Here is a 64835-nt window from a genome sequence, read left to right as displayed (position 1 = left end):
CCACGGCCCTCCTGCCAAGTTGTTTTGCCGGCCTAAGGTAAAGTCATCCCTGATGGAGGATCACAGGAATTGTTGAGTAGAGGTGTTCTGTCATTGGATTGGCTGGTCCAGCACTGGTCGTATGGGGGAGGCAGCTTGATGGCCGAGGTCTCCAGGACTCTAAACAAATCCAAATCATATTCTGTGATATCATCTACTGTTAACTTCTGCTCCGTACTTGTACAATTTTTAATTTTATATTGTATTGAGGATTTGTTCTGTTCTGTGTATTGTATTGTATTGACCCCCTTCTTTTTGACACCCACTGCACGCCCAAACTACCTGTAAGAGCTCTGCACTCACATCCCCTCTGTCAACACAAAACATTTCGGCATTTTAGTGAGTGGACATTTATCTTCATCTTATTACTACACACTCAAATACCAATTTAGGTCTACAATAATGATTACGTAACTGCAAAAAGTTCCAGTTTTATGAAGGGTCATATGTTAAAAAAAAGCTAGAGTTGTAAACTTGTATAAAATTCAAAATGACTATTTACAGTGGTGAATATGTGAATATGGGCGGCACGGTGGCGCAGTGGTAGCACTGCTGCCTCGCAGTTAGGAGACCCGGGTTCACTTCCCAGGTCCTCCCTGCGTGGAGTTTGCATGTTCTCCCCGTGTCTGTGTGGGTTTCCTTCGGGCGCTTCGTTTCCTCCCACAATCCAAAGACATGCAGGTTAGGTGGATTGGCAATTCTAAGTTGGCCCTAGTGTGTGCTTGGTGTGTGGGTGTGTTTGTGTGTGTCCTGCGGTGGGTTGGCACCCTGCCCGGGATTGGTTCCTGCCTTGTGCCCTGTGTTGGCTGGGATTGGCTCCAGCAGACCCCCGTGACCCTGTATTCGGATTCAGCGGGTTAGGAAATGGATGGATGGATGGATGAATATGTGAATACCTTAAGTAAAGCTACTACAAGAGATGCCCCTTTGGTCTCAGCTTTCAAATCCCGGCTGAAGACTCACTACTTCAGCTTAGCACACCCTGACTAGAGCTGCTGATTAACTGTACAGACGGCATCTCTGTTGGTGGTCATTAGCACTAATATTGTGGTCTAATTTGTTACTAACCCTCACCTATTCTGCTTCTCTTCTCGGTACTCAAATGTGGCACTTGGTGCCACTGCCCCCCTGCCAAGTTGTTTTGCCTGCCTAAGGTAAAGTCATCCCTGATGGAGGATCACAGGAATTGTGGGGTAGAGGTGTCCTTTCATCGGATTGGCTGGTCCAGCACTGGTCGTATGGGGGAGGCAGCTTGATGGCTGAGGTCTCCAGGACTCTAAACAAATCCAAATGATATTATGGGATATCATCTACTGTTAAATTCTGCTCCATACTTGTAAAATTTAAATTTTTATTTGTATTGAGGATTTGTTCTGTGTATTGTTTTTTATTGACCCCCCTTCTTTTTGACACCCACTGCACGCCCAAACTACCTGGAAGGGGTCTCTCTTTGAACTGCCTTTCTCAAGGTTTCTTCCATTTTTTCCCTACTTTTTTTGGAGTTTTTCCTTGTCTTCTTAGACAGTCAAAGCTGGGGGGCTGTCAAGAGGCAGGGCCTGTTAAAGCCCATTGCGGCACTTCTTGTGTGATTTTGGGCTATACAAAAAAATAAATTGTATGGTATGGACCAGGATCTGTGCAAGATGTTCTCCAGAGCAGTGGCACTTTCTAGAGTGTTAGGGACAAACTGAACAGGTGACAGAGGACACCACAAAATTGGTCTATGCAGGCCTTAAAGAACTCAAGGGCCAACTCCATATGATCCCACAGCTTTTCCTGTGTGTAGCTTCCCAAGTGGTCTCCTTACGTGGTCTTCAGTTATGGATGGTCTACACTGGCGGTCAGAGATGGACTATACTGGCTATACCAGTTTGACGTGGTGGGAGTTGTTACTGTAGTGGGGATGGTGTGGGTGTGGTCAAGTGAGGTCTACGGCTGACTGGCGTCAGTTAAATAAATAATCGTCAGAATTGCGTCTTCAGTTTATTGGCGAGGAGGCAAGAGCAGTTCCTGTGCGCGATGTGGGAACAGACGGCCCTGCCCTTAGTGCACAGGTGCAGGTTCACCCGTGACCATCATTGGCGCCGGGAGCTGCCGATTGCCGTAGCTGTGCCATGTCTCTGCTTTAAAAAGAGAAGAGGATGGAGGTTAAAGAACGCAAGAAGAGAGACAGGAGCACGAGAAGATGTAATGAGAAGAAGCAGGCAGACTGTGGAGCCCTAGGAAGGAGCATGTAGCCGGCGCTCAGGAATCGCTCCCGTTAAACACCCCAGTATGCAGGAGCGACCACTAGGCTTGCCGTGAGGTGCCATCGGATCAGCGGTGGTGAGAGGACCGAGCGTGCTTTCCCCGGGATTGGGAGCCTGGAAAGGCAGTGGTGGGTGTGGACGCAAGGCTCGGTGGCTCCCCGCAGAAGCTAGGTTGGCAACGGGTACACAGGCCAGGAGAAGAAAGGTGTCTGTGCCTGCTGGAGGACTTCTCCTTGGGCTACAAGGTCCAGATGGCGCAAGCCGGAGAGGACATCAAGGCTCACTGGATAAAAAGACAGTTTCCTCACCTCGTTTTTAATGGATTTTTCTATTTATTGAATTTTAACCTCCACTGACACTTGCACTTTGTTTTTATGGATTATTGATTTATTATACAAGAAGCACTGCACTTTTTGATTTTTTTTTGTTAATAAACACATTTGAACACTTTTCACCATCCCTTTGCTTGGTTTGTTTGTCCTCCTCTGCTCAGCTCATCCCAGTCACGACTATGTGACCGGTGTCGGGTTCAAGAGGGAGCAATGAGCCAACCCGCACCGTCACAGTGGAGAGGCAGGTTATTGGAAGAAGGTGGCAGAGGGAGGAAAATCCAAAAAAAAAAAAACAAAAACCCAATTGTCCTCAGGGTGTTAGCGTTGTCCACATCCCCTTCTGGCACCAGAGCCCTGTGAGAGTCTCAGAGTCCAGTAATGATGCCCAGACCTCCTTCACGTTATTCTGAGTAAGGCTGTTTTTTATTTTATCTTTGCCAGTTTCCTTTCCTTGACTCAGCTTTCTTCTTTAGCACCCGCTGTGCATCCTTCAGAGCATCTTCATCGCCGGATTTCTTTTTCCAAAAACAATTCCTGCTGTTCCATTTAAGGGGACCTCCAAATAAAGGATCGACTGGCCAATGGTGTGGACACGTCCTTACAGATAGATTTTGATAAATGAAGCGAAAGGAGTATCGCATGAGATCATTCATAAATGATGCGCACCCAGCAGTTTAACATCTCATTTTATCCCAGACTAGCTGTCCCCTGCGGCCTCGCCCATGTAGTCGTGAAACAGAACAAACTTTAAAAATCAATGAAAAATACAAAAAAAAAAAAATTAATTCTGGCCAAGCGGAAGGTAGGTATGCTGCCACACCAAATGTTGGCACTTTATCTGATCGTGTTCGGCTCTGACAGGAGAGCGTCCCCCACGTGGTGTGAAGAGCATGTGTCCGTGGTATCTCTACCAATCACCAGCTACTCTCCGTAACACGTAGCTCTGATTTCTCTCTCTCAAGAACGTCAAACGTTACTCCTTAACAATCTCTAGATGACAATGTCTGCTAAATAAACACTTACTGCTAGCTAAGTGGAGGCAAAGTACACTCCAACACGTGGAGAGAGGTAGAGCGACTCAAACGGAGGCTGGCGCGTGAGTGAGACACCAGTCACCCAAGCAGGCGACCCTCAGAAACTCATCTTCTGATTGGGTCGTAACTTTGGGCCTGCCAGATCTCGTCCTACATTGATGGTTTAAAGGCCAGAAGTCCACATGACCATCATCATCAAGTCCTTCCATGAGAACCCTGAATACAATGAAGACTTATCATTGATGTTGGGCTGGATGGTCTCGTGGCCTCGGTACCCCTGCAGATTTTATTTTTTCTCCAGCTATCTGAAGTTTTTTTTATGTTTTTTCTGTTCTGCCTGGCCATTGGACCTTACTCTTATTTTATGTTAATTAGTGTTCTCTTATTTTAATTATTTATTTTTTCTCTTTCTTCATCATCTACAGCACTTTGAGCTACATTATTTGTATGAAAATGTGTTATAGAAATAAATGTTGTTGTCTTATCAGAGTTTCTTCCAGTTTCCCATTGCCTGTGTTGGACACCACAGGACTGAGTTTTTAAGCAAATTTCTCTAAATGAAAGGCCCACACTTCTAAGGGTAATAACACTCTTGTCTCATTTCATTTGTTTAATGCCATTTTCTTGCCATCATCACTAGAATATTGTCCAAGTAGGACTTCAGAGGGTGTCGTAACACAGTCTGTCCCAACTCTGCTTTAAGACACACAGAGGGTTTTCAAGTAATCACCTGAAGTTGGGACACCTGTGCAAATTGTTTGCTTTAACTAGCAAGGCTTCATTTACTTGAATTGCTGCCGAACATCTGTAGGTTGTCACCTGTTAGTTGTCCCCTGCCGAGGACCCCTCTGGCAGTTTACTGCTTACCTTTTCACCATTTTTCGGCCATTCATTGAATTTCAAATGTGAAGAAAAACCGAGGTGTTCTAAAACGTTTGAGTGGTACTGTAATACAATGCCATCCTAATCTGGACAGCCGTGTAGAAGTGCCCTGTGATGGGCCGCCAGCCCACCTCACCACAGTTCCGGCTCTGCACCCGCTGCTAGTGAACGGCTTATGCAGCTTTGAAAATTGACAGGTCACTGCTCTCAAGTTTACAGGGGAGGCTTGGAGGTCGGTGGCAGGACTGACACTCCAGCCACTGTAACAAACACCTGACAGTGTTCCAGTGTGGTGCGGAGGTGTCCCCTGCTGCACTCGGGTGCCAATCCAGGCGGTCCGTCGTGCGGTGGGTGCTGTAATGCCTTGTAATCGGCGCCTGCTCCCAACTACATTGAGGGTTGAGTTATTCTGGTCGCCAGGATGTCAATGTCCAGGTGACTGAGAACATTCACAGAGATGCGACAGGTCGCTACTCTCAAGATTAATATCAAACATAAATCTCTGGGGTGTTGCCCTGTTTATATCCTCAGTTGGCGCGTCTCATTCAGTGTTAACGTAAGGTGCAAATTTCAAAATTAAAAAGCCAAGTGGATGGAATGAAGGACGTGTGGACAAACATTGTGCTGCAGTACGAACTACAAGTGGTGTCAAGTGGCATCACACTTCTCTTTACAAGGAGCGCCTTTACAAAAGAGTAAAGTTTATAAACGCTTGTGTAAAATAATTTTATTAATGGCAACAATATATACAGTATATACAGCAACATGTACAAGACTCGATCAGCATGCAAGTGTGACGCGTGTGGCTTATTGCAAAGAAGGCCGACGATGAAAAAGAGGAGCTGAAAAGACAGACGCTGTTAGGGAAATCTGGCCAAGTTAAGGTAGCAAATGAAGACGGGGACACAAACACGGGGGACACAAAGTCATGCTTTAGTTCTCAGGCGTCTTTGTGTGCGTCTGAATTATTTGGTATATTTTTACAACTCGTCTATAATACAAGAGGTGCAAGGGCCTGCCAAAGAACCATTTCATGGGAAATAAATAACCTTGAGGGTTTTAGCAAAGGTTCAGCTTTAAAAGGAAAAGAAAAATCAATCAACTACCTAAAAGTGTGAGGAATTAAACACTAGACCTGCAAGCTCCTAAGGTCCCATCGACACGGACACTGCAGCTGAACTGAAAATCCCAACCTTTTAAGCCCTGTGCCGCGAGTTTAGATTTTTGCAGCTCGTCCCTTCTCAGATCAGATGGGCTGTGGGCTCCGTACCGCCGTCATCAGGTGGGACTTGTAGGTTTTGCTCAGCCCCGTCATCCAGAATTTTAAAAGCTGAATGTTGTCCTCGTCGGCAGCTCCCAGAATGCCAAGCAACTTCTGGGTGTCCTCCTTTGGCCGACTGTCCACTTTTGTGAATTTGAACAAGACCTTCACTTTGCTGTGGACGAACACGACAGAAACACGTTAATTGGTTATGCGGTGCTCTCACGCGAGACCCCCCTGTCCAAATAATAAGAGAACAGCTGACATCAGACTAAAAAGTGTCAAGAGCTTCACTCACTTCATCCACTCCTCCTTCAGGCATAGGAGACAGTGGTCTACCACCTGAACCGAGAGGTTCTCATTGGATAAAGCCACTTCCAGCTTGTTCAGTAGTGTTGGGCCTAGCAGGAGAATAGCAGAATAAATCAGGCAACAGGCAGGTGGGACATAGAAAGTGTGAAGGAAAGAAAAAAAAAAAACTAGTTGCAAGCTACGAAGGGTTAAAAGCCTTTTTGCTCTAAAGGCAGGTTATTCATACAGGCGTCTGTCATAAGACAGGGTGTAGTAAAAAAAAAAAGTGCAATCTGTGACAATAGTAATAACAAAAATTATACTAATAGTAGCAACATCTATGGAGGGCTTCCAAAATACTTTTAATATGCAACCACTGGACAATTATCCATCCATCCATCCATTTTCCAACCCGCTGAATCCGAATACAGGGTCACGGGGGTCTGCTGGAGCCAATCCCAGCCAACACAGGGCACAAGGCAGGAACCAATCATGGGCAGGGTGTCAACCCACCACAGGACACACACAAACACACCCACACACCAAGCACACACTAGGGCCAATTTAGAATCGCCAATCCACCTAACCTGCATGTCTTTGGATTGTGGGAGGAAACCCACGCAGACACGGGGAGAACATGCAAACTCCACGCAGGGAGGACCCGGGAAGCGAACCTTTTACTACGTGAAAAATACAATCTATTCAAATTAAGTAAACCCTTAAGTGAATTTACCATTAACATGAACTTTCTAAGACTGACTCTTACAATCATCATCATCTTCTTTCGGCTGCTCCCGTTAGAAGTCGCCACAGCGGATTGCCCAGTTTTATTTGTTGTCCCATTGATAACTTAACCGACTTGGATTATGTGAAACGTAAACATGAAATATCTATGAATTCTATCTAAATTCCATTTCTATCTGTGGCAAAAGGAAGCGCCACCAACACTGCTATCACTCCATCACACCCATTTGGCTACTTTTCCCTACCTTTGTCAGTAAGCAGTGGGCTGCCACTGGTCACGGTGAACTCATACTGGGATAGGAGCTCCTCGTCAGTGGCAGGCAGGACCATCATGCGAGTTCTGGGGTGAACATCCACAAGGACACTGAATTCTGTGGACAGGACAAACAGCACAATTGTCAGCTTCTTGCAGGGTGCACGTCCACTTCTGTTTTAAATGTACTGACTTTACATTAAACTGTGTATCTAAGGGTGAAGCGATTAAAAAAAGTGCAATCTGCAATAATAGTAATAACAAAAATGATACTAATAGTAGCAACATCTATGGAGGGCTTCCAAAGTACTTTTAATATGCAACCACTGGACAATTACTACGTGAAAAATACAATCTATTCAAATTAAGTAAACACTTAAGTGAATTGACCATTAACATGAACTTTCTAAGATTGACTCTTACAGTCATCATCATCTTCTTCTTTCGGCTGCTCCCGTTAGAGGTCGCCACAGTGGATCATCTTCTTCCATATCTTCCTGTCCTCGTCATCTAGTTCTGTCACCCCCATCACCTACATGTCCTCTCTCACTACATCCATTAACCTCTTCTCCTTTTACCTAGCAGCTTCTCCCAATATACCCAGCATCTCTCCTCTTCACATGTCCAAACCAACACAATCTCTCCTCTCTGACTTTGTCTCCCAACCATCCAACCTGAGCTGACCCTCTAATGTCCTCATTTCTAATCCTGTCCATCCTCGTCACAGCCAATGCAAATCTTACCATCTTTAACTTTGCCTCCTTCAGCTCTGTCTCCTGTGCCACCGTCTCCAACCCATATAACACAGCTGGTCTCACTACCGTCCTGTAGACCTTCACTGTCACTCTTGCTGATACCCGTCTGTCACAAATCACTCCACCCTGCCTGCACTCTTTTCTTCACCTCTCTAACAATAATAATAACAATAATAATACAATTTTCACCTGATTCACTGCAGTAGGCGGATTAGGAAATGGAGCTCAGACAACAAACCCAAACAAGCTGCTTATCTTCTAGGATTCAAATTCATGGCCTACATGTAGAGTTTCTGTTCACAGAACATACAACCTATTGTGCTATGAGGATGTCCCATACCGAGATACTTGACTGTCAGGGCTTATCATCCCATGTAGTCCCAGTGCCAAAGAAAAGGGCATTCCATTGACACCAAGTACTTCAGACCAGTCGCCCTCACTTCATACATCATGAAGACCTTTGAGAAGCTAGTCCTAAACCCCCCTGGTTTCAGTACATCCTGATCCTCTGCAGTTTGCCCATCAAGCACATACAATATAGGTGTGGAGGAAGCTCTAATCTACATGCTCCACAGCGCCTTCACCCATTTGGATAAAGTTAGCATCGCAGTTAGGCTCAGGCTCACATTCTGTGACTTCTCCAGTGTATTTAACACCATTCTGCCTCATTGAATGGAGGGGAGTAAAACTTGAGGCTATGCCCCCCAAATCTCCAGGATTATGGACTCCCTGGTACTTCGTGAGGCTCAGGGACTGGTGGTGTTTTAACACTGGAGCATCACAGGGAACTGTCCAGCCTCCCTTCCCATTTACATTTCACACAATAGACTTCTAGTAAACTGCCACCACTCTCCATCCCAGGCTGCATTAATAATGGAGAGGAGTCAAGAGTACATGAAGGTTGTGAAGGATTTAGTCTTGTGGTGTAACTTAGTATCAGTAAGACAAAAGAGCTGGTGGTGAACATCTGGCGTGACAAGAAGCATCTGAGACCAGTCACCATTCAGGGGAGGACAAGGAAGTGGCGCAGAGCTACACGTACCCTGGGGGTTCACATAAACAACAAGTGGATGGACTTGAATCAGTTTCCACCCAAGTTCCTATCATATGTATTCATCTACAACATGGCCAATGGGTATTCAACCCTAGAAGGTTAACACCTCAAAACATATGAAGAATGTAACTTGCATTGAGGAAACATATAAAATCAAACAAAAAATTGAATGCTCTACAATGGCCCAGTCGTGCCCTGGTCTAATCAATAATGTATTAGGCACACGTGGACTAATCTACTTTGAAGGTAGAACCTGGGCCAAATGTGCCCTGCCCAGGGTTAGAGAATGACAGTAATAGATCTTCTTTATTTCTGTTATTTTTATTTCTGTTCATTTTTGGCACATACTATAATCTCGCTGGTCATCATGTTACACTTGTTAAGGAGTTTTTACTGATCTCCTTATCTGTAATTTTTTTTAAATGTTCTTTAACTTTTTTAGTGCCAAATATTCTAGCAACTCTTGCGTAGAAGAAGCCTACATGTGTTATCTGTACAGCTCACCTGAATTTGCCACATGTGCTGGGACGGTCACAGAAGGGCTCAGTCCCAAGAAGTTACACCGGTAAGCCTCCTCATACTGATTGCTGTAGGAAATGCAGCGTACACAGCCTACGGGCAGCAAAGCCTGGTAGGATGGGACAACAAAGAGTGACTTCTTGGGATAAATTGACTTCACCATGTTTATGAAAGTTAACGGTTGCTCACCTTAAGTACATCAAAAGCAGATTGGATCAGATGAGGGTCTGATCCCCTCCATATCATCTGGTTTCCCATTAGGACATGCCAGGCTAAGGTCCTAAAATCAGAAGCTCCCAAGACCTGTACAAATTCGGGGGAATAAAAGCAGTTTATTTAAAAAAAAAAAACAAATACCAAACAAATTTTAATTTATATTAGGGATACTCACATGAGGTTTTTTTCAGGGCCAATATATTTAACATTTCCTGTTACTAGAATGGGACAATTCCAATTTTAATATTTATCCTTTGTGAAGGACAGGACCTATGGGCTGGCATCCCTTCTGGAATGGGTACTGGTCCACTACCTGGCCAGGAGGCAAGTATGAAGAAAAGACAGAACAATTCCGGTCTTTGTCAGGAGGCTGGCAGAAGATGCCAACAATATGAAGAATGTCTTAGCATCCCAGCTGGGATAGAGAAATTTTTTTTTACCAGGACGAGAGACCAATAAAATGGAAAGACAAGGGGAGACAACTGGACATGGCCACAGTCTCCCCCAATATGCTAGATGCAGAATCTCTGCGCCTTGGTACCCATACGGACACCCGCAGGGCATGCTGGGAACTGCAGTTTTGTAGAGCAGCCCTGTTGGGCTCCATGGGGATTCATAACCCCTACTTTCAGGGACTTCCACTTGACCTGAAAGTGCTTCCAACAGGCTATGCCCTGGCACCAGAAGTTCTCTTGGGTCCGGTTTAAAAGGTGCCACTCTGCATTATCCAGGAGAGCTGGGAGTCTGGTGGAAGACAAACATAGCTCGCCTGGGAGGAGTGGAGGATGGAAGAAGAGAATTGTGGATTATTACAAAGAAGCCTTTGTAGACGTAATTTATTGTAATAAACCTTTTATTTGAACCCAGGACTTGTGTTACTGTGCTTGTGGCTGAGGTCTGGGGTGCTGCAAATCCCTTACAGGTCACACCTTTACATTTTTTTTAAATACTAAGCTCCTACAATACTAGCCGTGTAGAATTTTTAAATTCTATGAAATTATCATCCTTGGTATTTATACAGACAACAGGTGACACCTGTGCATGTTTTATTAACAAAATGAAATTCTGTAGGCTTATTATTTGGTGACCATAAAAAAAAACACTAACAATAATAAAATCTGTTTAAAATATATACTTTAACTATGTACATAAAGCATTGATCTGTAACACATATAAATATTTAAAATTAAAACCTCCATGAGATAGTTTTCAAGAACATAAAAGGCGGACGTTTTAAACACACAAGATTAGCGAGTCTTCTAATACGAATTCTATAAGGGTGTGACGTTTATTCTTACGGTTTCTGTTTCCGATTCTCGAGTGGCAGAACTCCAGCCTGAACAAGCCTGACATCACTTCTGCCCTGCCTCGAGTTCAGCCTCTTCCACCCAACCAGAAGAGCATCTACTTTGTTGGGCCCTTGAGCAAGGCCTTTAACCTGAAAATTACAATGGTTGATTCTGTGCTCTGACCCCCAAAGTTCATGCGAAAAGACAATTCCCCACAGGGACTAATCTATATATATCTATATAAAAAAGCCAACTACCACTGACTCACTCATCATGAAATCTCCCAAACTATGAGGACTTGGTACTTGAAATTTGGAATTGTAAGTTACTCTTGGCCCAAGAACCTCGGCCTCTGCTTTTAAAATTTCGTGGTCCAAGTCCCAAAGATTTAGAAATGGCTTTAAATTTTTATAGCTTTTAGACCCGTTTGTATGTCTGTCCGCAGTAATTTCACGAGAGAAGTACTAAACATGTAGGTTTGGATTTAGTTTGGGACTAATGGTTAAATGTTTTTATAATTTGCTTGAACATTCCATTGGATTTATTAGCATGAATAGCATGAATCTGAGAGAGACTCATCAGGCTGCAGGAAGGGGGGGCGGGGCCCTCCTCACTCACACGTCTGCCTCCGGGTGTAACCTTAACTCCGCTTAGTTGGCGAACGAGAGAACTACTTAACGGATTTAGATCTTTTTTTTTTTTTTTTCAGAATATGGGGAGAAGGCCGGGGATATACTTAACGCTAAGAGACGCATCAGCTTGAGGATGCTGCTGCCATGCAAGCAATGTGCTGTCTATACTTGCTTGTGTACTGTTAGTAAATCTGGAAGATTACGGCAGGTGGCGGCACGAGAAATCATCACAGTGAGAACAAAACATCCAGTTTCATTGTGTTGTGAGTTGAGGGAAGAAAGATGTTAAAAATAAAAATCATTTGCATTCGGATGCTGTTGCAAAGGTACCAAAAAAAAAAAAAGATGGCAACAGTGACAGAATGTGGAGACAGTATGTGATGCCTTTAAATGTATCTCATCACTACGATTGGAACTATGCAAGTCTTGTATAGCCCTATGTGAAAAATGGATGAAGAAAAGCAGCATGAAGACATCTGCATGTCAGCATTTAAGTTTCATGATTTGCTTCACCACATTGAAGCACACAGATTGATCCTGTTGGAGCTACAAGTCTGCCGTCACATGTTGATAACAAACAATGATGCGGACGTCACGCACCAAAATCTGCACATACATGCCACCCATATTTTTGCTGGTACTGAAACTTGCACACGCGTCACGTTCATTTCTGAGGACATATACATAGAACACGTCAAAAGCATACTGGGAACGAGTAGCAGCCATGATGCGTGCGCGTACACATTCTGAGAGTGAAGTATACACCGGCCCCAACTCTTCTTTTTCTGTTCTGTACCCGATTCTTTCAAGTCAAAATGTGACCAACTGTACTAAACATAAGCTTGCTCAAAGTCCACAGTCAAACAAGGAGATGTTCATTTTAATCAAAGGACATAATGAGAAGGTCTGACCTCATAAAAGCAGTTTCTGTTTAAACGTCTGCCAAAATGTACCTTTCAATCGGGATGAGGGGGCTCATTTTCTTCTTAAGTTCATATGGACAACATATTCCGTACATCTGCAGTTCCTCTGCATGTACTGTATGATTACTCAGGATTTCTTTTTCTCATTCACCCCCTTCCAGTCATCTGACCGTGACTCCTGCACTCGGCTTTCCGTTAGCTAAACCCTGCGAATTAGCGCATTTCCAGAGGTCTCTGAAGCCCCTCTTTTACACCACCCATGGTTTCAATTACTATGTTCACATCGGTGATGAAAGTGTCACAGGACATCCCTGAATTATAAAATGAGGAAATACGCAGATTCTTATGTCTGAGGAGATCCTCTACTCTGGAAAGGGCACTAAATACAATAACTGGTTATCTTGATCACCGCGTACGGCTCTTCTCACACATTTCCTGTCGTCTGTCCGCATGCCCTGATGACCTCCGCTTATTTTCCATCACTACTCCTAATCAATCTCTTTCACAAGCCAAAGACTTGTCTTATTTGAGAAAATCCAGATATGTAGCCGATCAAACCTTTCTAGTTTTTGCTACATTAGCCACTTCTCTCGCTCTCTCATTTACTTTACAAGTAGTGACATAACCTGCTTAAAAAGTTTTGCGTTTGCAGGACAGACTAACAGCAGATTCTAGGATACACCTCTGTGCACACCTGTCCATCTCAACATAACCTCTGAGCTCAGTGCAGCTGACATTATGTAAGTGGTGTTGTGCTTGGGTGTTCTGGGGTCCCCTAACAAGCTCAACTGAGACAAGTACTACCATTCCGGGGTAGTAGAGGGGGTGTTGTCGCTAACGGTATCGTCTCCTTTTTCAACAGCCTACAGAAGACTCCCAGTGTGGTCACTTCCACCCGGCTAGGACGTCTGGACCAAGCCCCGCCCCTTCTGGTCATTCCGCCACACACTGCAGTGACCCAGGAAGGTGACGCCTGATTGCTGACCAGGTCCCGAGTTCATCAAGCGCTACAAAACCCGAGCGAGAAGAAAGAGTTGAAAGCACATTTGGCCGATTTTGTATCCACATCTTTTCAGTTGTGCATTATGCGCCTAATTTACTTTTATTTACTGTAACGTAAATAAAAGTAAATTAGGCGCATAATGCACAACTGAAAAGATGTGGATACAAAATCGGCCAAATGTGCTCCTCAGTGCCTCCTCAGTGTTACATTTTTTCTTGAATGAAAAAAAAAAACGTTAAAAGTGTTGCATTTTTTTGGCTTGAAAAATGAAATATTTACTAAATCTCATCTTTCTACGTACAAAACATTAAAAGTACAAAGTCAGAATATGTAGAAAGTATAATAATAATAATATTAATGCTAAAACCGCATATACTGTCAAAATGTGGTATATCTTGAAGCATTGTGAAATACACAATCCAACGTCATAGTCGGGATAATAGCACCCTGATTCCTTGCAGATTTTCTTTTCAGACTAATCAGCTCACAATACACATGTGCGATTGGATATGCGCGTCACTTTCAGATTCATCAGAATCAGTTTTTCGATTTCACTGTTGGCTTCAATTTCACTGCCTGAAGACAAATTCACTTCATCATCTCTAATCGTTTCACTGTCAAGAGCGGACATCACCTGGGCTGCCTAAAAACATTTCTTACGAGGCTAGGAGAAGGCGTGTCTGCACGGTTGCCTGGGCAACACTCGGGCCTGTCGCTTACACAAGACACACCTATACAGTTTCCTGAGCAACGCTTGGCACGAACGCTGTTGGCACTTTTATAGCCCGAGTAATCCTCAGATCTAATGCTTACGTGAGACACGTCTATTCAGTTGCCCGAGTGACGCTCAGGACTAACGCTTTTAGCACGGTTTTTACAGCCTGAGTGACGCTCGGATCTAACGATAAGGAGGTTAAACAGGGTTACCAGGGTGGTACCCCAACATTTCTTCCTGCTGGTAACTGTTTCCTTGCTGCCAGTCAACGATGAAACAAATATGACACTGCCAAGGTTAGACCGTCTCTCTCTTTCAACGTAGATGCCAAACAAGAATGGCACCGGTCAGCGAGGCTACCATGATTGGTGAAGATGTGCAATGGCTTATCAGTCTCCAAGGCATTTTACAAAACCGACCATTATTAGAGAGTGGAAAGACAAAATTGCTCTGGTTAGAAAAACATCCTTGCCTGTAGAATTTGCAAACTGACGCTTGAAAGATACTGCAAATATGTGTCAGAAACTAAAGGGAGTCATTTTGCTTTAAAAAACTAACATTATATGTGGTGTAAATCTACTACGACACATCAGCCGCGTTACACCAGCCCCATTATAAAGTGTGGTAGCAACAGCATTAAGGTTGTGTGTGGGGGCTTTCAAGCAGCAGGGACAGTAAATCTGATTGGCACTGATTGAAATAAAAGCAGCATAATACAGGAGGGTCCAGGAGGAAAACCTGTCCCCCTCTACCAATAACCTTAAACTGGGAAAGGAAGTTGGCTTTCAACAGGATGATGACCCAAAGCACACCGACAGATCAACAATCTGCTGGTTTAAAGTGATAAAAACAGATGTGCTTGAAGTTTGCCAGTTAGAATACGGACCTTAACCCCACCAAACGTCTGTGGCGAGACCTACTGGTGCCCACCAAATAACCTGGAACAGCTCGAGCTTCATCAGATTATCAGAGACTTATCCAAATAAGACCACTTTCTGTAAAGCTCTGAGAGGAGTTTCAGTGAAGTACTAAACTTACAATATTTACAAACAGTTCAGGTTGTTGGAATATATTTTTTAACAGCTTATAATAATCTTTTTTTTTTTTTGTTTAGGCAGCACTTTGAAAATTAATGTTCCATTTTCAAATACAAAATCCTAGAAAAACTGGTCAAAATCCCAGATTGTGACAATCATTTATATGAAAAAAAGGTTTAAAAGGTTCACTACTTTATTTCTGAATATGAAGACATTTAAAGACACATCCTGCCTACTGTCACACATCTGCCCAGGGGGTGGCGGGGTGCACTAACGCTCTTTCTAAGTTCCCTGCAGACCTTTCCTGGGAAATCCTACCAGGAGCCACCACCTCCACTCGGGACAGCCCACTTCCGGTCTTGTCTCCAAGGACGACATCACTTCCGGTTTTGTCTCCAAGGACGACATCACTTCCGGTCCTGAGCCCGAGGACGACATCACTTTCCCCAGACTTCCTATAAAGCCTCACACCTTTTCACTGGAATTCAGTTCTGTTTTGGACTCGGTCTTGTAAACTTGACCAAAACTATAAAGAATTATACGGGTGGCTTCCCCAAACCTTGCCATGTCTCTTGTCCCTTCTTATTACGCTACCTAAACCCACCGCCACCTACCTGTCTCATATGTCGCAGAGACTTGTACTTTGAACCCCTGTATTCTTCTCGTCGGCTGGAGTCACTCCACTCTGGAAGATGGGTAGGGACTGATGGCCAGTTCTTCTCCCTCACATTCTCTGACTGGCACTCTGCAGTTTGAGGGCTGTCACCTTCAGCGCCTTCCCAGCCAATCCGTTCCTCCTCTTGTTCTGTGGGGCATCCATTAGAACATAGCGTAAGAAGAATGAAGAAATAACTCTGATTTCTTACTTCTGCGTCTACTAGACAGAGAGTAAGTTTGGGGTTACTTTCTAACCTTTGCCCTGAAACCTTACTAATGATTGTGTTCTGGTAACGAAAATATCTTAAAATTAGGCAGTTAAGATTAATGATTTTCTCTGTGGCTAGTCAAGTAGTTAATTCATTCTTAAGTAAAGTAATACTGCCATACATCTACCATATCTTAACACTCTTACACAAAAAACTGCAGCCATTGTGGCCCTCCGGGACTGACGCCGCTCACCCCGTGCCTAAGCACAATAAACCACCCCGCAAGGTGTAATACAAGTATAGTATCATTGCTTTTTGGACAGATCTATAAATGAAGCATTGGGGGGTTTAAGTGTTGGACTTACAGTGGACTCAAAATGGGGTGTGGGCCAAACTGGGAAATGTGTGCTTTACCTTTACTGTCCAACACAACACACAGCGACCCTCACACTAACCCTGTATGCATAGTTATGGAGCAGACCCTAGTATAATGTGGACTATGAAATTCAAATTATTAAGATATTGTTTTGATGTGGGGCAGCACGGTGGCACAGTGGGTTTGCTTACCGGGTCCTCCCTACGTGGAGTTTGCATGTTCTCCCCATGTCTACGTGGGTTTCCTCCAGTCCAAAGACATGCAGGTTAGGTGCACTGGCGATCCTAAATTGTCTTTGGTGTGTGCTTGGTGTGTGTGCCCTGCGGTGGGCTGGCGCCCTGCCCGGGGTTTGTTTCCTGTCTTGCGCCCTGTGTTGGCTGGGATTTGCTCCAGCAGACCCCCATGACCCTGTAGTTAGGATATAACAGGTTGGATAATGGATGGATGGATGTTTTGATGTGTGCTCACTGCTACAGAACAAGCAAAGGAAACTCTACCTTCGAAGAACATGAAGATGGAACAGAACAGAACAGAACAGAATGAAGTATAATTTGTTATACTTCTATCCTGAAGAAAGTCTTCTGCCGGAGAGCAGAAGACTGATGCGTCTGTGGGGATTACCTGAATTGATACTACTACTGAAAATCTGAGCATAAGCAGTTAACAAAAGGTCACCAGCATGGCTGCTATTAACCTCCTTAGAATGAAATTCTCCCGTGGAAAACTGAGCCAAAAGCATCACATTTTTTCAGCAACCAAACAAACGTTATTATGCATCACAGAAACATGAATATACCAAAATGTCAACACGATCACAAGCAGGAAAGGTACGTCTAGTGTCGACTGCTTGGTACACATGCTTCGTGTGATGTACTTTGAAACAGTCCCCATTGCAAGTAGGCACTGTTAGGGCAGATTTTTAAAGATATTTTTGAAAATTTTATCTGCTGCTTGCATCAGCGCCTGAGCCTGATCTGAACAACTGACAAGGCCCACTGTGTGACTGCAGCCTACTACAGTTCCAGGCTTAGTGACTTCCATATTTCCCCTGACACAATCATTGACAGTTGCTGCATTGTGAACAGTTGTTAGGAGGCAGACGTCTTTTCTGAACTACTTTCCACTTGACTGCAATCATTTGCCTTTCTGCCATGCACCTACTGCACCATCCAATAGCTTGCATGCAATCAGAGTCACCAGTCATATCATAGTGGTTTGGTCACACAAGGCCATATGCATCAGTTTTTATCTGAAGTACAACCTCTTGCAGTTCAGGCGAGGTACAGAAACGCTACATTGCTGTACAGTAATCTCGGTCAAGAAAATGGTCTGCAAGTGACAGCATAAATGATGTGATGAAGCCATATGGACTGTACTTGCCATCCGACTTAGTGGTGTGTAAAGCATCAACTTTCAGATGTACCCAGAGCTTGCGTCGCACAGCGAGCAAAACTTGATACCGAGTCATATCCACGACCGACAGCCTTTCTTGGTAACCCAGGAGACTTTTTTTCCAATACTTAGTATATCACGACTGGGAACAAACACCTTCTGCATGTTTTTGATGATCACTTGATATATTTTTCTATAGTTTATGCAGTTTCAGTGTAGGATAATTGATGATTGGCTTTATCACAGTCGTCATTATTAGTGAAATGCAAGTACAGTGGAACCTCAGGTCACGACCGTAATTCGTTCCAAAACTCTGGTCGTAACCTGATTTGGTCGTGACCCAAAGTAATTTCCCCCATAGGATTGTATGTAATTACAATTAATCCGTTGCAGATCGTATGAACTGTATGTAAATATATATTTTTTTTAAAGATTTTTAAGCACATAAATAGTTAATTATACCATAGAATGCACAGCATAATAGTAAACTAAATGTAAAAACATTGAATAACATTGAGGAAACCTTGAACAGAGAAAAGTAACATTGTAAGAATTCACGCTATAGCCTTACGAACCGCTCGCTGTAAACACCTTTTTTTAATGAGTTTTAAGCACAGGGGAAAAAAATGAACATTTGAAAAATCCGTAATTTAATAAACCACCAAGAAAAGTAACATTGCAACAATGCACGCTATGAACCGATCGCTGTAAACAGAAGTGAAGTGGAGGTTAAAATGCAATAGAAAAATGTCTTCATTAAATACAAGGTTAAAACAATGCTTGAATCAGTCTCTTTAAAAACAAGCCCAGTGCATTCTTTACCTGCCTTACACGGCCAATCCCCCTTCTCTCTCTCTGTACAGGGTGAGACTGAACACGTGCGGAAATCATTGGTGCGTACGAACCAGAAGGGAAACTGACTTGTTCGTATACCGAATGTGTGGTCGTGAACAGATGCAAAAGTTTGGCTAACTTTTTGGTCGTAACCTGATTTGTACGTGTTCAGAGACGTTCGTGACCCGAGATTCCACTGTATTTCATAATGAGTGAAAAAAGACACTAAGTCATAACTTTGCCGAAAATCGGTGTCTACCAACAGCTGGTTCGTGAATCAGCGCCATCTCTGGACTGGCTTACCCACTACATCCTGCAGTATCAGGACACTAATAATAACACCCACGTGTGGTCTGCAGTGACGTGCTGCCTACAATTGGGAAAAGTGAATGGTTTGCTTTGATTTCTCAGACACTGCTCGACATAGTGATTAGTTTGGAAAACTCTTTTCTCCACCAGACGATCACCAACTTACAGTCGAAAATAGTCCAGATGATCAAGACCTACAGACACCTTTAAACTGGAGTCACCTATAAATGGGAAATAGGCTTTTTGCTTGCATGCCATTGCGTTATTGGTTGAAGGTTCCACATCACTCAAGAGTACGGATGAGTTACTATTACGTGGTGGAATGCACAGAAATATTCATGATTTTTTGCGGCGTGATGTTATTTCATCCACTTGACAGCAGTAGAATACTGTCCCGAGAGTTATTCAGGCTTAACATTATAAAGTGAGTCGTAACCATAACACTGAATTCCGAACCAGAATCACATTCTGGGTTAAAAACAAGGAGGTTACGAACTTACCAGGAAGCCCACAGTCTTGGCTTGCCGAGGACCCCCCAAGTGGTCAAACTATTAATGAACATTGACTCATAAATCAACAATGGGAGCTGGACATACCGGCTTGTCTCTCCATCATCACAAGGGTGTCCTCGGTAGGTGCCCCCTCAAGAAGCTTCTCTGTCAGACGACTACCACAGGCCTTCAGCAACCTGGGATACATTAAAGAGAAGGTGGAATTATTTAAGGTTAGCTGGCAGAAAAGGATCAACCAGTAAGGCAGAGAACCTCACCAGGAAAAGGAGATGTGCAGGTGGGCCCAGAGGGCACTCTCCTTCGTTAGTGAGGTCAGGCTTCGAGCCGCATTGCCACTGCGCTGATGTGGAAATGCTCCAGGAGTGAAAGCGGTGTTAATCCTCTGTGAACGCTGAGGACAGCCAAACTGCTCACTCTCAAAGACCTGCAATGGGAAAAGTACCAGCATTTTAGGATCTGCCTTCTGGGGTCATTTCTTAGCTGACAGAGATGACCTGCTTGCTTCCTAATTTCATAATACTTGAAAAGATAAATGGCTATAGTCTAGTTTTGTTAATATAGGCAGGAAATCACAGGCTACACAATTCACACTACATTAGACCTCTCCGTCTATAGCTGTTATTTATATTACTAAACAAAATACACAACAAAAATCATTAGTGCTCTCCCCTCGACTTTCTTGTATACTCGGATATGAGGATGGATACTTGAGGAGTAAAGACAATGATTATATTTTTACAATAGTACCTTGGTATACGTCCGCTTTGGAATAAGTCCAACTTGGTATACGTCTTGTTTGGACGCGAAAAATTTTGCTTAGTATACGACCTTTGTTTGGAATACGACTCGTGTGCTAGAACACCGCGCGATACCCTTGTTTACCTCTCTCGAGACAAAGCCATGACTGCCCACGAGCGTCAGTACGCCAGCTGCTACCATTCAGTGAACAACTCGCACTATAACTCTTATGTGAATTTTCACGTGATTTTGTGTTTTTTCGCGTAAATTTGAATTGATAGTTGAAAAGTATGAAGGTGGCATGTGTATCCGGGACTTGGCTGCTGCATGCCGTATGCCGAGAACGACGGTATCTGTGATTGTGGAAAAACAAAGATGTTATTAAAAAGTAAATTGAGGTTACATTTTCATTTATTTCATCTGATTGCTTTTGTATTTATGTAGTTTAGTATTAAGCAGTATTTAAATTATTTTATATAACCCCATCGATGTATAATATGCCAATAACAATAGGATTTTTTTTTACAGGAACGGATTAATCATTTTACCTTTATTCCTTATGGGAAACATTTGTTTGGTATACGTCCTGTTTGGTATAAGTCAAAGGATCTGGAATGGATTAAGGATGCATACCGAAGTACCACTGTATATTATTTACATTAAAGAACCATCAACAACCAATCAAATCAAACTAATAATATATTGAAGAATTATTATAAAAGTAAAGTTGAATAAATCGGACTCTGCAGTTGCATGAGTAAAAAAGTACCACTTCCGGTTAGTGGAAATAGCTCATAAATTTACATTTTGTACCAAATACTTGTTTGTAAAATTTGGTTGACCAAAGTGAAAACGTACTCAAGTTATTGTGTTTACATACACACATATCCGCACAGAAAGACAGACACACAAACAATTTCAAAAATGGTATTTTTGAATTCAGGGAGGTCTAAAACGTCGAGATTCATGAAAACCTCGAAATGGAATTTTTGGACAATTACAATACTTTCCTTATACCTCGTATACGAGAAAGTCAGGGAGGTCTAAAACGCTGAGATTCGTCAAAATCTTGACATTGAACTTCTGGACGATTACAATACTTTCTCTATACTTCGTATATGAGAAAGCAAAAAGTACAATTTCCGGTTAGCGGAAATAGCTCAGAAGTTGATAGAAATTTACGTTTTGTACCTAATACTTGTATGCAAAATTTGGTTGAGCTAAGTGAAAGCGTACTCAAGTTATCGTGTTTACACACACAGACAGACACACAGACATAATTCCAAAAATGGTATTTCCAGACTCGGGGCAGTCTAAAACGTTGAGATTTTAATCAAATTTTTGGATTAATACAATACTTTCCCTACAAGAAAGTAAATCAGACTCAGGGAAGTTTAAAACGTTGAGATTCATCAAGATCTCGAGATTTAATTTTTGGATGAATACAATACTTTCCCTATAACTTTGTATATGAGAAAGTGAAAAGGAAATTTTATTGTATAAATACAATGTAGGGAAATAGAATGGAAGAAAAACACAAAGGTAAAACAACAACAACCACCTACAGCCCCACCAGGCCTTGCTATCTACCCATGGGGTACCTGGTCCACTACCACATGATTACATATTACGACTCAACTCTCCTTCCTCTCACATCTCGTATCCCTCACCTAGACCTACACCTTCTCTTTCTATAGCCACTTGAATGTTTGTCCAGCACTTCTGCTAATTCCAAGTTCAATGAAAAAGTGCATAAGAGGCAGTTTAATATTTCATGTCTGGGCGACTTACTGGAGCATTTTCAGGTGTCTATTTAATAAGCTACACTGACCTTCTCAGAGCCCTCTCCTGCAGTGCCAGGCTTTCCTCAAACCCTGAGTTTTATCTGTCATTTAAGGAGCCAATTAACTCTCCACTTCCACTTACAATGCAGAGGACTCCCTTCTTACCACCTAATGATTTGGTTTACTTTCAACCTTCCACTCAGTGTTCCCTACTGACCTGCATATATGACTGAGCCCTTACAATTATTACTTCAAGGGGACCTGTTAACAATACATGGTCTACGATAGCAGGAAGCAAACCTACCTTTGCCTTAACGTGATGTTATTTTCAGGACCTATTAACTTTTTCCTTCAGGACCTTGTACTGTTCCAACCCTGTCGTGTAGCTGTTCCTACCTGCCTCCATTTCCATTCCTGACTGACCATTCCTTTACACAACTCAATGTTAATAATTTACTTTTTGTCCATCCTTGATCACAACAATGTGCTCTCCGGACCAGTCATGGAATTAGCCCCATCCCCTCTGATCCCCAAGCATATTTCACCTTGAGAGCTTTGCTCTGTAGCCCTTCAATTATTGTCTTGACCCTGCCCAACAGGAAAGGCCATGAATTGATGAGGTAAATGCGATCCATGGTAACAAGAACCAGGCTATACCAGCGTTGAAATCCCCGTGCCCGGCTGTCCTTAATGAAGAAGGTGTGGCTGAAGACAAACCCGTGCTGCTCATCTCCAAAGAAAATCGGGCCTTCTCGACCTGGGCATACCTAGGGAGAAAGTGAATCATTAAGAGCAGGCCTGAATGACCTGGTAGACATGAAACAGACATACAAGGTTACACACTTCACAGCTTAGGCTTCGCACACAGGCCTGTCGGACAATACTGAACAGCTGGGGATGCTGAGGATGCTGGTGGCTAACGTATTTGATAGATGTCTCTCTGTCATGGCTGATGAAACCAGGGTGACCAGCAGGAAGTGATCGGCATCCCTATGAGGAAGGCAGAAAACAAATGTTTCATTAAAATGTCCATGTAAACTGTATGAAATACTGAAATTGGGGGGAAAAAGGGCACTTGCCTCACACATATCAGCTCTTTGAGGAGCTGGGCTTCCTGCTGCTGAGTTCTGCTGGCTGAGATTGGGGTCTCTGGCACATGCCGTTATGGTGATACCTTCACTTTCCCCTTCACCTTCCCCCTGTGGAAGTGGGTTGGAGCCCCGACTGGGTGGAGAAGAACCATCTTGACAGGACAGTCCAGATCCAGACCCGAGGCCTCCAGCTTCAAGCGGGGTTGGGGAATGGAGAGCTTCGGTGCAGAAAAGGGTCCGTGGACCATGCAGTTCACAGAAGTGGCAGAGAGCCACAAGGGCATTCATCAGACCTAAAGAGAAGAGCCAACATCCACTATTGGACAATCAACATTTCTCACTTTCTGTAACACAGTAGTTCATTAACTCTTTGAGGACTGAATATTTTTTTCCAAAAAACTCAGTTTTCTGAAAAGCACACAATGTACTGGCATCACACATAAATCATGATAAAACATCTGTTGCTACATGCTGTGGCTGCCGTTGGCACCCGTTTGGCATCTCTGGCAGCTCGATGGCCAGCAGGAATGCACAGCGGGCCGGCTATCTCTCTGTCTTTGCACAGCAGTCGCAGTGTGATGCAATATGGTTTGTACCTCTTGTCATCATAAGTGGTGGTCCTCCTAGGCGAACGCTGCTGTAGGCATATCAGCTACACAAACAAGTTCAGCACCACCATCAGCTGGGGACCGAGAAGCTGATGCTGGTACCTCACTTTAAGCACAGGGAAAAACATGAACATTTGAAAAATCTGTAATTAAATACAACCAAGAAAAGCAACATTGCATGCTACGAACCGATCGCTGTAAACAGAAGTGAAGTTGAGGTTAAAATCCAATAGAAAAAAGTCTTCATTAAATACAATGAGGTTAAAACAATGCTCGAATCAGTCTCTTTAAAAACAAGCCCGGTGCATTCTTTAACTGTCGAATCGGCCTCACGCAGCCAGCTCTCTCTCTCTCTCGCTCGCTCGATGCACAGGGAGAGACTGAACACGTGTGGAAATTACCGGCGAAAGCGAACCGGAAGGGAAACTGGCTTGTTCGTCCCCCGGGTGTGTGGTTGTGAACAGATGCAAAAGTTTTTCGAACTTTTTGGTCATAACCCGATTTGTACGTGTTCCGAGGTTCCACTGTATTATGACAACAAATCAGAAAGATAGGCAATTGCAATAAAAAGGTGCATGAAAGGAAATTTGGAAAATAAAATTCATAAGATACACCTGGAAGCGTTCAGGAAGCACACACTTTGCTGTCCAGTGCAAGTATCCTATAAGTATGCTCAAACAATTATATGATAATTTTCTATCAAATAAAAAATTATGTTACAACACCTAGTAGGCAAACCTCATATATACAAGGGTATATGTGGGGCAAGAAAAAAGAAAAAAAAAGTTATTCAGCAATGCCCTGTAGAGAGAGACATTCCAACCTACTTACCTACTTGGAAAACGTCTAGCAGCACTTGAGCTTAGTTCAGCCAGCGGTGGAATGGTAAAACAACACAGACACACTTTGTATGCCTCCGCATGCTGTTCACCTGTTGGCAAGACCAGCGAAGAAAACACGTTAGCAATTCAGCATTTTAACACTCCCAGTTCGAGTTACACACTGGTTGACGAGTAGAAGGACAGCCGACGTCATGACACACAACCGAGCAGGTCGTTTTCCAAAACTCCTGTTGACTCCACACACCAAACATAAGCTGATCAGCAGACTGGTGAGCCACTCACAGAGACCAGGTCACAAATTTATGGTGTACAGACCGATGAGCAGGCCCATTTACGATTTCATGGGAGCACTAAGTAAGATATCTACACCCCACTCTCTCCTCTTTTTTTCTGTGGTTAGGACCCCATCACTGATGTGATGAGTCACCCTTAATACATTGACTAATCAGCAAGGACTCAATACAAACAGAGGAGTGAGGTTGGGGGCATACACTGGGCGCTGCCGCACCCACCGGAAAACGAACCACCTGGTGAGCAGCGGGTGACACCTCAGCACCACACTGGGACAGTGTGAGGTATGGTTCTTATATCGTAGATTTTTTTTCCCTTTCCAAGGATATCATCAAAATGATTTGAAGCCTAAAACTGATTTTCTATTAAGGGTTTTAATAAATCAAACAGAGCATGATGAACACACACAGGTGTAAATCAAAACTAGCTAGATGGAGAACTGCTGCTGGCTACTTTGTCGTTGATATCTTATTACTAATAAGGAGCCATTAGAACAGTGAATGCAGCTGTTTAAGTCTGAAATAAGCAATTAAGGGTGGGGAAGCTTAGCAAATGAGACCACCAAAATGAAGCATCAAAATGTCACTTAAGCAATAAGAGCTTCATCAGCAATAATTGACTTCTCATTAAGAAACAAAAACCTGCAGCCACTGCGGCCCTCCAGGACCGACATTGCCCACCCCTGCTTTAAGGTATCAGAATGCCACGCACAAGGGCTGTGTGGTCTCGCTGCAGTGGGTATGCTCAGAATGATCAGCAGACATGTTATGTAAGTTCTTTACACTCACCTTACAGGTGTACCAGGGTTCATCTGCGTCAGGCTCCTGTTCAAGTTAGAAACTGGACAGAAAAAAAAGAAAAAATGTTTTCAATAATATTATTTTATTCACTTCAGGTTTTCATTGCAACACGTACATTACAGATCAGGAAGACATGCAGTAATGCACGGTATACCTTCATGTTTTAGCGGTGTATGCAGTTGTCAACCGACACACAGAAAAGGTCCACAAGAGCTGGTCTACTACCTACAATGGCCTTCTTTGATGTTAATATGGAAAATTAGCACTTGGCAACCTCAACCACCAGCCCAGTGGTCCACACACATTGAATCTTAGTGGGCTGTAGAAGTAGAGCAGGATGCAGTCTTGAAGCAAACTGGATTAAATGGTTGTCGATGAGGACACACAACTAGTAATACAGGATTTAAAATTAAGTGTGATAACTTTATTATTAATATAAGATAACTGTACTAGAGACTAAGGACTGGAAAAACACTGGGGCAACCGCTGTCCATAAATGTTGACATATCATCCATGTTGCGAGTGTTATAATCCTTTCTTGCACTATACTTTGTAGTTTGTACTATTACTATGGTACTTCTTCTTTCAGCTGCTCCCGTTAGGGGTTGCCACAGCAGACCATCTTCTTCCATCTCTTCCTGTCCTCCTCATCTTGTTCTGTCACCCCCAGTATATCCTCACTCACCACATCCATAAACCTCCTCTTAGGCCTTTCTCTTTTCATCTTCCCTGGAAGCTCTATCCTTAACACCCTTCTCCCAATATACCCAGCATCTCTCCTCTGCACATGTCCAAACCAACGCAATCTCGCCTCTCTGACTTTATCTCCCAACCGTCCCACCTGAGCGGACCCTCTAATGTCCTCATTTCTAATCCTGTCCATCCTCGTCCCACCCAATACAAATCTCAGCATCTTTAACTGTGCCACCTCCAGCTCTGTCTCCTGTGCCACCGTCTCCAGCCCATATAACACAGCTGGCCTCACTTCTGTCCTGTAGGCCTTCCTTCCCTTTCACTCTTGCTGATACTATTAACTATTGTACTCCCGAAGTGGCCATGACAGATTGGGTATCTTGCATCTGTGAAGAGGATCACTTGTGCTCTGTTTTAGGTGTTGTATTTACCCCATTTTTTTGTTTGACACCCATTACACTCCTCAACTTCCTAGAAAGGGGGTCTCTCTCTCTCTCTCTCTCTCTTTGAATTGCCTTTACCAAAGATTTCTTCCATTTTCTTCCCCCTACAAAGGGCATATTTTTTATTTGGAGGGGTTTTTTCTGGTCTTCTTATGGAGTCAAGGCAGAGGGGCTGTCAAAAACAGGGCCCAATACGGTCCACTGTGGCACTTCTTGTGTGACTTTGGGCTCATGGCAGATGGCTGTGGTCCCCGGCCGAGCTCCCAGGAGGACCAGAGGAGGGCTTGTGCCTCCTCCAGACCGTGAGGGGGCATGCGTCCTGGTTATGTTGGGGGCCTCGGGTACAGGGCTTGGAAGCCCAGCCCTGTAGGGACCCGTGGCCACCGCCAGGCGGCGCCCCAGTGCCTGAATATCCCGGGAGCCCGGCACTTCCGCCACACCAGGAAGTGCCGGAGGTGAAGACAACAAGGGACACCCGGACGGCTTCCGGGTGCGCAGCCGGCACTTCCACCACACTGGGGTGTGGCCAGGACTAATTGCCGGGAAGCAGCTGGAGCCCATACGGGTTACCATAAAAGGGGCCGCCTCCCTCCAGTCATTGGTGGATGTCGGGAGGAAGCAAGACAGAGCTGGAGAGAGGACTGGAGGCGGCCAGGAAAGAAAGGCATAGAGACTGTGAGCCCTGGGCATTGGGCTTCCGCCCCACCAGGGTGAACTTCTGGGACATGCTATTGGGCCACCTGGAGTGCTCCCGGGTGCAGCTTAAAAGGGGCCAGCTGCCGTTACTCCAGGATCCAGAGTCGGGAGGGAGAAAGATGAAGCTCGCCAGAGAAGGAGTGGAGGTGAAGAAGAGGAACGAGACAAAGAAAGAGAAAGAAGAAAAGTACTGAGCTGCTTTGTGTCTGTGTTGCCAAGGGGAGCGGGAGAGAAGCGCTTCCTTGCCCACTTAAGTAAATGCGTGCTGTGTGTGTGAAACCTGTGCCTGCAGTCGGCTTGTGTCGGGTTTGGGTGGCTAGAGGGACCCGGTCAGACCACAGGCTCAACCAAAAAAAGAAATTATTGCTGTTGTTGTGTAAAACTCGTTATGCGCCGTTTCAAGATTTAAAACTAAGATTTAAGAGGAGTGAGGATCGATCTGTTCTTAATTCAATTTTTCTTTTTGTAAAAACTTGATTGCTTTGTATGGATTGTAATAAAAAAAACAAAAAAACTAAGATTTAAAATGGACAATCAGACAATCCCACCAGCTCCAAAGCAAACACATTCTTGCAATTCCCATCACTTTAAAAAATTTAACTTACAAAATGCAAAACAGATAACAGGGTTTCCGAGGAGCGATTTATTATAACAACTTAAAAATATGTGATTTAGTTAAAAATTTGCATTACATTTTTGCTGGTATGTTATTCTTGTAATTCAGTTGTCGTAAAATTCAATTGTGGATCGAGTATCTTCTATAATACGCTGCCGGAGCTGTTCGTTTGTCTGTCCAGGATTTTAAATCACCTGTAGCTCGCAAACCGTTCGACCGATTGACCTGAAATTTGGTACACAAATACTACTTGACATCTACCATCCGCTTTCTTGGGATGATTTTCATTACTCTTTTAATTTTTATTTTATTGTAGAATCTAATCTCAGCAGCGGGCAGCAGGGTGGCACATGCATATGGGTGCCGTTCTCATTCCCTACCATCTTCGCCGTCACTTTCCCTACCTCTTCATATCTTAAATCATTCTTGAGGCAGATTGAAAACTTAAGTGCCAGCTTAAGTAAAAAATGAAAGAAAAATGTACGAAGTAATTGGAACACAAACACTGACTTCATCAGTTTCAACACAAAAAGATGGCCGACGGAAGAAGAGAAGCAGCGGGCCGCTAGGGTGGAGAAAAGAAGAGCTGATCAGGAAGCTGCAAGCGTATCAACCTCTGAGCAAACGAATGGTAAACGTACAGCAGAAGAGGATTAAAACTAGGAATACTCAATTTGCATTCTGTTATTTATTGCTGCTATTAATTATTTATTAGTGCCACTGCTTCAGGCAGGAACCTCTGCCCCCAGGTGACACCCTCTCGCCAAACATAATCTATCTTTCCCCTTGAGATTTTTACATTTTTTTATTATTACTGGGTGGAAATCACTAAATAAAAAAACCAAAGCCACTGGACGTGTACTTCACAAAGTTAAACATTTTAAGAAAACGAGTAAAAGTCCGGTGTCGACAGCGGCTGTAAAAAAAAAAAACAGAGGTTAGGATACCAGCAGGAAAGCCGATTTGTCTTTCTGTTATTTAAAATGAAATGATGCATTTTCATACATTCCTGTTTCTTCGTGTGACGTGTTGCACGATCATTTGACACACAAGTACAAATTTCACTGTGTTGATGTAGAAGTGGCATTGACAGGCACGACTCTCACACTGGCAGCTCAACTGTGATACTATGAATGACTAGCCGTCTCCCGTGGCATCAACCCGCGTAGAAGTTAAACAGAGACAGTGAGGAGGGCTCTGCCCGGCTGCCCGCTCCTGACGCCACGCTTTCCCCTCCCCTCGGCCTGTTGAGTGTCTCTCGGATTAGCGTGAATAAATCGTTACTGCAAGCGAACTATGATACTTAGAGCAATGAGAGAAGTCGCAAAATCGACCGGAATGTTCCAGCAAATTATATCAAAATACCCATCTTAAATCCGTTAAGTAGTTCTCTCGCTCGCTAGCTAAGCAGAGGCAAGGAACGCCCCGAGGCGGGCTTCTGCCCAAAGTGCCTGCAATTCCGTGATGCCCTACTGCTAACTCATCTATTTAGTTAGTAGTACTATTTATTAATGAATATGATTTAAATTTATTAGATATTTATAATTCTATTTTTAAATTTATAAAGTTATGTGCCGTTACTGTCTCTTAATATTCATCTCAAGGAAGAGGCACAGGAGTTGGGCAACAATGCATATTGTAAAATACAGTACATTATTGTAAAGCCCAAAAATCACACAAGAAGTGCCGCAATGGGTTCATCTTTCAGCAGGACAACAACCCTAAGCACACAGCCAAGATATCAAAGGAGTGGCTTCAGGGCAACTCTGTGAATGTCCTTGAGTGGCCCAGACTTGAATCCGATTGAACATCTCTGGAGAGATCTTAAAATGGCTGTGCACCGACGCTTCCCATCCAGCCTGATGGAGCTTGAGAGGTGCTGCAAAGAGGAATGGGCGACACTGGCCAAGGATAGGTGTGCCAAGCTTGTGCCATCATATTCAAAAATGACTTGAGGCTGGAATTGCTGCCAAAGGTGCATCGACAAAGTATTGAGCAAAGGCTGTGAATACTTATGTACATGGGATTTTTTTTCAGTTTTTTTATTTTTAATAAATTTGCAAAAATCTCAAGTAAACTTTTTTTCACGTTGTCATTATGGGGTGTTGTGTGTAGAATTCTGAGGAAAAAAATGAATTTAAGCCATTTTGGAATAAGGCTGTGACATAACAAAATGTGGAAAAAGTGATGTGCTGTGAATACTCACTTCGAATGCTTGGCCAGTCTTTACCTGCCGTCGGGGGGTCCACTATCTGTAATCTGAATGGACGGTACGGCTATATATCATGCTGATCAGACCCACATTCAAATAATCAGACAGACGGGATGTTATTATAATTTACCTCCCATCCAAATAAGGTAAAAAAATTATTTTCTATAAACGTGAAGCTTAGCTAAAACAGACAGCTGAGATGACCGTCGGCGCCTTATACATTGAATACATTTCACTGTTCGCTTTGAATGTGACAGCAGTAACCCCACAGATAATACAAGTCAGTGTCAATATGGTGGCGGTCAGGTGACAGGCAGGAGCGTTTCCATGATTTCACTGTACTCTTTACACGTCACACTACTGCTACCGTTCTCGTCTGTCCTTCCAACTCGCTCCATCGCCGGAGTCAAGGCGGTCATGAGCGGACAAGCACAATACTGTATGTCGGACTGATCATCAGACCTTCAGTTCGCTTTCCTTACCGATTTCAGTATTCACGGGCCCTCTCCTAACGTAACTGCCCTAAGAACACGTGCTGATTCTCCAGTCAAATCTGCGCCTGCACTCGGGTTAAATCGAACTGAATTCCACAGTGCTGACACCGAAACGTCCCACTTGACACCAATCGTGTGACCAGCCCTGGATGCGTAACGGAATCGCTGGTCTGCAGCGGACAGAAGGCGCATTCAGCAGTTGGACAAATAACAGCAAACGGATAAAGCGACTGCTACTCACCGGCTGTCAGCTCTCCACGAGGATTATTCAGCTTCCCTCAGATACAGACTTGGAAACTCTTGCAGAGGAGCTCTGATCTTACCGCACTGCTCCTCCGAGGCACATCTTCTGTTTTCTTTCGTGGCTATTCGTCCATGGAGGTCACAAGCTCCGTCACGTGTTAAGAGCTGTGGCACATGACTTGGATATGACAACGTCTTTTTCCTCTTATATGGCAACTTATTTAAAAGCATATAGAATATTATTAAAGAGCGCGAGTGAATTGCCTTTTTCTTTTTGTGACAATGTATAAAAAATTTGAATTTCCTTTCGAGTGTAAGAATGTGATGACATTACAAAGTAATTTGAAAGACACTCCCCCACTTTTTGACCTCAGTGGATTGTTCCCGTATAAATGTTTAACGGATTAAACCATTACATAGTAATAATTAGGAGTGATGTATTACTGTATATTTTAAGAAAGAGTTTAACGGGGCGTTGGTTGGTTTAAACATCCCTCGTTTGAAGTCGCTACATTTATTACGCTTTCATTAGCACCGTAAATCTGGTGCCATTTTATTGGATTGAAATTTTCCCCGAATCGACCGTGAAATTCAGGGACTGGATAAGTCGTCCTCATCATGTGCGGGACCATCTTTTGAAGAGTGGGCTAAGAGATATTGGTTTTGGGTGCTCTTAAACATGAAAGATTACAGTCACTTGTTAATAATTGATCTGGATCTGTTTTACCCTCCCTTAAAAAAATTGAACGTCCCAGCCAAATGCATTTTCTTTTTAAACTGTGATTTTATGACAACAAGACTACCTGAATTGTATACAAAAATAACTGTAACATTGTATCAGAAACTGGATGGACAAAGTGTGGACACAAAATTAAATGCTTTTAAAAATGTACTGCGTAACGTGACAATAAAGAAATAATAACAAAACGGTATGTGAGCACAAATACTTAAAATGTGTCACGGAGTGTATGTACTACGTCGCTTATTTCTTTACGCATTCATTTCATTATTTTTTTGTTCATCTATTGATTTCAGTGACACCACACGCAACGTGAAATAAAACACTTGAAATTAAACACTCGTTTCAATCAATCAGTGATTGGTTGAGTAATTCTGAGAGCCACGCCTCCCAACGCAAGTAAAGCGCATGCTCAAAATTTCGACTTTGCACGGCACGCAAAGAGCCAACTTTAATTCAAGAAGCTCTGAATTGATCTTTGTCTCGAAGTTTGCGTCTGAAATGTCTGCTGTATGTGGGGCACTTGAAGACCGAATATTTACACTCACTGTACCGCCGACTCACCAATTAAAAAGCAGGGGTTGCTTTACATAACATATAATAAAATAAGCAACACAAAATGTATTTCATGACACATTTAATTATTTATGCTCACGTATAATCTTGTTATTTGTTTATTGTGACGTTTCATAATACATTTGTGTTTTTATCTATTTAATTTTAGTTAACTAATTTAAATATAGCTCCATACAAAAGCATCTAGTGAATAGATACTGGACTCAGGGTCGTGCGGTCAGGGGCCTGCTTCACCTGTCATCATGAAAAGTAAAAAAAAAAAACTAATAATGATAACATAAATGTGTTCACTGGTATGTGCTATAAATTTGTTTTATATACAAAATTGCTGAATTTGCTCATTTCCTGTTCAAATGCTGGGGAGAAACGTGAGGTGCAGGAGCGACGAGCTTCACCTGCCCTCGGACTGCGTTCTCCCTCACACGCTGGATTGATGCCTGCAATTGGCGCGTGCCTGTCGCTGTCTCTCGGTATGTCGCCAATCTGAGGTTTACAGACACGTTTATTATACACCCTGACTTTCCACAGTCTGGCTAATATTTTTAATGAATGTGTGTGACATATTTAGTCTTGCTGATCGGACATAAAACCGCAGTGAAAAGGCACGAGGTGAGTGCGGCAGACAGTACTGTGACACCCTGAAGGGGGCGCATGTGAGTCCAACAGGTGCCCGTTGCTGCTGTTTTTCTGCCAATAGGATTGGTTCCTGCCTTGTGCCCTGTGTTGGCTGGGATTGGCTCCAGCAGACCCCCGTGACCCTGTATTCGGATTCAGCGGGTTAGAAAATGGATGGATGGATGGAAGTTAGCGACATCAGAAAGTCAAGTGCACTGCAGCGGTCCGTTTATTTTTTATTTTTTTGTTCCGACTGACTGCCAAAATAGAAGATTAAGATTTTTAAAACTTAAAGAAAATAAGGAGGGACTTTTAGAAGAAAATGATGGAGATTTTCGTGGAGAAGAATAGGTACATGGACTTCATTTACAAATAAAGGTAAGACCATAAACGGTTTTCAATTTTTATATAAAAAAAAATGGGATCAGACTAAGACAAAAAAAAATCCAATATTTAAAAACTAAATTTTGTCCTTAAATATAATATTATTTTGTTTTTCCTGTTATCCTTTTATTGAACAGTCTCTAAAAAATTGCTTAAAGCATCAGAATAAAAATATATTTCAGTTAAGGTCAAATTGAAATCCGTTTTTTGTATATCACTCAATACTTTAATTTCTACTGAATGAGTATCCATCCATTATCCAACTCGTTATATCCTAACTACAGGGTCACGGGGTCTGCTGGAGCCAATCCCAGCCAGCACAGCAGGAACAAACCCCGGGCAGGGTGCCAGCCCACCACAGGGAACACACACACACCAATCACACAATTTAGGATTGCCAATCCACCTAACCTGCATGTCTTTGGACTGTGGGAGGAAACCCACGCAGACACGGGGAGAACATGCAAACTCCACACAGGGAGGACCCGGGAAGCGAATTCGGGTCTCCTAACTACGAGGCAGCAGCACTACCCACTGCGCCATCGTGCCACCCTGAATGAGTATGAATTGTGAAATTGCAACAGCAAATTCAGAACACATGGAGGGTGAGGAGCAAATGTGTTCTCTCCACTCTCTCTCTCTCGCCACTAAAAATGTGACATTCTTTCTTAGCCAAATATGCGCCTAACCTGTCTATGTGTGTGTCTTAAATTGGTTTGAATCCCACCTGACAGGTAGAAAATTCTTTGTTAGTTGTGGTAATTATAACTCAAAGACACATGATATCCTGTATGGTGGCACACAAGGCTCTATCCTATGTCCGCTGCTCTTTTCGATCTACATGCTTCTGTTAGGTCAGATTATCTCGAGGCACAACGTGAGCTACCACAGCTATGCTGATGACCCACAACTGTACTTATCAATAGCACCCGATGACCCAGATGCTGTTATTTCACGGACACAATGTCTTACTTGTATTTCTGAATGGACGAATAGTAATTTTCTCAAGCTAAATAAAGAGAAAACAGAAATTTTAGTGATTGGCAATAATGGAGACAATGAGATTATTAGAAATAAACTTGATGCATTAGGATTAAAAGTCAAGACGGAGGTAAAGAATTTAGGGGTAACTGTTGACTGTAACCTGAATTTTAAATCGCATATTCATCAGACCACTAGGACAGCATTTTTTCACTTAAGAAACATAGCAAGAGTTACACCTTTTATATCATTGAAAGATGCTGAGAAATTAGGTCACGCGTTTGTTTTCAGTCGACTAGATTACTGTAACGCACTCCTCTCAGGACCACCGAAAACAGACATCAATCGACTGCAATGAGTGCGGAATGGAGCTGCTAGAATCTTAACTAAGAAAAGAAAATCCGAGCACATCACCCCAGTCCTCATGTCACTACACTGGTTATCTGTGTCATTCAGACTTGACTTTAAAATCCTGCTTATGGTTTATAAAGCCTTAAATAATCTGCTCCATCTTATATATCGGAATGTCTCTCACCTTACACTCCAAATTGTAACCTTAGATCCTCAAATGAGTGTCTGCTTAGAATTCCAAGAATGAAACTTAAAAGAAGTGGTGAGGCGGGCGGCCGTCTTCTGTTATGCACCTCAAATCTGGAATAGCCTGCCAATAGGAATTCACCAGGCTGATACGGTGGAGCACTTTAAAACACTGCTGAAAACACATTACTTTAACATGGCTTTCAGATAACTTCACCTTCATCTAATCCTGATACTCTGTGTATTCAATTCATTATAATAACTATTCATGGTGGCTCTAAAATCCATACTGACCCCAACTCTCTCTTCTGTTTCTTTTTCCAGTTTTCTGTGGTGGCGACCTGCGCCATCACCACCTAATCAAAGCACCGTGATGTCCTACATTGATTGATCAAAAGCCGGAAGTCTACATGACCATCATCATCAAGTCTTTCCATGAGAACCCTAAATACAAAGAGGACTGTTTCATTGATGTCAGGTAGAATGCCTAGAGGGGGCTGGGTGGTCTCGTGGCCTTGGTACCCCTGCAGATTTTATTTTGTTCTCTCCAGCCGTCTGGAGTTTTTTTTTTTTTTGTCCTCCCTGGCTATCGGACTTTACTCTTATTCTATGTTAATTAGTGCTCTCTTATTCGAATTCTTATTTTGTCTTTTATTTCTCTTTTCTTCATCATGTAAAACACTTTGAGCTACATTATCTGTATGAAAATGTGCTATAGAAATAAATGTTGTTGTTGTTGTTGTTGTAAAGAATGCTGATGAGATATGAAACATAACCAGTATTGAATGTGCATGGTGCCAGTTGAAGAGTGAATCAGTGACTCTTTTGGTTTCATTTATTTGTAAATCGGGCTCTGAAGGAGTCACCAGCCGTGAACCTCACCGCACGTCACTGGCTGGATTTTAACAGAAGCATTTATGTATGCACATGATGCACTGAGATCCACACCCAGACCACGCAGTAAGTGCCCCCTGCTGCCATTACCAACACCTCTTCCAACATCTACCCAAGCTTTTCCTGGTTGGTCTCTCGTCCAAATATTGGCCAGGCCTGAATATTCTTAGCTTCACTGTACTGAAGGGCAGTTGGTTTGGCTTCATGATGTAATTAGTCCTATCCTGTTTTTTCTGGTATAAGAAGAGATGGGACTGACCTTATATGATGATGAATGTCTAAATAATATAATTTCGACCACACAGAATGAAGACTTTCACTATTAGGAAATTGAATGAATAAATAAATAAATAAATAAATATCTAATGTCTGCCCTACGGGTGGGTTGGCACCCTACCCGGGGTTTGTTTCCTGCCTTGCACCCTGTGTTGGCTAGGATTGGCTCCAGCAGACCCCCGTGACCCTGTGTTAGGATATAACGGGTTGGATAATGGATGGTGTGAAATAACAGCCCGGACACTACCAGACTGACACTGGCAGTTCTTAAAACGGACACGTTTATTAAAGACAAGGTCCCTAAGACACAAGTCCCGCACACACGAGTGCTCCAGCACCAAAACACCCATGACTTCCTGGGCCTTTCAATGTCCGTGGGCCGCCTTTCCTCCTTACTTCCGAGGGTTACCTTCTTCCACCCGACTCCGGCTCCACGACTGTAGGAAGGCGGCTCCTTTTATAATCACCCGGATGTGCTCCAGGTGCTTGTTGACGTCCTCCCGGCGGCAAATACTGGTGTGGCGGAAGTTCCGAATGAGCACCCGGCAGCACTCCGGGTGTCCCTGGAAGGTCCTTCCTCCACCCTCCCAGGTGTGGCAGAAGTGTAGATATTCTGGGCTCTATAAGGCTTGTGGCGCCCCCTGGCGGTGGCTACGGGCCCCAATAGATTTGAGCCTACACGCTCCGTCCTCGTGGTCCACACATTATCCAGGGCGGTTGCCCCCTCATGGCCCGGGGAACATATAGACTGCCTCCCAGTCCTTCCAGGCGTCCCGGCTGGGTCTGACTTCCAGCCACCTGCCACAATGGATGGATATCTCATGCCATACCTTCCTCTTTACCTGCTATGCACCAGACTTCCAGCTCAATGCCATCTATAGAAATTTTCTGATGACTTGTCCATCATAGGCTGTATTAATAATGGAGATGAGTCCAAGTACAGGAAGGCTGTGGAGGACTTTGTGTTGTGGTGCAGGGACAACAACCTGCAACTCAACATCAGCAAGTGAAAAGAGCTGGTGGTGGACTTCAGACATGCCAAGGAGCCTCTGACACCAGTCATCTTTCAGGGGGAGGACAAGGAAGTGGTGCAGAGCTACAAGTACCTGGGGGGTCCACATAACAATAAAGTGGACTGGTCTGACAACACAGTGTTGCTGGACAAGAAGGGCCTCAGCAGACTGGACTGCAGAAGGAGACTCAGGTCTTGTGATGTGTGCTGCAAACTGCTGGAAATGTTCTACCAGTCCATAGTGGCCACAGTGGTGTCCTGGGAAAGCAACCTGAGCAGAAAAGAAGCACAATGCCTGAACAAACTTATCAGGAAGGCCTGATCCATCACCAGGCAAACCCTGAACACACTAGAAGCTGTTGTGGAAAAGAGGAAGATGGGTAAATTGGGTCAGGTCAGTCAGGTGGGGAGCATGTACTGGTACAGGGCATTGCCATGCCCACCACATAAAGAAACAGCCCCCCAGGCAGACCAGTCCAGTCCCACCATTCTGCCCAGGTGTTACATGGGCATCACCTTGGCCTGGTCCAGCCATTCGGGTCCTCAACAATGAGGGTCCTGTGAACCGGATCATCCTCGGGGAATCACACCACAAGGCCGTAGTGCTGTAAACTGTCGCTCCCTCACAACGCAGGTAATGTGCCTCATTTGGGACTCCATGAGCAACACAAAGTCAGACCAGCGGCACCCAAGGAATCGCTGAAGAGACACAGGGGGTCCACTCTTCATCTCAGGTCACTGAATTGCGTCCATGTCTCATAAACAAGGAGCACCAGGACTCTAAAGTCTTGGACCTTCGTCCTTTTGCAGAGATATCCGGACCACCACACACCCCTTTCCAGTGAACTCATGACCCATCCATGGCCTCCCAATCTGTCTACTGACTTCATAGGAAGAGTCGCATGAATGTCACTGCCGAGGTCAGTAAACCTCTCGATGAGGTGGACACACTCTCCGCAGACAGACACAATGCTGATGGCCGTGCCCAGGAGGTCATTAAAGGCCTAGCTGTTGGTTTTTATCAGGACACTCACAGGCCCAGATACTCAGACCCCTCACTCAGTCTCTCGAGACCCCCGATCAGAGCCTCCAATGACTCCGCAAAGACCACAGCATTGTCAGCAAAGTCAAGATCCATGAATCTTTTTTCACCAACAGATGCCCCACATAACCCATAACCCTTCCCATCACCCAGTCCATGCAAACATTGAACAGAGTAGGAGCAGAACACACCACTGATGGACCCCCAGAATCAACTGGGAAAAACACGGAGGGTCTGCCTCCACTCTGCACAGCACTCACAGTACCAGCGTACAGACAGGCCATGATATCCAGCAACTTAGGGGGATTCCATGAAATCTCAGGCTGTCTGAGCATTTGGAAAACTTCATGAGAATGAAACTCTTTTGACTGTTAATGTTTAGAACTGATAGACGACAGAACAGGCCAGAAGAGGAACTGTTGGAATACTGAGTTACATTAGCTTTTTACAAAAAAAAAAAAATCTTTATTATATCAGCTCAATGAAACTGTCAAAACTTAAGATTGAATATGCAAAACAGTAAATAATTATACGTGTGATTATTTACAGTATTGCATTGCTAATACCGGCACTCAAAAATATGATTGTTTGTAGAACAACGAAAGAACAATTTGAACGCACCCGGCCAGTCCTGAGAGGAAACATCGCTCGGCTTTCACAGAAATGTGTGACAGAAACTGGAAACTCACCAATGCTTTTTAAATGGAAGTGTTGAAAGTTTAAAAAAATGTGTACAGTGCACCCTATACAAGACATCTGAATAAAAATTCTAGGTTTTCTTTTTGGACAAATTTCCCTGAAGAAACAGGAAACCATATGTAGCATAGGGTGCGGTGCAAGAAAAGCAAATAATAAAATATCTTTATATATATAACGCTAACGTGGCAGTCCGTTTGTCTTTCCAGGATTTTAAATCACCTGTTGCTCACAAACCGTTTGACCGATTGAGCTGCAATTTTGGTACACATATACTACGTGACGTCTACTGTCCGCTTTCGGGGTGATGATTGACTTCCAAGGTTATTCCTCTTTTTATTTTTATTTTATTTATTGTAGAATCAATTCTCGGCAGCGGCCAGCAGGGCGGGCATGCAGCGCATGCGTACGGGCGCCGTTCTCATCCCTACCTCTTCATATCCTAAATCAGTGATGGCGAACCATTTAGAAACCAAGTGCCCAAACTGCAATCCAAAACCCACTTATTTATCGCAAAGTGCCAACATGGCAATTTAACCTGAATACCACCTAAAACTGAACACCAGCATAACCAAGGAGCTGGTGGTGGATTTTAGGAGGCCCCGGCCCCTCATGGACATCGTGATCATCAGAGGTGAGTGTGTGCAGAGGGTACAGACCTATAAATACCTGGGAGTGCAGCTGGATGATAAATTGGACTGAACTGCCAATACTGATGCTCTGTCTGTCTGTCTATCTACTGAGCTTTTAGTTTAGAAAAGCAACTCATACATTAACATCTTTTGTCTTAAAAGAAAAACATAATAACGGAGCTTTCAATGATACAAACAACTTTTTGCTCGGGCGACGGCGCGCGTGCCCACTGAGAGGGCTCTGATTGCCCCCTTTGGCACGCGTGCCATAGGTTCGCCACCACTGTCCTAAATCATTCTTGAGGAAGATTGAAGACTTAAGTGCCAGCTTAAGAAGCTTAGAGAAGAAGCAAGCGCATCAACCTCTGAGCAAATGAATGCTAAACGTACAGAGAAAGAGGATGAAAACTATATGTGAAGTGTGTTCACTGCACGTTATTGTGCAGTATGCCATTACTGGTTTATATATATATATATATATATACATATGTAAAATATTTGCATATTTGGGTGCAGGGTTAATGAATAGAAAAATAAAAATATCTTGATGTGTAAAAGTTGCCCTAACGGATGTTATGTGTATCTGGAGGTTGACCACCAGGTGGCAGACTTGTTTCATTTTTTCATTCTTATGTTCTTTATTTCATTTGGAGGGTCCTCTTCAGTCGGGTTGCTGCACGGCTTCAGGGAGGATCAATTTAGTCTCACAGTGTTTCAATGATTTCAAAATAGTTTTTAATTACTTAAAAAAAAATTCACAGGATTTCTAGTTTCGCAAGAACACACGGTTTTCCTGTTGTTTGTAAAGGCAGAAGAGAAAAGCTGTTAATGACACCATTGACCGTTGTAGTATACTTTAAATTATGAATACAATGTGACCACTGGCAGGATGTGTGACGTACTGTGTGCCCCTCAGTGAGTCCCTGCAGCCTTTATGGTGGTCATGTCACGCATGTTACATACTCCCTGATGTCTTTTCTGAGAGCATTGGAAATATAAATAAATTGTCTTATTATTATTTAAATTTCAACAGATGTAATAAACAGCTGCAAGGGTTAATGAATATTTAACTGTTAAACTCACTGTAGAAAGGACAACTTTTTGTGGTACTCATTTGGAAAATGATTTAAATAGAAGAGATGGCTGTGAAGATCAATTTGTGCTCCTGGTGTTCATTGATCTGCACACCCGTCTGGACGACTGCACTCCTCCACACAGCCTTCTGTGGCCCATCAGTTTTTTTGTGCCCAGTAGACCCAAATGACCCACATGAATGTTTGCAAGGAGCAACACAAACACACACACACACACACACACACACACACACACACACACACACACTGTATGACTCCTCTTGTAGAAGACCACCTGGACCCACCACAGTCTATTATATAAAGATTGGAGTGGAGGATGCAGTTACAGTGGTGCTTGAAAGTTTGTGAACCCTTTAGAATTTTCGATATTTCTGCATAAATATGACTTAAAACATCATCAGATTTTCACTCAAGTCCTAAAAGTAGATAAAGAGAAACCAGTTAAACAAATGAGACAAAAATATAATACTCGGTCATTTAGTTACTGAGGAAAATGATCGAATATTACATATTTGTGAGTGGCAAAAGTATGTGAACATCTAGGATGATCAGTTAGTTTGAAGGTGAAATTCGAGTCGGGTGTTTTCAATCAATGGGATGCCAATCAGGTGTGAGTGGGCACCCTGTGTTATTTAACGAACAGGATCTATCAAAGTCTGCTCTTCACAACATATGTTTGTGGAAGTGTATCATGGCACGAACAAAGGAGATTTCTGAGGACCTCACAAAAAGAGTTGTTGATGCTCATCAGGCTAGAGAAGGTTACAAAACCATCTCTAAAGAGTTTGGACTCCACCAATCCACAGTCAGACAGATTGTGTACAAATGGAGGAAATTCAATACCATTGTTACCCTCCCCAGGAGTGGTCAACCAACAAAGATCACTCCAAGAGCAAGGCACACGTGTAATAGTCGGCGAGGTCACAAAGGACCCCAGGGCAACTTCTAAGCAACTGAAGGCCTCTCTCACATTAGCTAATGTTCATGTTCATGAGTCCACCATCAGGAGAACCCTGAACAACAATGGTGTGCATGGCAGGGTTGCAAGGAGAAAGCCACTGCTCTCCAAAAAAAAACATTGCTGCTCGTCTGCAGTTTGCTAAAGATCACGTGGACAGACCAGAAGGCTATTGGAAGAATGTTTTATGGACGGATGAGACCAAAATAGAACTTTTTGGTTTAAATGAAAAGCGTTATGTTTGGAGAAAGGCCAATGATTTCCGCACGTGTTCAGTCTCTCCCTGTGCATTCCCTGTGCAGCAAGAAAGAGAGAGAGAGCGTGAGAGAGAGAGACACAGACAGACAGACACACACACGCGCGAGAAAAAGACACACGCACACACACACGCGCGAGAGAGACACAGACAGACACACACACGCGCGAGAAAGAGACACACGCACACAGGTGCGCGAGAGAGACACAGGCGCACACACACGCGCGAGAAAGAGACACACACACGCGTGAGAGAGACACAGACAGACACACACACGCGCGCGAGAAAGAGACACACGCACACAGGCGTGCGAGAGAGACACAGGCGCACACACATGCGCGAGAGAGACACACACAGGCACACGCGCACACACACACGCGTGAGAGAGACACACACAGGCACACGCGCACACACACACGCGCGAGAGAGACACAGACAGACACACACACGCGTGAGAAAGAGACACACGCACACAGGCGCGCGAGAAAGAGACACACGCACACACACGCGCGAGAGAGACACACACAGGCACACGCGCACACACACACACGCGTGAGAGAGACACAGACAGACACACACACGCGCGAGAAAGAGACACACAGGCACACGCGCACACACACACGCGCGAGAGAGACACAGACAGACACACACACGCGCGAGAAAGAGACACATGTACACACACACGCGTGAGAGAGACACACGCACACACATGCGCGAGAGAGACACACGCACACACATGCGCGAGAGAGACACAGACAGACACACACACGCGCGAGAGAGACACACACACGGACACACACCAGAGAGGGTTGGCCACATAATCCACTGTAATCATGTTTTACAACAAAACAACAGAAAAATGTAAATGAAAAATGAACTGATCAACTAAAAATAGACTACGCTCACGCTTGCAACTTACAGTTCTAGTTGCCGATTGATGCGTTTTTTTTGTTTTTTTATTGCGGTGGGACATCGAAAAATACAGAATGTTGGATAAGCGAAGGCTGGATAAGCGAGACTCTACTGTACCTGGTCATTTATTTATTGAGGAAAATAATTGAATATTACATATTTGTGAGTGGTAAAAGTATGTGAACTTTTGCTTTCAGTATCTGGTGTGACCCCCCAATAACTGCAACTAAACATTTCCAGTAACTTCTGATCATTCCTGCACACCAGCTTGGAGGTATTTCAGCCCTTTCTTCCGTACAGAACAGCTTCAACTCTGAGATGTTGGTGGGTTTCCTCACATGAACTGCTCGCTTCAGGTCCTTCCACAACATTTTGATTGGATTGGACTTTGACTTGGCCATTCCAAAACATTCACTTTATTCTTCTTTCACCATTCTTTGGTAGAACGACTTCTGTGCTTAGGGTCGTTGTCTTGCTGCTTGACCCACCTTCTCTTGAGATTCAGTTCATGGACAGATGTCCTGACATTTTCCTTTAGAATTCTCTGATATAATTCAGAATTCATTGTTCCATCAATGAAGGCAAGCCGTCCTGGCCCAGATGCAGCACAACAGACCCAAACCCTGATACTACCACCACCATGTTTCACAGATGGGATGAGGTTCTTATGCTGGAATGCAGTGTTTTCCTTTCTCCAAACATAACGCTTTTCATTTAAACCAAAAAGTTCTATTTTGGTCTCATCCGTCCACAAAACATTCTTCCAATAGCCTTCTGGTTTGTCCACGTGATCTTTAGCAAACTGCAGACGAGCAGCAATGTTTTTTTTTGGAGAGCAGTGGCTTTCTCCTTGCAACCCTGCCATGCACACCATTGTTGTTCAGTGTTCTCCTGATGGTGGACTCATGAACATGAACATTAGCCAATGTGAGAGAGGCCTTCAGTTGCTTAGAAGTTACCCTGGGGTCCTTTGTGACCTCGCCGACTATTACACGTGTGCCTTGCTCTTGGAGTGATCTTTGTTGGTTGACCACTCCTGGGGAGGGTAACAATGGTCTTGAATTTCCTCCATTTGTACACAATCTGTCTGACTGTGGATTGGTGGAGTCCAAACTCTTTAGAGATGGTTTTGTAACCTTTTCCAGCCTGATGAGCATCAACAACTCTTTTTGTGAGGTCCTCAGAAATCTCCTTTGTTCGTGCCATGATACACTTCCACAAACATATGTTGTGAAGAGCAGACTTTGATAGATCCTGTTCGTTAAATAACACAGGGTGCCCACTCACACCTGATTGGCATCCCATTGATTGAAAACACCCGACTCGAATTTCACCTTCAAACTAACTGATCATCCTAGAGGTTCACATACTTTTGCCACTCACAAATATGTAATATTCGATCATTTTCCTCAATAAATAAATGACCAAGTATAATATTTTTGTCTCATTTGTTTAACTGGTTTCTCTTTATCTACTTTTAGGACTTGAGTGAAAATCTGATGATGTTTTAGGTCATATTTATGCAGAAATATAAAAAATTCTAAAGGGTTCACAAACTTTCAAGCACCACTGTATCTGTCTGCTCCATGATTCTTATTCTCACCTGGACAAAGCTGGCAGCACTGGGAGAATTCTGATTTTTGATTTTTCCAGCACCTTCAATACCATCTAGCCATCCTTGGATATCAGAGACATGCTGATGGATGAGCCTGTGTGGTCCTGATGGTGGACCATCTGTCAGACAGACCAGAGTGTGTGAGACTCAAGGACTGTGTGAGGAACGGTAGAGCAGCACAAGGAGCTGGCCTGTCTGCTCTTCTCTTCACTCTTCACACCTCTGACTAGAAATATAACAGCAGGTCACATCACTTATAGAAATTCTCAGATAATTCTGCACTTATGGAGGGTACTGATAAAAGGGGGTTAGGGTTAGGGTTAGGGGGGGCAAGACAGAGGAGAGGAGTCAGGGGGAGAACTTTGAGAATTGTCTGCAATTTAACATCAGCAAATGCAGAGAACTGCTGATTGACTTTCACCGCAAGATAGATAGATAGATAGATAGATAGATAGATAGATAGATAGATAGATAGATAGATAGATAGATAAAACTTTATTTGTTCCATATTTGTGCCAATATAATAACAATACGCTTAAATGAAGAAATTGGTAAAGATGAAGTTGTATGAAGCATTGGGACGCCACTGTCACCGTCACTGTCCTCTCCATCCCTCCCAATGCCTTCATTGAGCACACAGAGTTACGTATTTTGGATTTTGTGTCACTTCTGGTCGTCTCCATGACTCACAGGTAATTGCAGGTTAAAAGGTCGCCCGTTTCACTGTGTTCTCATCCAAGCTGTGGATAACAATCCTTGTCTTAGAGAACATTTCTTTTTCAGCCTGTACTTTTCTGACGTTTGGGTTTCGGTTTTCTTGATCTCCCATTTTTGAAGCTTTTTCTGCCTTTGGTTTGTTCTTCCGGTTGTCCTCTTAAAACGTGTCGGCTTGCTGCCATAACCCCTTGCAGTCATTCGTGCTTGTCTGATTGAGTGGGTTCTGAACTTGGATGGATTTCTATTAATGAAAGTGACAGCCTAGAGATTTGCATTTAAAATGGGAGAGAGTCGTCACGCTGATGAGCTTAAAAAAGATCTCCATGTGGATGATGTGAAAAATAAAGGTAGCAGATGCAAATAAGGTGAAGATTCTTTGGCTAAGCGTTGTGAAATAACTTACCAAAATGACAAAGAATGAGGTGGAGATATCCCTTTGAGTCCCGGGACTCAGACTGGAAGAGTAAAGACGACTCATTGACTTAGTGGTGCTGCTGGTAAAGCACACTGAGCCCACCCCACTTAATTTCCCACTGAAGTTCCAAGCTTCTTTGCCTCCCACTTCTTCCTTACTGGGTTTAAGGTGAGGCCTGCAGCGGTGGGCCTCCTCACGGTGTCGGCTATCACAGCGCCTGTGACGTAGCGTACAGAAGAACGATTGCCTGAACAGGTTAGAAGGGGGCCTGCCTGTCCTGCGGGAGCTTTGTTTTTGATCCCAGGCATGTGAAGGTGAGGTGAGATTTCATCAGGAGAAATGAGAAGAAATGAAAAGAGGTCATCCAGACTTGTTTGTGTAACACCTTTAACTCTGGGGTGTGTCTGACCTCGTGATTCTCCCCAGGAAGTGGGGTTTGCTAAGCTGGGCTGCCTATTGCCTTGTCAAACACGCCAAAGCCTTTTTTTTTGTGAAGTGAACGCCATTGCAAGGCACTTTACAACTACAGAGAGGCAATACAATCGCAGCACAGTTAGAGATTTCCTAACTATGGTCAGTTGTTTAGACTTTTGTAAGCTTGACCTAGAGGAAGACTTTATTATTATATTATATTATATTATATTATATTATATTATATTATATTATATTATATTATATTATATTATATTATCTACGTATAGCTATAAATAGAATGTCTTTCTGTCTGTTCCCATTACAATCCTACAAGCTTTGGCCAATCTGGATGACAATTTGTAAAGCTGCTCTGTTGGACGATATGGACAGGACCCTACTAGTGCCCCCTGCTGGCTCAGAGCAAGTGAAACATCCAAATTGACTGAAGTCAAACTAGCAGACAAAACTTAACATAACATAGCAGGCGGCACCACGTGTGGCTTCTTATCTACCGTCAGATAAAAAGGAGGATTGTGTGCTTTTACAGGGACGTGTGGGGTGAGGCCTCATCGAGAGTGGAAGTGCAACGCAACACAAAGGAGAATCACAGGGCTGTTGTTGAACTCCGGCTTTGCTGGCTTTTCTTCATAATTTAACTATGAACTGTTCACCTTGAACTGAAAGGACGACTCAGACATGACACCAATTGATAGTTACAACCCACCCAGGAGTTAAGTTTCCACAATTCTGGATTCCAGCCCGACCAAAAAGCAACAAATTCTCATTTCTCAAAATCATAGACATTGATAGAGTGACAGTGTGGACGATAGATGGGTCAGCCAGCAATAACAACAGGGTCACCATTTCAAAAACACATAAAGCATTGCTTTCTTTGCTTAATACATTCTTCAAATGGACTCTGGGTACTTCAACCAATATAGAAATATTAATAGACTGGCTCACACGTGTGCCTCGGGAAGAACTTGAGGGGCTTGGATAAGTACATTACTCCCCCAGAACACACAAGGGCATTATGTGAATTTCCCCTTGGGATTAATAAAGTATCTATCTATCTATCTATCTATCTATCTATCTATCTATCTATCTATCTATCTATCTATCTATCTATCTATCTATCTATCTATCTATCTATCTATATTATATAGTACCTTTCATATCTATCTATCTATCTATCTATCTATCTATCTATCTATCTATCTATCTATCTATCTATCTATCTATCTATATTATATAGTGCCTTTCATATCTATCTATCTATCTATCTATCTATCTATCTATCTATCTATCTATCTATCTATCTATCTATCTTATATAGTACCTTTCATATCTATCTATCTATCTATCTATCTATCTATCTATCTATCTATCTATCTATCTATCTATCTATCTATATTATATAGTACCTTTATCTATCTATCTATCTATCTATCTATCTATCTATCTATCTATCTATCTATCTATCTATCTATCTATCTATCTATCTATCTATATTATATAGTGCCTTTCATATCTATCTATCTATCTATCTATCTATCTATCTATCTATCTATCTATCTATCTATCTATCTATCTATATTATATAGTACCTTTCATATCTATCTATCTATCTATCTATCTATCTATCTATCTATCTATCTATCTATATTATATAGTGCCTTCATATCTATCTATCTATCTATCTATCTATATCTATCTATCTATCTATCTATATCTATCTATCTATCTATCTATCTATCTATCTATCTATCTATCTATCTATCTATCTATCTATCTATCTATCTATCTAAGCAATAACAATTTCTCTCCTCCTTTCCCCTCTGCAGAAAGAGAGATTGATGTGCCTTCAGCCATGATGTCATTTCCGGGGTCTCTCCACCTGGACCTGCCTCCCAGAAACCATCAAAAATGGAAACATAGCCTTCTTGGACAGACAAATGAAAATGACAAGAAGTCTCAACAACTTCCATGTAACGTGTTTCTTCTATGCCTTTGAATGCAAAGGGCCTGCCTTCAAGGGGCCCCAGACCCTTTATGATTGCTTTGTCTTTACTATATATATATATATATATATATATATATATATATATATATATATATATATATTTATATAAACTGTCACATGTGTGCGAAAAGGGGGCAGCCAACAGCCCCGACGCTGCGGGAAAATAACAATCAAGGGGAATGGACATGGAATGCTTATGCCTGTCTTTCTTATTCTCCAGAACAAAAGAAGATGACTAAACGTAATTTTTTGAACTTGACCACAGTTACACGCATCCACAATAAGCAATCCACTTCTGGCTTCCGAAGATACAACGCCACTGGATGACTTCATTTCCAGTCCACTCCTGATGACCTCACTTCTGCCTTCCTTCTGTGTCATCATCTCCAGTACTTTTTTCTCCATTGCAAATGCCATTCTCTGTCCATCTGATATAAAAGTCCCCCTGGTTCACTCAGTCAGTGTCTACTGAAGTCTGTTATGTACTTGTTTTATGGTGCAGAAGACGAATCAAGTGACCTACAGTTTATGGGACAGCATCCCAAACCTTTATGTGAGTCTTTTGTGCTTTCTGTCTTTCACAATATATATACTGTATATATATATACAAACTATGGAAGGACCTGGGGAAAGAGGATTGCCAGGACAGTTCCTTGCCCAGGCCAATACAGGGCAGACCCTTTGGTTTTCAATGGGGCCACTGGTTATGAGCATGGAGGCTCAACCCTGTTAGAACCCGTGGCCACTGCCAGGGGGCATGTGGACCTTTCCAGGGCTTTATTTGGTCACACTTCTGCCACACCCGAAAGTGTAGCCGGAAGAAGCTCGTTAGGCACCTGGAGTCCATCCAGGCGCCTTATAAAAAGTAGCTGCCTCACTCTATGAGTGGCGAGAGTCGGGAGGAGAGGACAAAGCTTGAAGAGGAGTGGAGGAAGAAGGACTGACGGCAGAAGTGACTGAATGGTGTTGTGTTGTGCACACTGGTGAAAAACTGTAAATAAATGTGTGGAGTGTGGCAAAACTTGTCTGTTGCCTGTCTGTGTCTGGGTTAGGATGGCAGTATGCCCCCTAGTGGCTCACAATATACGAAGTATATATACAGTATATATATATATATATATATATATATATATATATATATATATATATATAAAATAAATAACTCGACCTCCAATCGTTTTCAAGAGCTGGGAAAATTGCTCAGGTCAAAATGGAAATGAACAATGAGTTCAAAATAAAACATTCGACACAGACATCTGAAACAGTCGGGTATTTATAGAAAAATCAAAACAAGCAAGATGGCAACCAGAAGTGAAAAAACAGGCAGTGATGTCATCGTGATGGGAATGGAAGTGACATCATCAAAAGGGAGACGGAAGTGACAGTGTGGACCGGCCATGATGGTTTCTGGAACGGGGTAGGGTGCTTTTATTTTCCTTCTTTGTTTCTGAAGAAAGAGAGAGACAGATGTTCGTACTCCTTCGCGACCCTTTATCTTGTGAGTATTCACTCACCTTAGGGTTTGTTGGCTGCCTCCTACTCACGCGTGCGCCACTATATATATATATATATATATCTATATTGTATATATATGAACATCTGCCACGCCTTCTCAGTTGCGAGAAGCAGATCATAGATATCTTATTGTAAATAGTTCCTGCCAAATAATACAAGGCATTAATTTAATACTCCGAACTATACCCTGTCAAGTAAGCGGAGCAGCTACTGTGGCACAATGACTGAGCGTTTGCCTCCGAGGTCCGAGGTAACATCCGAGGTCCGACCCCCAAAAGGGGATGCAAAAGTGCATACACCTGATGAACCTCAATTAGGGTGAAACACGTGTCGTGTACACTTTGTATTATTTGGTAGGTACAATTTAATATATATATGACAGACAGGGGGCGCCATTAAATCCCCAAATCCTGGATATAACCAACACAAAAACAATCAAAACAAATGGCTTTATTTTGCTAATACCTCACAAAGGTTTCTTGACAGGTTGCATAAACACAACTCAGAACACATGCTTCTTCTCTTCTCTTCTCTTCTCTTCATTGAATGTTGCCTTCATTCCTCCCAATTCTGACTCTACTGGAGGGGGCTGGATGGTTTCCTTTTATGTCAGACTAGCCGTCCCTCGTGGCTCCACCCACATAATAGTGAAACAGGACAGTGAGGAGAGCCCGGCCAGAATCCCCACTCCTGACGTCACACTTCCCCATCCCCTCGGCCCACAGCCTCTGATTTGCATGAATATATCGCTCCTGCAAGTGAACTATGATTCTTAGTGCAATGAGAGAAGTCGCAAAACCAACCGGAATGTTCAAGCTTATTCTAGAAAAAAACCTGATCTAAATCCGTTAAGTGGTTCTCTGGTTCGCTCACTATACGGAGGTAAGGTATACGCCCCTAGGCTGGCCCCGCCCCTCCCCCTCGACCCGCTGCGTCTCTCTTGGATTCTTGCCATTAAATAAGCACCGCAAGTGAATTCTAATATTTAGCACAATGAGAGAAATCGCAAAATCAACTGGTATGTTCAAGAAAATCATAGAAAAAAATCTGCTCTAAATCCGCTAAGTAGTTCTCTCGTGAGAGCGGACAGACATACAGACAGACAGACGTTGGATTTTATGTACAGGGCCATTGAAAATGAAAGACCAGGTTTCAAAATTTTATTTTAAATAAACTGTAGAAGACAGAAACCCATTCTGCACATCACTGGACAGAGGAAAGTTCAAAGTTTGGTCCTGTGGTGCTTGAGGTTGTATGCACTCAACATGAGCACCGTGTGTAGCGCGACAAACATCAGAACGGTAGACCATTTCTTACCACACACGAGTTAACTGGTCCCTAGTTACTGAAGTCACAGCTTCCTCAATTCGATGTCACATATCTTGAAGATTAGCAGACATAGGTGGAACAACCATAGGGCGGAGTGGTGGCTCTGAGGCTAAGGATCTGCACTGGTATCCCGAAGGTTGCCAGTTCAAATCCCTGTCACTGCCAAAAGAGATCCTACTCTGCTGGGCCCTTGAGCAAGACCCTTAACCTGCAATTGCTCCAGGGCGCTGTACCATGGCTGACCCTGCGCTCTGACCCCAAGGGGTATGCGAAAACCTATAAATTCCTAATACAAGAATTTGTATAAGGCGAAATAAAGAACAAAACTGGAATGGTGACGTTCAGGTGGAAATGTGGCTGGGCGCCATCTTGCATGAAAATGAAGTCATTTGAATCCTCTTGGAGTTGAATTTTTAAACTTTGAACTTTCCTCTATCCAGCGATGTGTGGAATGTGTTTCTGTCTTCTATACATTGTTTGAAATAAGTTTTTGAAATCTGCTCTTTCACTTTGAATAGCCCTGTATATAGAAATAATAGTTCAAGTGGGCCTGAGTGGGCCCTGTGACCCCCATTGCTGTGTGGATTGGCTCCTGTCATCATCAATCCAAACGATGTTCAGACTTCTTTTCATTACGTCTTCAGTGTAAAGCAGCGAGTGAGCACTTGATAATTTACACCTGTGGTGGTCTACTGCTCAGCCCCCTTTCCTGCCTGCTTGTCAGTTCAGCCGGGTAGTCTCTGGACTCCATTGTAGAAGATGGAGCGGCTCGGAGAATGGCAGGCCCGGCTTATTCATTGCACTGCTTTGCAGTCATTGTCTTTGTGGAGAATGGCCAGCCTGCATTTCGCAACACTTCAAGTTCTTTCTGTTGATTGACTAACACGAGTTGAACATTTTTTCCCACCGGCTAATTTGGATTCATTCCCTTTCTACTTCTCAGACAGCCATCCACGTGCTCCTTTGTGCTTCTTCTCACTAATCTGTGTCTCCACTTTGCTAGCTGCTGTAGATTCAAGGACTCCACGGCGCCCATAGCCTCGACGGGCCTTACGTCACCTCAGTGCGGCCATTTAATCAAATATTGTCTCTAAAATAGCCCACTCCTTTTTGCAGTGTCTTTTTTTCCTACATTTGAAAAAAATTGCTAAAAATTGTAAATATTCTCCTTTTACAAATGTCCTTTTTTCTGTAAAAAATTGAAAATATGAACTTTACATGGCAAACGTCTCACTTTTCACATTTTTTTACTGCCGGTCAAAAGTCAGGACAACCCCAGAAATGGTCATTTATTATTCAGGTGGGTCATTAATCTCTCTCAGGTGTGGTGGACATCCACTGTAGGGGGTCTGCAGCTCACCCTGGTGGCCCACATTGAACCCAACAGGGCTGTGCCAAACTCCAACTCCCAGCATGCCCGGTGGGAATGCAAGGTGCCACAGCCATCCAGAAGGGCTGCCCTCCAGTGTCCTGGGGGAGGTAGTGCCTTGCAGATGCCCTCTCCCTCTCTCAACCCCCCCGCCCCTGGTCCTTCCATGGCCGTGGCCACCCGTCACAAAGGCTTTTCAAAGGCCTCACCCCTCTGTTAGGCAGGAGCTCAACGTTCTTTCTTGTTTAGCACCCCTCTTGTGGTTGTTAATTTCCATGTTTCTTCATCTCCGCTCCTCATTAAATGCGGGCCCTGCTGGTTGTCCAAATCTTTTTGAGGCTCACAGAGGTTTTATTGCGTCACAGCAGGCACATTAGTCACAAACCACTGTCAGGGATGCCAGGGGCAACGACCCAGCCGGGACGCCATGAAGGACCGGAAGAGGGTCAAAGCCCACCCTGGATCACGTGGGGGCCGCCTTCCTGGTTGCTCTGGGGGCCACGGGTTGAAGGCATGGAAGCCCTACCCTGTAGGGGCCCGTGGTCACCGCCAGGAGGCGCCCCAATGCCTTGGGGACCTGTTGCCCCAGCACTTCTGCCACACCAGGAAGTGCTGGGGGGAAGACTTTGGACGACACCCGGAGAGCTTCCGGGAGAACAGCCGGCACTTCCGCCACGCTGGGGCGTGGCCAACGGGGGAGTGTCGGAAGCAACTGGAGCTCATCCGGGTCATGTATAAAAGGGGCCGTCTCCCTTCTTTCGAGGCTAGAGTCGGGTGGAAGGAGGACGAGGCAAGAGAGGAGAGTGGAGGCGGCCCGAAGAAAGGCATTTGAGTGGCCAGGACTGTGTTGGGGTTTGTGCACTTGTGGACAGTGGGTCTTAGTGACCATATATATTGTAAATAGTGTAAATAAAATACATGTGGTGGTGAAGAACAACACGTCCGCCTGTCTGTGTCCGGGTCGGCTCCACACCTCATTGAAGGGAATTAGTCTGGTGGATCGAGCCTGTGTATGAACTGAAAATGGATGCTTTGTCGCCTTTTTCATTCATTGTGTACTGTTGCCAGGGTCACCTCCCTCGTTTCTAGGGGTGGGGACTCCGGGGTCATGACCTTGACGTAATCAATGTTGTGGAAAAAATTTTCCTCCGTTTTCAAAGAAGATCAGATGAAAACGCAGAATGATTCTCTGTTTGCACGTTGATGTGCACAAATGTCTCAGTCCATGGAGTGAGCCATCAGGAGAACAGATTCATTCCCTTTGATACTTTTCTATTGCTATCACCTTATTTAACACATCACGTCATCTGATTCTTATCATGCAGAATCCTATCATCTTAGCCAATCAGCTATTTCTTGTACGTGTCGATTCTTCCATTACTCTGAATATCGCTTCATTAACGGGATGTCCTACGGGATTTCCCATTAATCTCATCGCTGCTTCACAATAGGGGTCTTTGGGCTTTCTCACTAGTTAGTCCTCACTTTTTAATGGGGCCGTTCATTACTCATTTACTTCATTTTAACCTTAGCAACTCTCTTGGTTGCTCCTCTAGACGAGGCAAAAGCCGTACGGGCCTACGCTTAAAACAACGCTTAGTTAGCCCTTTAGATACATTCAGCTTGTATCCTTATGTTTAATAATTAACTGTTACAACTTCATTTAAGTGTATGCTTATATTAAATTGTAATAACGATCATGTATTGATTAAAAATACTTGATTAAAATTCTAGGTGTAAAAGGTTAGCCTTTTGCAAGGAATGTTTTCTGATTTGCAGATAAAATCTGTAATTTTGTTTCGCTCTATTGGGTGTTTACTCTTCTCGTGTTGCCTTTATACGACTTACTGCCTGTTACCTTGTAGCGGTGCTACATGATTAACGACGTGTTCAATGTTTTCTGTGCTGAGTCGCGTCTTTCGTATCGTTGCCCTCTTTACATGGTCCTTGTGTGTCCGTGTAAATATTGTCCCCTGGAAACAAAAAGGGGGAAGGATAATGCAGTGGAACCGTGGCCCCTCATGATACTTTGTCCTGTTAATCCCATCATTTGCATTCGGGTCATTTACTATTTAAACAGGAGGACGAAAAGAAGGGAAAATTCTGTCTACTACACTGACACTTCATTGCAGAGCTAAGAGAGGTAGAGCATCGATTGAATCACCAACACCTTCCCCTGCTTGCCGCTTTCAACACCAGACTTGACAACTGCACCATTAAAACGCAAAAAAACCCTGGGGTTCCCTGATTACACCGAGACACTGAGGAGAAGAACGGAACAGAATCTTCTAAAAAAGTATTAGGGAAGCTAATACAACCAAGCATACAATTTCCCTGATGAAGAGAAAAATAAAATGTTTTGCAGCCAAACAAATTAAAACACTTTAATGTAGAGTTGTGGACGCTCCAGCAATGCCAACTAAAGTGAACCCATCTGATAAACTGATCCTCGAGTCTCTGCTTAACTTCAGGCAGATTCTACTTGAAGCAACGTCATTGACCTGGCATGGAGTCCACGTTTCCTTTACCAGTTTTACTGACGTTGTAAACCGGCCTTGTTCTGCTCTCGCAGGCTCGTCTTCACTTTGGGATGCCATCCTCATCTTCTATGACTTCCTACAGTCCCACCTCTGAATTGAGCCAATCTAATAAGTGCTTGAGGTCAAAAAAGAGTCCACATTATGACCTGCACTTAAATACATGCTGTCTTGGGATCGGTCAGGACGTCCACTTTCATTTAGCCAACCCCCCCTGCACTCTTACATTAAGTTTTATGATCTTCAGGCTCTTAAACATCTCAGCCCTCAGGCGTATCTCATCTTGTTAAAGCCGCACGTCTGTCCTCGTGTGTTTTCTAATGTGGTTTCCTGTAACGTTTGAGGAGCCGTTTATGGTTTATTTTCTTAAGAAGCCGTCGGGGCAGCGGCTGTGGCTTTAGCTCAGAGCTCACATGTTGGCTGCTGTTGCTCGTCTTCTTAGGTTTTCTCTCTTCGATTTGCAAATTCTTGTGAGTTCTGCTTTTCTTTTAATTTTTTTTGACCTTCTTCTTGTTATCTCTGTTTACTCTTAGGATTCTGTTACTTGGAAGTTGGTTACATTTTGAAGTTGGAGGTGATCTCTGGGCCAGCTCTGTGATGAAATGAATGATGCTTAACCTTCAGGACCCCCCTAATCCTGGAGGGACCCCAGAAGCGACTTTCTTTGAAAACTTTAAGGCTTAGGACATTTATATTCACACCAGTAACTTTGACAGGTGAGATACTCCAGTGCAGCCATTTTAATCAAAATTGAAATTGTGGTGGTCTGTCGTAGAACAATGCCATTGAACAGGAGTAGTGAGAAAAGCACTATATTAATGTTAATGAATGAATTATTATTATTGTTAAGATGATAACAATGGTGATCTGTGCCACCACTACCTGACCAGGGCACCATGCAGTCCCTACGTTGAGGGATCGAAGGCCAGATGTCCACATGACCCTCATCATCTAATTCCTCCACGTGTAGCCTGAAAACCAAGAGGACGGATTGAGATCATTGATGTCAGGTCGGATGCCCACTGGGGGCTGGGTGGTCTCTTGGCATTGGAACCCCTGCAGATTTTTTTATTTTTTTTTTTCTGTTTTTCTGTCCTCCCTGGCCATCGGACCTTACTATATTCTTTGTTATTTAGTATTGCCTAAATCTTATTTTTACATTTTTCTTTTTTCTTTCTTCATCTTGTAAAGCACGTTGAGTGACATCATTTGTATGAAAACGTTCTGTAGAAATCTTCGGGGACCCCAATATGTAGGCCTACCACTGGGTTATTTTATTTTATTTCTTTGTTGAGAAACTGTTAATGAGAGACACTCTAACCTCAAAGGGTCTTTAAATATTGGTAGACAAGTTAATATTGGAAATGTCTAAATGATGAGCCTCGATTTCCCTGGACACCCCACCTGTTTAACATTCACTTATCATCTCAAACACACTAGTGGTATGCCAGTCTGCACCCGGGGTCACATCTCCTGAAAGTGCCACTACCTTAAGGCCCTTGTCACATTAGGTGACCTTTTTGGTGATTTTCAGTCATGGTCTTCATTTACATCATCTATGTATCATCCACTAGTGGGTAATCGGCGGGGCACACCCATGAAGATGGTCTTGTAATGTGACGCACCTAAGGAGCAGTGACGTGCGGTGAGGTTCATGGCTGGTGACTCCTTCAGAGTCAGATTTACAAATATATGAACCCCAAAGAGTCGCTAATTGACTATTCAGCTGGCAGCCAGCATGAACACTGACGACTGGTTATGTTTCATATCTCATCAGCATTCCTCACACACACATAGGTAAGGCGCATATTTGGCTAAGAAAAAACGTTACATTTATAGATTCGGAGAGAGAAAGAGTGGAGAGAGCGCATTTGCTTCTCACCCTCCATGTGTTCTAATCTTGCCGTTGCAATTCCAAAATTCAGACTCATTCAATACAAATGAAAGTATAGAGAGGTGTACAAAAAAAAAGGATTTCAATTTCGACCTTAATTGAAATATTTAGTTGTTTTTAAAAGCTTTTAATTCTGATGATTTAATCAATTTTAATACAGATTGTTCAACAAAAGGATAACAAGAAAAACAAAAGAATATTTAGGTCAAAATTTAGTTTTTGAATATTGGATTGTTTTCTTTTTCTTAGTCTGATCCCATTTTTTATAAACCTGCAAACTTGTTATGGTCTTACCTTTAATTGTAAATGAAGTCCATGCGCCTGTCCTTCTCCACGAAAATCTCGGTCAATTTCTTGTAAAAGTCCCTCCTTATTCTCTTTTAGTTTTAAAAATCATAATATTTCATTTTGGCAGTCACTTGACTTTCAGATGTCGCTAACTTATTGGCGGCGAGAGCCTCTGAGTAGAAGAACAGCGGCAACGGGCACCTGTTGGGTTCACATGCGCCCCCTTCAGGGCGCCACGGTACTGTCTGCCCCACTCACCTTGTGCCTTTTCACTGAGGTTTTATGTCCAATCAGCAAGACTAAATATGTCACACACATTCATTAAAGATATTAGGCAGACTGTAGAAAGTCAGGGTGTATAATAAACGTTTCTGCAAACCTTATATTGGCGACATACAGAGAGACAATGACAGGCACGCGCCAATCAACCCCATGCGTGAGGGAGAGCGCAGTCTGAGGGGAGGTGAGGATCATCGCTGCCGCACCTTGCATTTCTCTCTCTGTTTGAACAGGAAATGCGGCAATTCAGCGATTTTGACTACAAAAATGATCACAATTATTGGAATCCTACAGAAAACAAATTTATAGCACAGACCAGTGGACACATTTAATTTATGTTATCATTATTAGTTTTTTTTTACTTTTCATGATCCACCTGCCTCCCCTGACCGCACGTCCCTGCTACGGACCGAGACCAACTAGTCAGCAACCATCTGCGATGAAATGAAACGGGTTTGATTTTCTCTTTGGTTGGAGGGGCGGAGTCTTTGTATGCAAGAGCTGAGAGCCAATGAGCATTCAGCCGGCAGTATATGCATTGAATGAGGCAACATAAGTGTTACAAACCTCACAAATAGAAGAGAGGCTCGTCTGTCTGATGTCTCAAGTTTTATGTAATAAAACCGAATGCAAAAAACGAAAAGAAGGCCGAGATTGTGGTTGAATGTCCTTCACACAGTGCTGGTACAGCGCTGGCTCCGTCTGGCAGTATGGCGGCCATGGACCCTTCAAACAGAAGAGAAGCTCATTTGTTTAACTTCTCATATTTTATATGCCATAACACAAATGAAGGAGAGAAATTGCAGCTGTTAACACTTAGTGAAGCGCCAGCTCCATCAGGCAGCATTCCCACTGGCTGTCAGAAAAAGAGGTGGGCACGACTGCGCCGGAAGAGCAATGCTCACTTGGTAATTGTGACGTGGGCTGCGATTTTCAGTCAGGTAATCTGACCTCAGTGACTGCGACTGACAGAAAATGACATACGTACCCCCATGACCAAACATACCGGAATGTGACATCACCAGGGGCTGCTTACTGACAGGATGGACTCCTGCTGGAATTCACGAAGGTGATGCACTTCACCCAGACGGCTGCCTTGCAAAGGGCTGCTGCACCAGGACTCTAACAGAAACACGTCACGCACTGGAGTCATGACCCCCAACTATCCCTAGAGCTTAATCTGAGTGACCCCAACACTCATTAGTTGCTGGTAAATGTCAGTAAACAAGACGTCAGCGAGGTCATACCCTAGCTTTCTTTCAATCATTACTTGTGTTCATTTGTAGAAATAAAAAAAACACAACAGGAACGATTGATATCAGGGTCATACAGCAGGCTTCATATCGGGGTTTCAGAGCTGTAATTGTTACCATGGACGGATCTACCATCGGGATGCTCTGAGTGTCCGTTCAGGGGCCCATGAGAGGCCTTTTCACCATTCGCAATCCTCCCCTTTGTGTGGCGAAATCACCATCGGGACCCCACCCACCTGAAATGATCTGGGGTCCTCAAAATCACGGAGATCTCATCTCCAAGGGGGACCCCACTGCCGCTCCATGCAATGATCATTAAGAGAGAATGTACCCGCCCAGTCCTTCACCACTCAATTTATGCAACATTGTTTGAAGTATGAGCTCTTTCCGGACGATTCCAGCCAACATCCATCCATTATCCAACCCTCTATATCCTAACTACAGGGTCACGGGGGTCTTCTGGAGCCAATCTCAGCCAACACAGGGCGCAAGGCAGGAAACAAACCCCGGGCAGGGTGCCAGACCACCGCATGGAGCCAACATGCACCACCTTTTATGGAAGTGCGCTGCTTAACTGTTCACCCTCCTTTTCTAAGACCCAACCATTGCTCACTCCTGAGTTGCACTGTGATGCCGTGTCACAGCCGCTCCACTGCTTGGATGTGAACTCGGAGTGCCTAGAGGTTTCAGCTTCACAGATTTTCAGTTTATTTGGATATTCATGTCAGGATGGAGGGAAGAAATAAGAGTACCAGGGAGAAGAAACACACCAAGGAAAAGAGCAGATTCTTGCCGAAAGCTACCAGACCTTTGCGACCTCAGGGATGAAGATTAGCATGGCGAGTCCACCTGAAGATTAGCATGGGTGGTCCACTTGAAGATTAGTATGGAGAGTCCACCTGTAGATTAGCGTTGTTACTCTACATCAAGATTAGCATGAATGGTCCACTTATAGCTGCTCTACCAGAAGATTAGCATGCTGAGTCCACCTAAAGATTAGTATGGCTGGTACACCTGAAGATTAGCATGGGTGGTCCACTTGAAGATTAGCATGGGTGGTCTACTTCAAGATTAGCATAGTTAGTCTATCTGAAGATTATCATGGGCGGTCTACTTGAAGATTAGCATAGCTAGTCTATCTGTAGATTATCATGGGTGGTTCACTTCAAGATTAGCATGCTAGTCACTTCAAGATTAGCATGGCTGTTCTACCTGAAGATTAGCATGGGTGATCCACTTGAAGGCAAGCATGGGAGATCCACCTGAGGAATAGCATGGTTAGTCTATCTCAATATTAGCACGGCTACTCCACTTGAAGATTATCATGGGTTGTTCACTTGAAGATTATCATGGGTGGTCCACTTGAAGATTAGCATGGCTGTTCTACCTGAAGATTAGTATGTGTGGTCCACCTAAAGACTGGCCTGGCTAGTCCACCTGAAGATTATCATGGGTGGTCCACTGCAATATTAGAATGACTGTTTTACCTGAAGATCAGCATGGCTCGGTCCACCTTTCATCTCAGATCCATGGAATGAGGTGGGCCCAGCCTTATTGTTGGTACTTAATAATACAAGAAAAAGAATAAAGATTTGCACAAGGCAAAAAGGTGGGCAGGATGGAGGTGGAAGCGGGAAGGAAGTAACGTTGTCTGCTTCAACTTGCAGAAAGATTAAGAGAAAGATCACAAGGATTTCACAGCCATAGTTCTGTCAGCAAAACTCGATTTCACTCCAATGCAACTTGACCTCATATTTTCTTTTCCCATCGTAGAGTCCTTTGAAGTGGTAATTTACTAAGAGATGTGTGCAAACGTATGTGGAGAAAAAGGATTAGGAGCCAACCAAGTTTCATTTGTAAGCCCTCTGGGAAAAATGAAGGGAAACTCCTCAGCGTAGTAATGTTTTAAAGAAGGACTCACATGGAAGATATAAAGCCCTGGCTAAGGGGCAACTGATCAGAGCAAGGAATAGATGAGAACGGGATTAGCACTGGTAGGAGAGGTTCAAGTTAAGCTAAGGGAACTCGAGGCAATCAGCACACAACTAAGGGTTAGTAAGTGTTGGGTTCATGTCTCCAAGTGCTTTGAAGAAGATGACAAGGATGATTCTGTGAGGCGTCTGAACCATGACAGCTCAGAGAACATGTGTGGCACACTTGAACAGGTTAACACAGGAGAAAGAATAGATGATGGAATCACACAGGCTTCCACAAGTATGAAATCTGGACTGATGAAGCAACGTTGTTCTTCCTTAGCTTTGGTTAGGATTTGGGCCTGTCTGTGGGGGTCAGCACCTCCAAGTCTGAGGTTCTCAGCTCTGAAGAGGATGGGGGTGCCTCCTACAGGTTGGTGTGATGGTGTAGGTCAGCTCCTCACTCCCTCTTGTATAATGGGGGGCCTCTAGAACCCGACACCGTCAATAACATCCTGTAACAGGATGAGCCGAGCTGATGAGGATAAGTGTGATTTTTGCAACTTTGTTTTGATATCAATATTAAAGAATGACATGTGTGGTATAGCGGGTCTGCAGCTTCAAATAAATACGGCCAGTTTGTAAATCCAGTTTGACGTGTCCGGCTCTGTGGACGCGATTGCACGACCATGGGGAGTTGATGAGGTAATTGAGGCGAGTCGTTCCTGCACGTGAGGGTGCGAGCGTTCTCAATTGCTTCATCGGCTTCCTGCAGCGTGTGATTATGGAGCCGTATATGTATGTGTATTCAAACCTCACATTTTTACTTCCTATGTGTAATTCTTTACATTTACTGACATTAAATTTCATCTGCCACAAATCTGCCTAAGCCTGTATCGTATCCAAGTCCTTCTGTGATGATATAACGGATTCCAAATTATCTGCTAATCCTCCTATCTTGGTATCATCTGCAAACTTAACCAACTTGTTCTTTATATTCCTATCTAAATCATTTATTTATATTCAAAATAGCAGCGGCTCCAGCACTGCCCCCTGCTGGTCACCATTCTTAACATCGGCCCATTCTGAAGAGGGTCCTCACATCATCACCCTCTGCTTCCTGTGTCTGAGCCAATTCTGCACCCATCTAAAAATATCACCCTTAACTCCCACTTCTTTTAGTGTGATGCCCATCCTCTCACGTGGCACAGTGTCAAATGCTTTCTGAAAGTCAAGATAAATAATCTCATCTGCTCCACTCTGATCAGATCCTTTTGTTGCCTCCACATAGAATTCCAGCATGTTAGCAACACACGACCTCCCTCTTCTGAACCCACGCTGACTGTTCCTAATAACTCCTGTCCTTGCCCAGTGTTGCTCAATCTTATCCTTAATATTCCCTTCCATTAATTTTCCTGTAAGCACGTTAAGCTTACTGACCTATAGTTACTTCGATCTGCCCGGTCACCCAACCTCAGCACCTCGGCAGTGCCATTCATGTCTTTGGTGACTCTTCCTATGAAGTCAGTAGGTGGACTGTGAGAGCATGGGTGGTCATGAGGTCACTGCAAAGTGGTGTGTGGTGGTCCTGATATCTCCAAGTCTTTACAGTCCTGGTGCTTCCTGTTTGTGAGACATGGATGCCACCCAGTGACCTGAGATGAAGACTGGACTCCTTGTGTCACTTTGGACAACCCTAGAGTCCCGCTGGTGTGACTTTGGGTTGCTCACGGAGTCCCGAATGAGACACATGACCTGCATTGTGAGGGAGTGTCAGTTACGACACTACGGTCATGTGGTGCGATCACCCGAGGGTGATCCTCATTGTTGAGGACCTGAATGGCTGCTGGTCATTTCTGGAGGGTGGGACTGGACCGCATATCTGCCTGGGGGGATGCCAAGCTGTTTTGTCCTGTGGTAGGAACTAAATCAAATTAGAGATAAAATCTGTGGATGCTTCTTCTCTTTTCTTAGTAGTTACTATATTCAGTTCTTCTAGTAGTTGTTGAGTAAATTATTACTTTCAATGGCTCTGTTTGAGTGAATGGAACTTTTCAATCTTGGCAGCGCTTTCTTTTATTTTCACCATTACAAAGTGCAGCCTGACATCGTTGATGTAACTTTGCTGAGTGGTGGTCTTCAAAGAAGCATCGATGTAAGGATGGAAAAGCAGGGACTTACTATTATTCTCACCATGTAGTTTAGACTTTTTCTCATTCTTGCTTTGTGTATCCCGGTCTTTGTCATGCGCGACTATGAGCTGTTGTGTTTAACCCTTGATCAATGTTGTGAACTGGTAGTTCCAAAAATGCCCACTAGAGGGGGAATTGTCAATCCCGGCCAGTAACGAGGGCAAATAAGAATCTTTGTGGTTAAAAATATTTGTCCTTCATGAGAGAAAATGCTCTTTAACATTGAGACACTCCTAAGAGTACAAAATGCATTCAACGACAATAAAAAATCAATTAAAGACCCAATCCGAAATCCAAGTAATTCTTGAAAAACAGAGCAATAGGTCAAAATGATCAATCACTAAGCACAAGCAAAACACACTGTGACTGTGGGAGACCCTCTGGATTTATAGGGCAGAGGGCAGTCCATGGTGGTGATTGGCAGGTGACCCCGCCTCTTGGGGGACCGCCCACAAAACACATGGAACATAACACAGGCAGCTTAAATACACAGACAGCACCAAAAAATGAAGAATGATACACACAATCAATATCATTTAAGGAATCAAAAAGTAAACCAAAGAGACATCAAACATGCATTTGAACCCAAGCCCGGAGGGTGAGAGGGGGGACCCTGGCTGAGACTTGACTCTCAGGAACTTCATATTCAGGATTGCTTGCTTGTCAATGTGGTGCAGTATTTTGTCTTCTTATTCTTTCTCGTTCCTTGCCACTTAATCTCCTTCTGCGATTTGCTTGACACTCAGTAGATGTTGCTGCTCTTCTTTATCTTTCTGCCATTATGTTGCTTGTCATTTGCATTGCTGACTGTGCTACATTTCCTTATTTACTAAAGATAAAGCAGCCCATAAATCACAAACGCACAGCACAGCAGCCTTCATAGTTCTCTATCTGGGGCAGTGATAAGGTTAATAGAAAGCACAGGGTGACATGGTGAGATGGTGAAGGGAACCATCAGAGCAGCTTGTGGATTCATCAAGCACCTTTACATAGTGAACATACCCCAAGCCTTTTTGCTGGTGCCCCTCATTAAACTTCATACGTCTGCAGTAGATACATGGATGGGTGAAGAGACTCCAGTACCTCAGCCACTAGGGGGCTCCACTGCCTAAACTGCTACCACCTGTTTAAACCAAAATAAGCACTCAAGTCCAGCTTAATGCCCACCAACTAAGAGTCGGGGTATGAAAGGTTAGCACCATCTTTGGCTAAGGAGGCTCTCTTCAGAGCTTACAAAGCATTTTATGGAGCTGACAGCATGGCTCTAATTAAAAACCGCAGACAGTGAGCTGTCAGCAATAAAATGTGACATGAAGGCCCAGTTTGGGTGATGGTTTGTCATTTTGCAGACCAAAGCATCTCTTGGATTGCTTATGGAAAAAAAAAATTATTACAGGCGCAGATGACAACACGCAAAGACGGACAATTTCAAACTTACCCATAAAATTCTGATGAGACGGCATTCCGTGCCTTGACCCCAAATGGTACAAAATGGACCCAAATGAGACCCGCCTAACTAGAGGTTTTAGTGATGAGTCACACAATGGAGGGCTTGGTCAAAACTAAAGTAGATAGAGGTCTAACGCAGAGGGACCACCATCGATGATTTACTAAAGGTCACCTCTGTCAGACTTTCTGGGGTGAAGTTCAGTAAGAGAAAGTGCCCCATTTTTGATGTTTATAGGGGAGCTTTCGGCAAATATGAGGTGAGAAAGGTCCAAAGCCAGCGAGAGGATATAATGTGTGAGCGGGCCTAACTGCAGACCACCAGAGCTCCGCCATTCTGGAGCTCCACTGAGCAGCCAATAAGAGTGCACATTTATGTCACATGTTCACACAATGAAAGTCTGGGAATTGAGCAGCACTAAACTGCAGCATCACCACCCAATGGACAGCTGGACTACAGGACATGCCCACTGCAAGACACACCCACTCGATGGTCGTCATGGTTATAAGTTAGATCCCTCCCACAATGTGAATCTTAACCACAGTGTTATGAGAGCAAAGCCTAAGTAAGGTACACCATCAAAATGGGCACCTTGAGAATGTGACTGGGCGTGTCGGGTAATGTCACCGACAAACAGTGAAAAGGCCACCAAGGGTCGTAAGATCTGTGCAATTTGATTGGCTCCTCAATGGAGCAGAGCACTGGAGGTCTGCAGCTGGATGCTGGGGTCAAGTCCAGTCACAAATTGTTAGACTGGGCTGCTGTGACCTGTTTAGAATGGCGACGTTACGCAGTTTGGTTGATTTTGGTACAGGTTGGTGTGACTCAGAACCCGGGCAAGGTGAACCCTTATATACACTGTGGAGACTGGCCCAGACACAGACAGGCGGACACGTTCATTTCACCGAACACACCTTTATTTACAACAATAAAGTCACAAGTGCAACACAAAACCCCCAAAAG

The 64835-nt window shown here is 43.6% G+C and overlaps 1 protein-coding gene and 1 long non-coding RNA gene across 3 annotated transcripts; one reads left to right on the top strand and one right to left on the bottom strand.

Moving 5' to 3' along the window:
* Positions 1-5243: 5243 nt before the first annotated feature.
* flcn (folliculin) lies at positions 5244-31269 on the bottom strand. Of its 2 annotated transcripts, none has more exons than XM_039741224.1 (14): positions 31067-31269; positions 25660-25711; positions 24574-24669; positions 23119-23423; positions 22883-23029; positions 22585-22806; positions 19775-19941; positions 19602-19693; positions 15843-16033; positions 9603-9716; positions 9399-9522; positions 7078-7203; positions 6096-6198; positions 5244-5972 (listed from the first exon to the last, which is right to left on the bottom strand). In XM_039741224.1, the coding sequence occupies exons 4-14, from the start codon at positions 23416-23418 to the stop codon at positions 5783-5785; spliced, it is 1776 nt and encodes a 591-aa protein (XP_039597158.1). In that variant the 5' UTR covers positions 23419-23423; positions 24574-24669; positions 25660-25711; positions 31067-31269; the 3' UTR covers positions 5244-5782. The 2 variants fall into 2 exon arrangements, with proteins under 2 accessions (XP_039597158.1, XP_039597157.1); XM_039741223.1 differs by having other exon boundaries at positions 24570-24669; positions 31067-31254.
* An 8144-nt stretch (positions 31270-39413) lies between these two features.
* LOC120518760 lies at positions 39414-48313 on the top strand. Its single transcript, XR_005631292.1, has 3 exons — positions 39414-39454; positions 47678-47821; positions 48077-48313. It is a non-coding gene; the product is annotated as an uncharacterized LOC120518760 (long non-coding RNA).
* The last annotated feature ends 16522 nt before the right edge of the window (positions 48314-64835 follow it).

The sequence above is a fragment of the Polypterus senegalus genome, chromosome 18, assembly GCF_016835505.1.
Source record: "Polypterus senegalus isolate Bchr_013 chromosome 18, ASM1683550v1, whole genome shotgun sequence".
Lineage (NCBI taxonomy): Eukaryota > Metazoa > Chordata > Cladistia > Polypteriformes > Polypteridae > Polypterus > Polypterus senegalus.
Note: the sequence above shows the minus strand (reverse complement) of the source record. Positions and strands in the feature narration are given on the sequence as shown.

What these genes read in the sequence shown, in the direction of transcription:
- flcn (XM_039741224.1), bottom strand. Translation starts at nt 23,418, where the DNA reads ATGAATGCCCTTGTGGCTCTCTGCCACTTCTGTGAACTGCATGGTCCA. An exon ending in TGCGAAGCCTAAGCTGTGAA is followed by an intron (nt 22,807 to 22,882) that starts GTGTGTAACCTT and finishes CTTTCTCCCTAG; the next exon opens with GTATGCCCAGGTCGAGAAGG. An exon ending in CCCACTGCTTACTGACAAAG is followed by an intron (nt 6,199 to 7,077) that starts GTAGGGAAAAGT and finishes TTCTCCTGCTAG; the next exon opens with GCCCAACACTACTGAACAAG.